A 72,089-nucleotide genomic window follows, 5' to 3' on the forward strand; every position below is an offset into this window, starting at 1 on the left:
TGAGTAGTAAGGGTATTGTTAAGAAAGAAAACATCTATTTATTACAAATAACTAATTAACTGATTCTTTTAATTTACTTAAATTAATCAATTATTTTTTATATTAAAAACATGAACTTTGTATCCCTGAGACATGTGAAAACAGATTCCCGCATGTTGACCTGCGCATCTGTTTTGAATCATTTGCCCGTTTATATTTTTAAAAAAATAGGAAAAGTTGGTCAAAAGTTCTTGGTTAAAAATTAATTCTATAGACATATTTAACAACTCATGTTTAATTTTTCCAAACTCTGTACAATTTACCATTTTTAATTATGTACAGATGCCTTCCATTTTACACATAGTGGAAGATTCAAGTATTCTATTCATGATTGAAGATAATACTCCTTCGGTCTTAAATATAAGATCTCTTTTGTAATGTAAATTATATTGCAAAAAGAGTCTTATATTTAGGACCAGAAGAATATAATTTATATATAAATTTTGCAATAAATATATACATAAACACATAAAATTAATAAAATTACGCTTTTTATAAATTATATTTTTATATAAAATCATATTATTTATAAAGCATGATATGTTTGACTCTCACAAATTGAATGAAAAAAGATGGGCCTCATCTTGTAGTTTGTACAAGTGAAATAGTGGTCAGGATTGTGGCGGTGGCCGGTGGGGCCTCTTTTATGGGAGCCATTATTCATCCAGCCGGCGGCGGGTAAGTTACGATGGCCTTGACCGGCGGGGCAAGTCATTTTCTGGGGCTTATGGCCGCCGATAAGTTACCCTTCAAAGTTTCTTTCTTAATGGTAGTATTTTGAAAAGTATGTTGTCATTTTCAACAATGCAGACTTCTGGGCATGAAAGTCGCTTTCTCAAGCAAAAGATCTGTCATAGATTCTTAAACCCTTTGAAGATGGGGAAGAATTGGGAAATTTTCTGTTATTAATCCCTTTACTTTTGTCGTTAGTCCTTTTATTTTTATTGTTAATACCTTTATGTTTCTTGGTAATTTTCTTTCTTGTGCTTTTAATTCTCTCATGGATTCTCGTTAGTCCCATTATGCTTCTTATTAATCTCTATTTTTTTTTTCTGGTTACTCTCCTTACGTTTCTTGTTAATCTCTTTATTTATTTTGTTAATCTTCTTATTTTTGTCGTTAATATGCTTATTTTTATTGTTAATTCACTTACTTTTTTGTTTTGTTAATTTACTTATATTTCTTGTTAAATCCCTTATTTTTGTTGTTAATATTTTTATTTGGGTCATTAACCCCCTTATTTTTGTCATTAATTTCCTTTTTTTTGGTAAAATTAATTTCCTCATTTTTGTTGTTAGCCCTCTTATTTTGGTTGTCTTTATTTCTCACAGGGCCATTTCTGTCTTTTTACCTGCAGAAATTAATTTCATTTCTTTTTGACCGAAAAGGTTAATTTCATTTCAATTCCTTTAGATTGCAGTGAAGTTTCAAAATGCTTTGAAGGCGAATGAAATTTTTTTAGCTAAACTAGTTCCTACACCTCTGGTCCTATTTATAAAACAAAAAGAGAAGATATTTTTTGGTCATATTTATAAGGTATTAAGAGAAATTTTTTTGTATATATGTATAATTTTATCCTTAACTTATTATTATGTTGACTTTGTTTACATGAGATATAATGTACTCCTCCGGTCCTAATTATAAGACCCAATTGACTTATTTGAGGAGATTAAGGAAGTATTAAGTGGTTATTTATAATAAATAAGTGTTGTTATTCCTAAAAATCTTTGCTAATTAAGTATATTGGCTAAAACTATCATTTTAGAAGGATTATCTTGGAAAAAAATACATAAATATAAGAGAGAAAATGATTGGGTCTTATAATTAGGACCAAATAAAAAGTCAAATTGGGTCTTATAATAAGGACAGGAGTATATTAAATTGATAAAGTTGAAAAGTTGTTAAATTTTAAATGAAAGTTAATAAAGTTTAAGATTTTTCTTAGTCTATGTAAAGCATGCTAAAAGTGATTTATAAATAGGATCAAGGGAGTATTTGACATTTTCCTAAAATTACTACATCAGATTTTTTATATAAGATCCATTTGAATCTACCTTTTTTCTTCAATTTCTTTTTTTTTTCTCAAACTAATTAATTAATTTAAGAAAATCATGGTGCAATTTTTATAATTAACTAATTTTGTTGACTTTTTTAATTTACTCAAATTAATTAATAGCTCTTATTTTACTAAATCAGATGAAGTACTATATATTTATAAATTGAAATTCAATCTACATTTTATTTATTCATTTATTTATGATTTAGAAACAAATACAAACACCCGTGCGCACTTATAGGCAAGGAAGAATTAGGTGCCATTACCTAAAACTAATACCAGCGGGTGGTGCATGACACTTTACACTAATTTTTATTTTTCATCGAAAAAACAATGGAAAGAACCCGTGGGGGTTCAAAAGATAATTGCGGAGACATTTTTCAGTGTTATGATTATTTATCCTTCTCAATAAACAGCCCTTCGATCTAGGAAAGTCTTTAGGACTCGGGAAAACCTATCTTGGGTTTACAATTTTTTGTGTGGAGAAAATTACAATCAAGTTTAAAAAAAAAATTAATTATTAAAAAGTTTTAATAATAAGTTAAACAATCTGTAATAATGAGTTTTAAAGTAATAAATAATAATTTTTATAACTTATTTTGTAATTATTTTTCTTTTTTAAAATCTTATTATATTCCTTTTTTTTTTTAATATGTTAGCACGGCTCATGTTCTTATTTTGTCTTTAAATATATCCGTTACAAATTTTGATGGCAAAAAAAAAATACAACTCTTTTTTGCCAACATAATACTTCTTTTAAATATAAGACTCATTTTATAATATAAATTATACTTATTTTATAATATAAATTATATTATAAAATAAATCTCATATTTAGAATCAAAAGAAATAATTACTCACTGTTACGCTGTATTTGACTAATCAAAATATCAATGTATGTATCTCATTCCTGAATGCTACTCGTACTTCTTTGGAAAACATTGTACTTTTAACTCTAAAACATAAACTACTAATTAATTTCATATAAATAGTTATAATGAATGTTTGACTGTTCTGTGCAAGTTGTTTCAGTTCAACCCATAAGCGATGACATTAAAATTGGCAGTATCATGAAGAGGGTCCAACTCCAACGCACCTCTATTAACGTGCCGTGGAAAAACCAGAATTAACGACGTTTCAGTTTCAGGTTGCCTAGCCCAGTCGCCTTCCTCTGCGTGGGACCCACCTAATTTAAAAGTCAATTTCGATTTTTTTTCCTTTTTAAAGGGAGAATAATAAATATATACCACAGAAATTATAAAATCCCAATCACTTTAATAAATTTTCACTACCATTGACTTGCAAATAATAGCACAATTTTGTGAAAATATCTGATTTAAGATTTTGTAATTTTCAAGATTTTTTTGTCATTTTTCCTTTCTTGTATGCTTTGAATTGTTTTATGTAAATCCCATGCTTTTTTTTTTTTGCCAATTTAAATCCCATGCTTATGAATCAATGCTCAGATTGTTTAGATATATCAAATGTTTTAATTATATTTGTTAATACATCATTTATGCTTAAGTTAAATAAATTTATATTTTAATGCAAGTATATTTTTATTAAATTTATTTTTGAATTTATTTTTATAGAGGGAATTTATTCACAAAATTGTTATTATGTTTGAGGTTTATTTTATAATTTTAATAAAATAAACCTAGTGATTTTATATCCTTACTGTTTTTTCTGTGCTAAACCTAGTGATTTACTTTTTTCAATTGACAAGTAAGTCTAACAATTTTAAAAATATAAAATTAAAAATATAATAAATACAAAAAAATTTTTGAGTCCCTAAATAGAATAAATAGAATTTCAATTTTGTTTATAGTGAATAACAATATGTACTTGGAAACTTGCCTTGCTGAAATTAGCTCCTCTCTTTTTCAACCTTGTAATTTAGTTTTTTCTCCTACATTGTTGTGCGAAAATTGCACTTTTTCTTTGGAGGCTTTTGACTTTTGGCTGTAATTGTTTTATAACTTTTTCTTGGTATGCATTCTCCAAAAAACAGACAGGACTAGAGTCTTAATTCCCAAATGAATGTTCAGGTCAAAAAAAATTCTCAAATGAATGAATGAAACACAAGGTCAGTATTAATTATCAGTATACTCTTGTTGATCATGTTTATAAATCATTCCCAACATATTTCATACAGACAAAAAAATTTTAAATTTTATTAACTCTCATTTAAAATTTAATAATTTTTTAATTTTATCCCTATTAAATCTATACTGTACTTTATAAAAATGAAGTAAATACAATAATAGATAAAGATTAAAATTATACATCTATATAAAAAAATTTTCTCAGTAAAAAAATATCTTCTCTATATTTTATAAATAGAACCAAAAGAATATGATGCATTAGATCATTAACACAATGCATGCACTGTGGGCAAAAAAAAAAAACAATGTATGTACTATTCGATGTGATATAATTTGTTGATATCACATTATTATATTAGATGTGATAGTAATTTTTAAAATGTTAAGATGTGATTATATATGTTATATATATATGAAATATAAAATATTTATCCACCTTATTTTTCTTATTTATTTTTTATAAACTTCTCATTTATAAACTGATATATAATATAGTATTATACATGAGTATTTTAGGATGTTAAAAAAAGTATTTCAGAAAAATTATGTTATGTTTTTTTTATAGTTAACTAATTCATTTGATTTATTTAATTTATTCAAATTAATTAAATAGTTTTATATTAAGAATAAAATGAAATAACATGCAATCTTTTTTTTTTTTACCGGAAATAACATGCAATCTTTGAAAACTATATATCGAATCATCTACGTAGTTTTATAACGTTATCTCTTATATATATATATATATATATATATATATATTATTACTTTTAAAACTCCTTTGAAGTAGATTTTTAAGATTATTATAAACATTTTTTATTTGATTGTTTTATAAATTTTAATAAGCATCATAAAATTTTATAAAAGTGATTTTTACATTAAGAAAACTTAAAAATAAGAGCCCTTTCAATTCTTCTATGGATTTCCTTGAGGGATCGAGTTTTTACCCTAATTCCAAAAGTGTGAAGAAAAAAAAAAGTGACAATTTAAATTTATTTTTAACTCATAACTAATTTATATGATTTTAAAATATTGATATGATATCTGTATATTTGGAAAAACTTAAAATTAAAAAAAATCATAAAATGATATGTTCGTCTGTTATGCGGGGGACCCATAAGAGGTGAATTATTTTGTTCTTTTTTCTTTTTTTTTGCCAAAACATAAGAGGTGAATTATTTTGAAGTAAACGTTGAAAGATGAGAATCGTCATTTTCAGTCTTAATTGTGAGGCCTTGCCCTTCTCTGTTCTCGCCAACACATTGCCTCTAGCCCTCTACTTGATAGATTATAACATAGACACCCATATATCTCATCATCTCATACGCTGGATTTTATATAAAAACTAGTTAATTAATCTAAATTAAAAATTAATTAAGTTAGTTATTTGTAATAAATATATATTATATTCTTTTAAAATATATTTATTAATCATCTATATTAGATAAAACTACTATTTAATGAAATATTTAATATATATAATTACTGTAAAGACTATTTTTAAAAAAATAAATATAAAAAATGGATGTAGACCGAAAAATAAACTTAACTTTTTTTCGTGAGATACAAAAGTCACTGTCATTGTCTCTCTATATCCAATTGATCTGAAGAGAAGACGAGCTCCGTCCACCTCTCATTCCTGAGACGCCAAAATTTATTTAAATTATATATTTTAAATACATATCATTCATAAACTGATTAAAAAAAATCAAAGCCAGCTAATATAAACACCCCAAACATCTTGTGATATCGTATGTGCTTTTAGTAAGAGTTCAGTTGACTAATTTAAGGAGATTAAGGAAGTAAGTTGAGTTAGTTATTTGTTCTAAATAGGTGTTGTCTTTCCTAAAATATCCTTACTAATCAAGTGTATTGACTAGAACTATCATTATTAGAAGGGCTATTTTGAAAAAAAAAAGTATAAATATGAGAGACAAAGTGGATTGAAATCTTATATTTAGGATCAAAATAAAAGTCAAATAGGGTCTTATATTAAGGAGGTAGTATATAAATTTTCCATTATTCACAATCAATTTACTGTCAACTGCCACTAATATTTTTCTATTATTATAATAATATTGAGCAAAAAATTGAAATTAAACCATCCAATTCCAAAATTTCACAAAAAGATAGGTGTATCTAAAATATATTATTATTTGTTAAATTTTGGATTTTATGATATGTTCATATATTTATAAAAATAAAAATAATTTATTATTTTAATTATTTTTAAATTGCATTGTATTTTGTGCTGTTGTGGATCTATCTGATTTTACAACGGCCTCTCTCATTTACTGCATCTTATTATTTTCAAAATTTATTTAAAATAAATTTTTAAGATAATCATAAGCATATTTTTTTTTAATTTTTCTTGTTTTAAGAAGTTTTAATAAACTTGTGAAACTTTACAAATGTAATTTTTTATTAAAAAAAAAGTAAAGAAAAGGGTAAGGGGTCCTTAAAATTCTTCGATTAATTTCTTTAAGTGAGAATTTTTGTAATAATTTCACTAAAATGCAAGGAAAAAATAGTAACAAGCCATTTATTTTATATCGTAAAAATATGAATTTTAATTTTTAATTAATAATTGGTTTTAAAATCATGATAATATTTTTAGTCAAATTAAAATATTTAATATTCTAACAAATTGACTATAATACTTATAAAAAATCAAATAATCCATTCAATTCAGCTTATAATATACTCATTTGATTCTTAATATAAGATATAATTAATTAATTTGAGTAAATTAAACATATTAGTTAAATTAGTTAATATGATATATTTTTTCTAAAACAGACTAAACATCTTTCTTAATTTTCTTCCTATCTGTTTTACATATAAGACTAATATTAATTTTTCTATTAGATCCTACACTAGGAACTGGGGGAGTAATATAATAGTAGTTTCAATATTTAGTTAAAAATACTGGTGGTTGGCAAAAAAATACTTAAGATATTGGTTATAAATATCTCACCCCACCTTTTTTTTTTTTAAAATTTCACTTCAATTTAATTATATAAATGAATAATTAATTTTTTTTAAATATGTTAAATTTTAATATCTAAAAATTGAATTTTACATATTTTAAAATATTGATATGACCCTATTAAAAAAAACTTAAAAATAAATGAAGAAGATAAAATTTATCCGAAAGATGACTGCCGGTACTCAGTCTCCATTGAGAGGCCCTGCGTCTCCTATATAAATAGACCCAACCTCGTGATGCATTTATCGTCCTCTCTGAATCTGAAGGGGACGACCTATTTTGCTTCTTTTTTTCTCATTGTGAGATCTCCGGCGAAGCAAGTTAGCGGGGATGGCGGCCGGAAAGGCGGCGATCAGCCTGGAAGAGATCAAGAATGAGGCTGTTGATCTGGTACGTCGCTCTAAATTCCTTCGTTTGACTTCATCTGAAATTCTCTCGCTGCTCTGTTTCTCTCCGTTTTATTCTCTCCATAAACCGAGATCTTCGATTAAGTTATCGCCAGTTTTTACATATTGTGTTTTGGATTCTTCTTTTCTCACGCTCTTTCACTTGCTTCGGTTTAAGCTTTCTTTTGTATATACTACCTTTCACCTAACTCCGATTCCGATTCAGTTTATTCTCACTCTGTTTTCATGTTTCCCAGTTTTTCTCTTTAATTATCTGAAGCTCGTCGGAGATATTTTTTCCCTCTAACAAATAAATCTCATTAAAGATATCTGAAAACTTTCCTTATGAGTGTGAATAGTCAAAGAGGAGAACGACGTCGATGAAATTTTCGAAATCGAAAACAAGACTGAATTTCGAACCCATTAATGGAAGTCGTTTATTTGAGTAGCGTAGGGTACTTTTCTTTCATTTTCTTGGCGACCAAACGGAATGATTCCAGCAAATTTTCCAAGCGGATCTGAGGCGCACCATGTGAGAGACAGATAAGAGACGGAGTGAAATACGCTTTCGTTTTTCGTTCATATTAAAAAAGAAAAGAAAAAGCATTTAATAAATCTAACTCATCTGTCTCTCTCTTTGTCTCTGCCTTGTTTGGCGGGAGGGAGTTTAGGGTACTTTCCGTGGTACTTTATCCTTTTCATATTCGCCAAAACTGTTTTTTTTCCTTTTTTTCTGTTCACGGAGTTCTGAAATATAATTAAAATAATAAAAGTGTATTTAATTTTCTTAAATACACTTTTAATATCTATTTAACTAATTTAATTAGATTAAAAAATTAGATAAATTAATTAATTATAAAAAATATTATACATTTTTTTAAAATACCATAATTATCTTTGTTAATATCTTCTCTGTATCATTTACTTGATTATTTGATTATGGTTAAAAGCGCATCCACAAGAATAATTTTTAAAAAATGATAAATATAATAAATATGTCTTATATTTAAAATTAAAATTAATTTAATAATTAGGTTATATATTAAAAATCAAAGAACTATATTAATTTTTGTATAAAATAGCTTGAATTGATGATTGATCAATAACTAATTTTTTAAATAAACCAAAAGCATAGTGGCTTTTGGGAAGGGGCGCTTATGGCGGTGTAGGGTTAGTTAAATGGAGAAGCCAATCACATGGAGGGTTTGGTTGGCAACTTGTGAGGTCGCAATCTGATGTAGACACACTGCCTCCTCTCACGATGCACCGGTCAACACGTTCGGCTTTCCTCATTGGTTGCCCTCCTTAGCGTGCTTATCCTTCTACCACGTGGCACCGTCTTTGGCTGCCTCTTCCAATCCTTCCTTCCCGCATGGATTAATTAAATTATTTAAATAAAAATAAAAATAAAAATAATCAAATTTATATTTTTGGGATATATCTGGTTCATTCCTATGACTTGATGATGATTTCATGGATGGCCTGTTAGTTAAATAAAAATAAAAATAATTCATATTCATATTTCTTAAGTGTCAAACATTTTTGTTTTAGGGAAAAATTGTGAGAATCTTAAAACAAAGTTGCCAGTTATGATTCCATTTTTAATAGGTTGGGGCGTTGAGCATCTAATGATATTTTGTTCAGATTTTATTTCCCATTTGACATTTAGAAAAATCATATTTTACCTATTTTATTTAAATTTATTACAATCCCGAACATCAAAGTCGGAACCGCTGCGGATTTTTATGCACAAGATGATTCAATATGATTACAGGGAAATAACTAATGTTTTGATCATTAAGTGTTTTGGGTAAAAAATTTATTATTATTTATTCTCATAAATAGATAGACATAACTTATTAAAAATTAAATAGAGGGTAGGTCTCGACTCTTTCCATGTTAATTGTTCTATTTTGAGTTAAATAATCCCATGTTAATTAAATTTTTTTGCCATCCCATGTTAATTAAAGTACAATCTACTACGTTGTTCACTTATTATTGCGCACTGTTTGTTCATTATGTCTGGCTTTGGTAAAAAAAAAAAAAAAGGAAACTAAATCATTCAATTGAGAAGCTGCAATATGCACAGGTCTTAATTAAAGGTGCACTCCCACCTTCAAAGCGTGGAAGTAACATGCCTTCCTTCACGATGTGCTTGCGACCGCATTCTTTGACTTTTTAGCCGAGTAGAAAGTCAAACATTCCTTTTTCAAAATTAAAACAAAATTATTTAATTATTGTTTTTTTAATAGTCATCAATGATTATATATAAAAAAAAAAATCACACCATACGCAAGTGATGGGTAGTATGAACAATTTTCTATAGTCTATGTAATGCATAGAACCTAACTGGTGACTCAGCTAGTGTAGTAAAAGGACAAGTTTGATATTTAACTCAACTCTATAGTATCTTCTAATACTCTTTGAATCTGAGAGGATGTCTAACGGAATCCACTCTTTTCTAATATTCCTTGTTTACAGGAACGCATTCCAATTGATGAAGTGTTTGAGCAATTGAAATGTACCAAGGAAGGATTGTCCTCCCAGGAAGGAGCCAATCGGCTTCAAATATTTGGACCAAACAAGCTAGAGGAGAAAAAGGTTCGTTCTTATTCTTGTTTCTTTTTTTCTTCTTTGCTAGATGCTATTTTCCAAAAGCACTTTGCTGATTTGTGTTTCTGGTAATTTTCTCAGGAAAGCAAACTACTCAAGTTTCTTGGGTTTATGTGGAACCCCCTCTCATGGGTCATGGAAGCTGCAGCTATTATGGCAATTGCCCTTGCAAATGGTGATGGGAGGCCTCCAGATTGGCAAGATTTCGTCGGTATTATTGCCTTGTTGGTGATCAACTCCACCATCAGTTTCATTGAAGAAAATAACGCTGGAAATGCTGCCGCGGCTCTCATGGCTGGCCTTGCTCCAAAAACAAAGGTAATAAGATGAAACTTGTGTTTAATTTCATGGAAATGTGTCATTGAATTGTTTGAATAATTGCCAAGATAGAGCCTATTTTGACCACTCTTAATATCTGTACACTTTCAGGTTCTTAGAGATGATAAGTGGAACGAGGAAGAGGCTGCAATTCTAGTGCCAGGGGATATCATAAGCGTCAAGCTGGGTGATATCATTCCTGCAGATGCTCGTCTTCTCGAGGGTGATCCTTTGAAGGTAGATCAATCTGCTCTTACTGGCGAATCCCTCCCTGTGACCAAGAATCCGGGGGATGAAGTTTTCTCAGGATCCACCTGTAAACAAGGTGAAATTGAGGCTGTTGTTATAGCAACTGGAGTCCACACATTCTTTGGGAAGGCAGCTCACCTTGTGGACAGCACCAATCAAGTTGGACACTTCCAGAAGGTTCTCACAGCAATTGGGAACTTTTGCATTTGTTCTATTGCAGTTGGTATGCTGGCTGAGATCATAGTGATGTACCCAATTCAACATCGCAAGTACAGGGATGGAATTGACAACCTTTTGGTCCTCTTGATTGGAGGAATCCCCATTGCTATGCCTACTGTGTTGTCTGTCACAATGGCCATTGGTTCTCACAAGCTCTCACAGCAAGGTGCTATCACTAAGCGTATGACTGCTATTGAAGAGATGGCTGGTATGGATGTTTTGTGCAGTGACAAGACAGGGACACTCACTCTTAACAAGCTTAGTGTTGACAAGAACTTGGTTGAGGTCTTTGCAAAGGGTGTTGAAAAGGACCATGTTCTCCTCCTTGCTGCAAGGGCTTCTAGAACTGAAAATCAAGATGCCATAGATGCAGCCATGGTTGGAATGCTTGCTGATCCGAAAGAGGTTTGATTTTTCCTCTAATTGTCCTTTCTGTTGTTAAGTTCACTATTTGAAGTCCTGTTTGATTGGAACTGTGTGTATCGAACGTGTCATTTTCTTGTGTAGGCACGAGCTGGAATTAGAGAAGTCCACTTCTTACCATTTAATCCTGTGGACAAGAGAACTGCTTTGACTTACATTGATTCTGATGGAAAGTGGCACAGGGCAAGCAAAGGTGCTCCTGAGCAGGTAATCTCATCGTTTAGATAGCTCATAATTTGAGAGGTTTTTAGCCTATCTTGTTGATATTAACATCTTTGTTTTGGTCTCTACAGATCATGGACTTGTGCAACCTCAGGGAAGATACAAAGAAGAGGGTCCACGCTATCATTGACAAGTTTGCAGAAAGAGGGCTTCGTTCACTTGCTGTTGCTAGACAGGTTTATACCATTCCTAATCTTCAACTTTTACTAAACCACTTGCTGGCCAGCGTTATATAGCCAATCCTCATCTCTTGCAGGAAGTTCCTGAGAGGACCAAAGAAAGTCCCGGTGGTCCATGGCAGTTTGTTGGCTTGCTGCCACTGTTTGATCCCCCCAGGCATGACAGTGCTGAGACCATCCGAAGAGCTCTTAACCTTGGTGTAAATGTCAAAATGATTACTGGTAATTAAGCATTTTGATTCTTTATAAAGAAAAAGTTTCCATTGTACAATAGCATTTGTTGTTGAACTTCAAGTTTAACAAATTGGCCTTTGCTCTCTCTAGGTGATCAGCTTGCCATAGCCAAGGAGACTGGTAGGAGGCTTGGGATGGGAACAAATATGTATCCATCTGCTTCCTTGCTTGGTCAAGACAAAGATACAAATATGGCTGCACTTCCTGTAGAAGAGCTGATTGAGAAGGCGGATGGATTTGCTGGAGTATTTCCTGGTGAGCAATCTCTAACATCTCATTACTACAAATAAAAAAATTTCCTTTTCTTTATTTTCTTTGACATTGTCAGCTCTCTATCACTCATAAATGTTTAAATGTACAATCCCACAGAGCATAAATATGAAATTGTGAAGAAGTTGCAAGAAAGGAAACACATTTGTGGAATGACTGGCGATGGTGTCAATGATGCACCTGCTTTGAAGAAGGCTGATATTGGAATTGCTGTTGCCGATGCTACTGATGCTGCAAGAGGTGCTTCTGACATTGTCTTAACAGAACCTGGTTTGAGCGTTATCATCAGTGCTGTCTTAACTAGTAGAGCTATTTTCCAAAGAATGAAAAACTACACAGTTAGTCACTCTCCACTCTCTTCATTAATTTGTTGTCTTCGTTTGAAATGGGCTCAAGTCACATTATGTTTTTTTTTTTTTTTCAATTGCAGATCTATGCGGTGTCAATCACTATCCGTATAGTGGTAAGTAGATGTATGGGGGTGTTTGGATAGAAACCAAACCATGGTTTCAGAAGTGTTTTTACAGTTTACGAAGCAAATATGTGGAGGAGTTTGTCTCGTTTTACGGAAAAGTGCTTCTGAAACCATGGTTTGGAGGTTGCCAAACACCCCCCTAATGTTTATGAAAATTCACGTCATTCATTAGGACAAGGAATTGGGAACGTCAACTAATTTGATTGCCTTCATTTCTAAATGCAGTTTGGCTTCATGTTTATTGCGCTGATTTGGAAATTCGACTTCTCTCCGTTCATGGTTTTGATTATTGCTATTCTTAATGATGGTAAGATTTCTAACAAATACGTTTCAAAACTCAGAAATTTTTATTCTCTTTATTGATTATATGACGGCGACTTGACACAATGATTCATACTATAAGGAACAATCATGACTATTTCAAAGGACAGAGTCAAACCATCTCCCATGCCCGATAGCTGGAAACTCAAAGAAATATTTGCTACTGGAGTTGCTCTTGGAGGCTACTTGGCATTGATGACTGTCATATTCTTCTGGGCAATGAAAGAAACTAGATTCTTCCCTGTAAGAACCCATTAAACTTCATCATTACCTGTCCAACTTCTTAGGCTGAAAGCTTTTGACACCGTTCGATTATTTTTCCAGGACAAATTCGGAGTCAGACCCATCCATGACAGTCCTCATGAAATGACATCTGCTTTGTATCTTCAAGTCAGTATAGTGAGCCAGGCTTTAATCTTTGTGACCCGTTCTCGCAGCTGGTCCTATGTTGAACGCCCTGGATACCTGTTAGTAACTGCATTCGTTATTGCTCAGCTGGTCGGTATAATGATTCTTTAGTCCATTTGACTTTCAGGTTTTTGACACGGTTTAATTTAACCTGTTTATTTCTGGCAAAAGTGAACTGATATTTTTTGAGCTTATGTCTTGCAGATCGCAACAATAATAGCAGTATATGCAAACTGGGGCTTTGCAAGGGTTAAAGGAATTGGTTGGGGTTGGGCTGGAGTCATCTGGCTCTACAGTGTTGTCTTCTATGTTCCACTTGACTTGATGAAGTTTGCTATCCGCTACATCTTAAGTGGCAAGGCTTGGGTAAATATGCTAGAAAACAAGGTATGTTTGAGCCTATTGGTATATTCATAAACAAATCTAAACTTGAACTGGTTTTGTCTTATGAGCAGCAGATTTTGTTTTTGTTCTCAAAAGATGTTTTTGAAAGAAATATGAAATCCAGAACAAAATCAAATGAGCATCAACTTGAACTGGTTTTGTTATATGAGCAGAAGATTTTGGTTTCTATTCTCAAAAAATGTTTTTGGATGAGATATAAAAACCAGAATACAGTCAAATGAGCATTCTAGAATGGCAAGTTGTTCAAGGTTGGAGATTTATTCATTGTTGAAATGTATTTACAGACTGCCTTCACTACCAAGAAAGACTATGGAAAAGAGGAGAGGGAAGCTCAATGGGCTCTTGCTCAGAGGACCCTCCATGGCCTTCAACCGCCAGAAGCTTCTAGCATTTTCAATGACAAGAGCAGCTACAGAGAACTGTCTGAGATTGCTGAGCAGGCCAAGAGACGAGCCGATGTTGCAAGGTAAGCAAGCCATACATGCTTTAAGTTCGTGAGACCCAAATAAGAACTCATAAGTCACAGCAAAAAGCACTCATTTATGACTATATAAATTCAAGACATACTTTCTGTTTGAAACTTATATCTGATACGCTTAAAAACAGGCCTCTTCAACTTTGATCTGGTCTTCCAATTATATTATTTCATGTTGATGAGATTTTAATGTTCTTCCACTTTCACTTGCAGGCTTCGTGAGCTACACACACTTAAGGGGCATGTTGAGTCAGTGGTGAAGCTGAAAGGTTTGGACATTGACACAATCCAGCAACACTACACAGTGTGAGAAGCAAGCAAATATCAATTTTAGTTTTAGCAGAAAGGCCATGAAACAATGTAATACCTTGAAACAAGGGACTTAGAGAAGGCCTAGCTAATTTATTGCCTTACCTATATAAGGGAGAGAAAATCTTGTGCTATAGCTCTCCCATTTTTCTTTTCCTTTTTTTTTCCCTCATGAATTTCTGAGTTCTGGCCAAAAACAATGCCTCTGCCTACTCTTTTTCTTTCCCCTCTATATTATGAAAAGGGAAAGTGGCATTAGTTTCCACGCTTGCTCTCTTCATCGTTTTAAATATAATTTTGCATGATGATTTCATGTAATTTCCATGTTTCTTTGCTTAGATGTTGAAATTTAGGGTTAATATAATTTTTGACCCATCAAATTTGTCTTTATTTTAGTTTTGATCCTTCAAGTTTCTTTTCATTTAAAACATTAGTCTCTATAATTCACAGGAGTTTTCTTAACATTATACAAACTTTGAAATCATTTTCACTTTTCTCCCACCTTCCTTAGAAAATATCAGATTCTGCAAAATACAACGGGGTCTGAACAAGTTCCGAATGCTGTTGGATATGTTTTTAACTGAAACAACATGTGAAGATTCTGATTTACCCCCTTGACAGAGATTATCAAATGCTTTAAGCTATTCACCAGAAAAATATGAGGGAACAAGTAGCAGATGGATATCTTTATAAATCGTTTAGTCTTATTGCACATAGTTCATCTAAAACAGTGATCTTGTTCTTGCCTATTTTTTTCCGAATGAAAAGAGATGTATTAATGGCAAAGTATTTACAGAGTCAAGACAGGATAAAACTAGTAAAAAGGAACAGTAAAACGTGAAAAATCAAAAGTCACTAGCTGTTGCTTCTGAAGTCTTGCTTATATGGTTTGCCAATACAATGACTTCATTTACAACGTGTTGAGTCTGGAGTTCTTCATGATTAAAGAGTTTCCAATTCCGAGTTGCCCAGAGTCTCCAGCAGAGCAGTCCAAAAAATCATGCACCATAGCGGGTTGTTCGTTCTCCTGCCAAGATTGTCTTGGAGCCAGGCTTCGATCGGTGTTGTCATGAACGTGTGGAGTTTATCAGATGAGACAATGAGACTCTAACTTGTTCTTGCCTATTTCAGTATAACCACCCATTAGTACCATCTTTAACCATTTGTTGTTAAGGCCTGCGCTCAATAGGACTATATGATCTGGTAATATTCTAATTTGTCCCCTCTTAATGGATAAAGAAAAAACCATTGTTGCTAACATGGCAAAATCAAAAGATTTAATAGGAAAAAGAAAGGCATGGATATCAAATTAAAAATTGAGAAAAAGTATAAGTACTTACAAAATGGTTTTCCGTATACAAGTTAACTAAAATCAAAATCAGAATGCCTGCAATGACTTCAAATAGAGGAAAATATTTGAAAAAGAAGAAAGACAGACAAAACAGAGAGCCTCATGATTGAATTGCAATGTTCACATATTGCAAACATGATTGAAGAATTATTTGCATAACTCAAAATCCTGGCAGTCAAGACTGACAATTGGTGATTTAAGAGGTAATAGCAAAACCTATTTGCTAATGGGGTCCCACCAAGAGCCATAGTTGTTGAACTGAATAGTACATGATACATCAAAGCGAATCATTAAAGAGAGGTTTCTACGTCAGGGTAGGATTTTTTTCCCTAGTAAGATCAGACTCTGCATGTGATATCATTGACGTTTAATTTGTCCTTTCATCTTTGTTTCTTATTATTTCAATTCCGTTGCCCATAACTCAAATCCTATATATAGGGCGTGCTTGACCTTAAAGTCTCATCAAATTGTGGGCCAATTTTTTTTTTTTTAAAAAGTCTTATGAAATTATTGCCGTAGAGATCTACATTTGCAAATTCAATCAAAGACAGCAAGGGAAGGAAAATGACTTGCTGATATAAAAAGTGATCATTAATCAATCGATAATATATAGAAAATTGTACTCTTTAAATATACTCCCATGATTCTTATTTTTAAGACCCTCTAGAAGTTGTCAAAATTTTAAAACATTTATTAATTTTAACAAATTGTCTAACTTAAGGTAATTGAGGAGTAGTCTTTATAACAAAAACTAGACAATAATAAATAAACTTGTAAAAATCACTTATGAAGTGACTTAAGCAAAAATGTGTTGGAACTACGTTTAGTGTAAGATTTGCTAATGCTCTTTTCTATGCTTTTTATGAGCATGTTAGCTATTTTCATATATATGATTAAAATTATGTGACTGTCAAAAATTGTTACAACTTTTTTCATAAATTTAGTTAACAGCTAAAAACGAAATAGTCACTATTAGAAGTTTAGAGCTCTGGTGACTGGTCAACGAAACTCTGATGACCAGCCACTAACAAGGTTACTAGACCTCCAAGAAGCCGGCTAAATGTGTTGAGGTAACACTATTAAAAATAAAAATAAAAAAGTAGTGAGGATGTTTATGTAATTTGACAAGAGTTGAAAAACTTATAAAGAGTCTAAATTAAAATTTTGAAATTTACTCCCATACTAATTTATCTTATAACAATTTTCAGGATGTTTTATTATTTTTTTCATTATTTTTGGGCCAACAAGATGGCACAATTATTGGGCACATTGGAAAATAGGGGCATGTGGGCTTTCGCTATCAAGTGGGAATCAAAGAAAGAGTTGTCACCGTCAGAGGGAAGGAGGGCCCCACTCCCTTAGGAACTGTCCGTACGGAGGCCTTTCTGATCCGAAATTGGAGGCCGTGCCCAAATGCTCCGACTCGCTTCCTGTGCTTTTCCTTCCTGTCCCTTCCCTCCACATTTTTGTTTCATTTAATTTTATTTGATTAATTTAAAATAAAATGCTTAATTCTGTCTCAATTGTATATTAAATCCCTAAATTGTCACTTACAATAGCTCAGTTCATATATTTTATTGTTTTGAAGAATTATAGAAATCAAATTGTGCTGAATAAAAAATAATAAAAATTGACTTGCTACAAGTTAGAAGGCTATAAAAATTGTGTTTAGAGTCAAAGTTTATGAAATCAATTGATGTTCAAAAAATAGTTTAGAGATTAAAATTTATATTTTTGTTGATATAAAATTAAATTAAAATCATAATAAACAAAAGATACAAAGTAAGAAATTAGATTTTTTTCAAATAAACAAACTTTATAACAGCATCTATGAATTTTATTGAACTTGACTGATGTAGATTTTTTATAGATAAATTTTACCCTATACAATTATATAATTAACAGGGAAGTAAAATTAATGGTTTTCTAAAAAAATTGTCATGATGTCAGTTAATATACACTCTTATTTCAAAGAAAATAAAAATGTCATCATACTAATATAGAAATGTAAATTTTTCAAATTCAAACATTGTTAGGCTTAATAAAAAGTAATTCTTTTAAGGACTTTTTTTTTTTGTAATCATGCAAACTCAAACTTAATATTTCATATTTAAGTGACCTGAATCCTTTCCATTAAGGTTATTTCCTATTGGTAAAAATGTAAAATTCTTAAATACCCTCCCCCAAAAAAAAACCTTTATTTTTGAATCATAATTCCAATAAGAATAAATAAAACTTTTGTCCATCCAAAATTGCATGTGACGCTGCCATTCAAATAATAAATACTTCCAAAATTTCAGGGGACACTACAAAATCACCAATGATCTCCCATGTGGTCTCCTTCCAAATCCAACTGCATCTTTCTTCTCTCTCTCTCTCTCTCTCTCTACAAGTGGGCACATGTATTTTACCCAAAATCTAAAATAAGTCATGCTACTAAAAAATAAAAAATCCATGAAATCAAATATGTCAAAATGGTAATTTTTGTCAATTTTTATTCGAAAAATACTAAAATTCAATTTTATTTTTAAATATGTTTCCCTGACCAAAACAGTCCTTCTATAATTCTATTATTAATAATCAGAGTTATATATCCATCCGAGGTATGTATTTTGGCAAATTGGTGTATAATTGGATCTATGTTAAACTCCGTATAACTGCTGTACATATTAGTGAATTCTATATTTTTATTTTAAATATATAAGCTAGTTAAATTATTTATTTTGATTTTAAATGTAAAATTAACTTCAATTCATTTTGTCTCCTAAATTAATTTTTTTAAAGTGATTCTATTAATTACATATACATTATAAATTAATTATCCAATTTTTATATTTAGAATCAGAAAAGTATAACTTATTTTGGATTCTATATAACTTTTTTTATTAGTAAAAATATTGACATGAAATTGATACATGAAGGGGTTCAGGAGATGAATAAAGAAGTTTTAAGGACAAACCGAACATTAATCAGGCATCTAATTTGTTACGGAGAGAGTAATTTATAATTAAATATTATAAGTATTTTTTCCTGAATTTTATGAGAATTATATAGAAAAGTATTGTCAAGGAGTAAATTTTTTTAATTTTATTTTTTAATTAGATAAAAAGGGTTTATATTTTTAACTGAGATTGAAATGTCTAGATAAGTGGTGTGACTTTAGATTATGAAATATATTAATGAGAAGGTTCTGACACTATTGCAGAGACATTGAATGAGGAAGAGTGTGTTGTCTACTCAAAATCACAAAACCCTATTTAATCATTTTGGTCACTGGTCAGTGTCCTTCCCAATCCTCTATTCAACAGTTCTCCTTACCTTCTTTGTTTCATCCAGTCACAGCATCCCATCAATCAGAAAATTTGAATTTTTTCCCACAACTTGACTATAGCTTGTACTACTATTATTTTTACTTTTTTTTTTAATTTCTTTTTAGACTTTTTTTTCCTTTATAATTGTTAGTTGAGTTGAGAAATAACTAAGATACTTTTCCAAATTCAGTACATATTTGTTTATTTTTGACTTTTTTAATTTAAATGTTTTTAAAATAATTTTTTAATTTATTATTTAAATAAGTTTATGTGAAACTAACATCTTTCATGAAAGTCCATCAGACATTAATTATATTACAAAAATTGATTTTTATTCTAATTTCAAATTGACTTTCACAAATTTAAGTTAGAATAAAAATCAATTGAGATAAAAATTCTTTGTACTGACATTAATCCAAACTAACCTAAATTAAAAAATTGCTTATCAGTAAAATTCTTATATTGATAATGAGATTTAAACTAATATCACTGAAAAATTTGGAATTCTTATGGATTGGACTAATTTTTATTATTACCACTATTAACTTTCACTAATCTCTTTCAAGAATCATAATTTATTACGTGTGAGATACACGCACATAATTTATCTGATATATAGCTTAGTATTGGGTTCTCTTGCATGGAAGTTGGAAAACAAAATATACATTTTTCATAGTTATTCACTCTCCTGCATCTGTTCAATTTAATTTTGAGATATGGACATAAACAAGAATGAATTAACCAACCGACCGAAAAAAAAAAAACCCTGGTACTCCTAAGAATGGATTCTGATGACTCTCTTCATCACCCTTCTCATCCTCTAGTTCTCACCATTCACATATATACAAATATTAAAACTAAAAATTAATTCGAACAGTTAACATTGAAGAGTGAAGAGGGACCCGATCGAGAAAACCAGTAGTAGTTTGAATAATGGTTCTGCCGCCATCAACGTCGTCTATGTGAAAGAAAAACCCCCTGATGACAATAATGTATGTATATATGCTTATGTAACTGTATCAGCAACCCTCTGACTCAGGTGGAATAATATATATATATATATATAACACTTGATATATTATTATTATTATTATTATTATTATTATTATTATTATTATTATTATTATTATTAAATATGAGAATGAGAAGTGTCCTTGATGCTAATAATATGAGCCTGAGTTTCTGAGATTGTTCAGTGCAAGCACATGCAGGCTTGTCCCACAGCTTCCTCAATCTGTGGTTGGCATTTACTTCTTAGACTCTTCTGTTCCATCCCTCTCAAACCCTATTCACTTTTTCATTTTGTCAATCAAATTTGGCCAACTTGACGACCAGATGAGTTTCATTTTTTTTTATCGGTTTAATGTAAATATAATTGGGGGAGAATTATTATAAGATTCCAGTGAATGAATGTGATAGCTGAAAAATTTCACAACATCAAGTGATTATAGGATGTCGTAACAAGTTTTACTGCAGAAAATGATAATATGTCCACATTGCTCACTTATTATTGAAATTTTTCAGTCGTTACTTTTCTTCCTTAAAAGCTCGAATATGTAATTTACATGCCCTCTTCAAATTTGATAGGTTTTTAAGATTTCGCTCACTTAAACACAGGTCCAATGTTTATGATCGTTATTATTGCTTCTAATGATTAATCTTCTCATGAAAGTGGGGCTAATTTCTGTTTTGTATTCTTCTGGATCTTTCAAAATCCATCTTAAGCACACTACCTTTCTTTATCAACTTGTTCCGATGCACAGAGATGGAAGGTGTAATAATTTAGTCCTAAAGTTCACTACATTAAATAATGAAGTATATGCATACGAAGCTTAGGACTAATTCATATGGAACACCAAAGAATTAGACAACGTAGTATATGTATGTATTCCTAACTAAATTTAAGGTTCGAATCCCGATCAAGAGAAATACTCATTTATTATTTGACAGTGTCTCGAATATGATTGTTTCTATTTTAATAGAAAGACACTTATGGGTAGTAGGAAAAAAAAATCTCTTTTAATATAGGATCTTACATGTCCTAGATTTTGATCTTTGTTTATTTTTATACTTCCCTGATCCTAAATATAAAACATGTTTTGTAGTGTAATTTATATATAAAATAAGTCTTATACTTATTATTGGAGGAGTATAATTAGCTCCCGTTTGGCAAAGAGGTGAAAATTTCCTATAAGCACATTTCACGTAAGTTGAGATAAAACTCTTCTCACATACTATGTCGTATTCTGTAAATTACTATTAAAAAACAGCTTATAAGTTACTTATAAACTATTCTAAACGGGTACTTAATCAATACAATTGAATTGTTATTAAAAGAAATTGGAAAGGAAGAGGGGGGGGGTTGTTAGTTGGAAGACGGTTGATGAATGGAAGGGAAGAGAGGGAGTGCACGTGGGTGCATTTAGAGAGCGAGCGAGTGTGGGCCTTCCTCTCTCTCTCTCTCTCTATCTCTTGTTTGTTTGTTGTGAGTGTGTGTGTGGTGCACATGGCATGTGAGGCATTTGCTTCCATGTGACCCCATGTGCCTCTCTTCTTTTCCCCTTGACTTTTCCTTCAAATCCCTCTCTCCCCCTTTCTACCTGATTTCATCTAAATTATTTTTCATTTTAAGTTAATAGAAACACTCAATGATTCATTTTTCTTTGCGAACAAGTTTAGGACGTGTTTGGATTAATTAACGATAAGCATTAATCCAAATGCAAACCAAAGTTTGAGGAGTGCGTTAAAAGCTTATTGAAATACTACTAGTTTTCTCAATGTTTGAATTACCTTTTCACCCAGTATTTGTCGGCAATGTTTGAAGACTTTCATAACATTTTAAAAAAAATATTTTTTATACAAGTTGAGATAAATTTTTTTTTTCACATATTTATTTTAGACTCCGTAAAATTATTTTGACGGCATTTAAGATCATAACTTAGATTGGATCACAAAGCAATTTAAATAAACTTTTATCCAATCTTTAGTTTGTGGAAATTTTAATTTCACAACAGCCAATTTAAACGTATAATTAGAGTTGAAATGCTGAAATTTTCAAAGACCATATATAAACCTCAAAATTTAAATAGTAGTATTTTGAAGAATTTATAGTTATCAATTATCTATTCAATAAGGCTCCCACGTTAATATTATTGAGATTTAAATTCAGGCTCTTGTGAGATATAGGCCACATTTTTACCTGTATTAGTATCAAGATACAAACTAATACTCCTCCGATCCTAAATATAAGACTCTTATACATACTAGTATAAGAGTTTTATATTTAGGACTGAAGGAGTAATTCATTTGTTCAGATTTAATTCTTTATATTTTACATTCTGTGTGCACGCGCCTCTTTTTATTAAATGACACACACGCTTACAAAATAGCTTATACATTCTTTAATTAACGAGGATATTTTATATGTTGACACTACTACAAAAAATAGTTTTCACGGCGCTAATTTACAGCGGTTATTAGAAAAAACATTATAAAAAATATGACGGTGGTATTTCTGTAATTATAGGCGGACTTTTAAAGGCGGTTATTTAAAAAACCGCCGTTAAAAGTACTTTTTACGGCCATTTTTATAAAACCGCCGTAAAAAAATACTTTTAATGGCAGTTTTTTAAATAACCGCCGTTAAAAATCTATCATAATTTTAAAATCCATCACGCGACAGTTTTCACTTTTCAGAATCAGAGCTCATAGTCCCCCATATCATCCTCACTCTATTTTCTCCCTTCTCCTACATTTGTCAGCGTTTATCCATTGCTTCTATCATTTTCGCCATGTTTTTCTATCACCGTCACTGTTGCTGTTGTCATTGCCGTTGTCTTATCCTCTTCATTCTTATTTGTGAGTTTTTCACCTCTATTCTTTCTTTGGATTTCATAGTTTTGTGGTTTGATATGATTATTTTCTTTGGTTAAAAATATGATGTTTAATCGAGTTTAAAGAGATCTGATTTTTAGCAGATCTGAGTCTTTGATTTTATCAGATCTGAGTCTTTGATTTTATCTCTATTAAAACTTAGTTGCTTCGATCTGGTGGCTGAAGGTGAAGCTAAGTGACGCTATTACTCCATCAGAATGCTTTTAACTAGTAAGAGACTTCCTTTGAGGCTTTGTTCTCCTGTTCCTTCTTGATTAGTAGGGTGAAACATAGTCTAAAAAAACAAAAAATTTTCACGGCGATTATTTATATAACCGCCGTGAAAAGTCACATATCACGGCGGTTCTTAAACTGCTGTGAAATCCTCTATATTTTACGTCGATGGCATAGACGTCGGTCTCAAAACCGCCATAAAAAGCTTATTTTAACCGCCGTTAAATGTATTTTTTATAGTAGTGTGACTCTTAAATTTAAGAATAAGAGACAGTATTGACAATTAGCTGATATGTTTTTTGAATCCACTTATTGTTTTTAACCTATATTTTTCTACTTAAAGTACCATAAAAATGTACAGAAATAATTTTTCAGTCATTGTAGTTTAAAATTAGAAAAATTTACATAATATTAAAAAAATTATAAGTTTTATATAATTATTTGAAATATCCATTACTACCATGTTAGACTGCAGCAAAAAAAAATAGTGAATTAAAAATGAAATTTGCAAGTTTCATGATGAGAAAGATCGTTGCTGATTAATTGATTAGTGATAAAATTCCTCGCTGCTAAATTTCATCACAAATCTGCTTTTTTTTTCTTTTAATTACCCGATCAATATGTTGGATAACTCTTTCAATGTGACTTTTTCTGTTAACAAGGCTTTAATTCTTGATCTTACATGAGATAAATTAAGCTTCTTTTTTTTTTCATTTGACCTAACTACTGTTGACATAATTCTGATTTTTTAAATTAAATATGAAATTAAAAAAAATAAGTAAAGCATGTAAGAATTTATTATTAAATTTACTACAAAAATAAATATCAGAATCATTATTCATTCATCAAAACCAACAAAGTTTTCAGCAGATATACAACAGTAATATCTAAAGTAAATATTACTCTTCTATTCCTAAATATAAGACCTTTTTTTATAGTGTAACTTTCGTTACAAAAAGGAGAGGAATAGTACTTACCCCCGGATGAATGATGAACAATTTATTTATTAAATTGTTTTCAGAATTAAGGCCAAACAGAGGTTAAGTAAAAAGTGACGGTGAATTTGAATTTTCTCGTCCCAGGCAATTATTTTGTAGGCTGTCCTCCATATATGTCAGAGATACTTTTGTTTGGCGACCTTCAATTCTTCATGTGCCTATAATATCTTCTTCTTCCCCCTTTTACCCAACTAATAATCTCTCACCACTTCTCTCTCTCTCTCTCTCATATTTCTCTCCTTCTTCTTCTTCTTCTTCTGGGTTAGATATGGAGGGGAAGCTTAGTACAAAGCGACGACGTATTTACTCTGTGGAACCCAGCAAAATAGCACAGGCTGAGTTTGCGAGAATCTACTTGAGCCATTTGGTTCCCGCTTTGGTGAAGCTAAAGCAGAACCAGACGCAGAAGAAGAAGAAGAAGATTACAGAAGAAGATGATGATGATCAGAAGAACAGTTGTGAGAATGTTGTGAAGCATGAAGTGGGTATGGCTATGGTGTGGTCAGCCCCACCAGGCTTCGCATGGACCAAAGCCCTAAAGGCCAAGTTTCAAACAGATCACACCAATGCAGCCATCATCAACGACCACCACCATCCATATTTCTCTGCTGCAAACTCTACAACTACTGTTTCTTCCAAATCATCCTGTGTTCATAAAGAAGAAGAAGAAGAAGGGTTTAAGAGACTGAGAAGGCTGATTCCAGGTGGAGAAGAAATGGGTGATGATGAAGAAGAAATGGCTCGAGAATTGGAGAGTTATATAAGGTGCTTGCAAATGCAGGTGAACATTCTTCAATGTTTGGCTCACACTACACATCTCGATTAATTTTTTCTTTCTTTCTTTTTTTTTTTTTGTTTGTTGTTTATTTCCAGATATAAGTGTTTATGTTAAATTATGATTATTCAAGCAATATATGTTGTCAAAAAACAACTAGCTAGCTGCTGGTTTATCGCATATATATATATATATATATATATATAAATAGGTTTTGTGTATATAGTCTTATAATTAACTTGTTCATCTTTGGAGAAGAAGCACAGGAAGAAAGATGATTTATGTGAGGACATGAATAATCAAGCAGCTTAAGTTCTGTCTTCAACAATAATTTACAGCGTGCAACTTTATTTCATCATTATGTTCAATTAATTTATATTGCGATGTGAGGATGAATATGATATATATTTCAAAGTAATTATTATATCGTTTTGATTTTTCTAATCAATTTAATTCTTATAAGCATAGTTCTGTTTCCATAATAATTTAAGAACTTCTAAATGAATTAAAGCGATACTATTTGGATTTTAGAATCAAGTATCTTAGTGAAATGCAACAACAATAAAGTTTTTAAGAACAAAATGAGAAAATTATGAATGAGTTCTAAATATGGAAACTAATCCATCATTTTTCTAATAAAATATCAAAAGATGACATGTAAATACTAAAGATTATATAATTAAATTTTCTATAGAGGTGATTGATGAGGACCAAAATAGAATTCAAATTCTCTAGCATCATGTTAAGCCAACTGCAGCTAATTAATCAGTTTAAAGTGTTCATATAAAAAAAATACATAATACTTATCAAGAAAAATCCAAAAAAAATCTCTTGAATTTGAAAATTTCAAATCAGTCTTACTTACTATATTTTAATAGTAATTGATTACATTTAAAAAGCAAATAATAACATATTTTTGTAGTAATTTTTGATTTGAGATTTTGAAATTCAAGAGTTTTTTTTTTTAGATTTTTCCTATTTATTATCCTTTTAATTAATATTAAATGACAAATTTTCAATTTTTATTTGGCCTTTTTTGAACTGCCAGTAATATGATGAACACATGCTTTAGGCCTCATTAAAGCAATCCACTACCTGAGTGACATGTTTGGGACCAGTAAAAGATAAGGAAGCCATGCTTCATTATTATGATTTATGAATCATCCCATCTTTAATTTGCCACTTTTATCATTTCTTCAAATTATGTATTTAATTTCAAGAAATAAACTGTCGAATTTATTGGTAAGTTTGGTCTTCATGATAAGTTTATATAATAACTTAAGAGCTTTCCAGTTCAAAAGATGAAAAAAGAAAATGTAAAGAATCCAATTTAATTAGTTGTGCAGGAAAAAATCCGGCCCCATATATTAGCCTTTATGAGAAAATAGACGCTTATACGTTTGATACCATCTTGTGGCTTAAAATCAACTTGATTGATACCTAGAATGATAAAATTAAAAAATAATTTTATGGACGAGAAATATCTCTTCTACTATTATCTTCGGTCCTAATTATAAGACCACATTTATATACTACAAATGAGATTTTATAATTAGGATAGAGGTAATATTAAATTTTCATAAAAAAACACTGTTGAATAACAATAAAAGAGGTATGAAAATATCGTAATCTATCTTTTTTTTTTTGTATAATTGAAATCAATGTCTTGACCAATTGGACCCTGCTGTTTGGCACAAAAATGTAATACTACATCCGCTCCTAAATATAAAAGATATTTGACTAATTTGAGTAGATTAAAAAAATAAATTAAGCTAGTTATTTGTAATAAATAAGTATTGTCTTTCTTGAAATATCCTTGCTAATTAAGTATATTGGCTAGAACTACTATTATTAGAATGATTACTTTAGAAAAAAAAAACGTAAATATAAGAGATAAAGTGCAATGAAATCTTATATTTATGACCAAAATAAAAATCAAATGAGGTCTTATATTAAGAATTATAGGTATTATTAATCTTTTTCCATGGCACGATAATATACTACCTACTGTTCTTATTATAAGAGTTTGTTTGGCTTTTATTTTGATCCTAAATATAAGAGCCCAATCCACCTTGTATGTCATATTAATCTATTTTTTTCAAGATAGTTTTTAGCTAATATACTTGATTAGTAAGGATATTTAAAAAAATAACATATATTTATTACAAATAACTAGATTAACTAATGGTCTTAATCAAGTTATGAAATTCAAAGGCAAATATTTTTTTTGGTTGCCCGGAGTATTCTTCTACCGAAAGGGTAAGAGACTAATATCTTGGGATACTGTTAATGTTTTTCTCCATACACACCTTCCTGAGAATTAAACCTGGAATATGATGTTCAAGATGCCTAAGTTCTTTTCACTTGGACCAACACTCTAATTGGAAAATATTTTCAAAGGCAAATATGTTATACCAACTTTCTATCTGAATTAATTACTAATTATGCTGGCCCATTGGTTTGGGCTACCGAGCCCGTTAAGAATTTGGTTCCATAAAATCGCTATTGTCACGTTGATGGAGTTTATTTGGTAATATGCATCTTTTTTTTTTTTTAATTTGTTTAAAATCATACATAAACACATAAATATTACATTAAACAACCTAACTATGTTTGAGGACGCAACTGGAAACAAATAGGATCAATATAAAAAATATAAATCGCACAGTAAGTTTCATGATATGTGAGTTATAAATAGTAGAACTTATTTCTTAAATTTTACTCCCTTCGTTTCTTATTATAAGAGACATTTGATGCTTATGGCATGTTTCTAAATATAAGAGACACTTAAAAGTTGTCTCTACTTTTTTGTGTTGATTTCCTATTTTACCCATATTTATTGTCTCCAACTCACACTCTCTCTCCCTCCCATTTCTCTTTCTTTCAATAATTTAATTGTTCTCTCTCATACTCTCTTTCCTTATTAATGAGGGCATTTTAAAAAAAAAATTATGTTTTTTATACATTGATGTTCTTAACTAATTTTAACTACTTTTTTTATTAACGTAATTCGTTTATTCGTCTCTTCTAATAAGAAATGGAGGGAGTATAAAATAATTGCACCAACCCTAATTAGGTTGCAAAATAAGGTTGAGGAATCAATAATTGTTCTAAATCTGATGTTTTTTTGGGTAAAAAACTCTTTTGATTTAAGGTCACCTGCTTATTTTTATAAAAGTCAACTTAAACATAAATCACATTATAATAAATGAGTCTTATCTTAACTTAAATTTGCAAAATTAAAATAAAATAAAAATTATTTTTATCATCTCTAATTCAAACATATCCTCAGAGGATGATCTAACTCAGCTCCAAGCACCCAAAAAAAAAACTTTTAAATTATAAAAATATTGCTATATTCAGCCCCGAAAAGCACTAATTATTTGTCTTCGAACTATTATCGCTAAAAATAATAATAAAGAGCATAATAAAAAATTATTTATGATGATATGATGACTGAAAGTTAATGTCAGCATTTCTCTGAGTGTGTGAGGAATTAATAAAGTGTAAAACATTTTCTATCAAAAGAAAAAAATAAAGAGTACAACATAACGGCAACATTTATAATAATTTTATGAGAAAAAATGAGCAAAAGTCCAAAATGATCCATCACGTCTGAGGGATTGAATTTCTGAGTAGTAATTATTGGTTTTAACACGCAGGATACAAATGCGGGCAATAAAAAGAATGCACATGGCAAATAAAAGAAAATATTGCACCTAAAAAATAAAAGAAATTAATCATATCATATCATATTATTTACAAATTATGAATAACAGTTCGTTTTCAAGTTTTGACGACCTATGCTTACTTCTTTCCCCCCCTACAGTTCATGCATCAGTAATACACTAATGCTCTCTATGACTCATGCTTATTTTACAACTATAAATAGCTTCATTTTTTTTTATCAATGGTATTATTAAATGGGACGATGGTATGACATCATTAATTTATATAACTGACTGCACTTAGTAGAATAGAGATTGAATGTTTTATTGCTGCAACCACAATAATATACTACATGGATTCATAAATTATATACTACCTCTAATAATTAATACAGAAGCTATTTAATTAATTTAGATAGATTAAAAAAGTCAAATAAACAAATTAATTATAATAAATGTAACATGATTTTCTTAAAATATTCCTCACCTGTATAACATTAAATTATACTATTTTCAATCTTAAATATAAAATCTAGTTTGTAAATTATACTACAATCTTATATTTAGGATTAAATCTAACATCTCGACTAATTCATATATTGACCAGTGGTAGCATATAATTTCCACTTATTGGGTGGCTTGACAAATGGTGTGAACGCGAGAAATGACCGGATTGATGTTCATATTGGCAACAAGTGCTTTTATGTGTGCTCATTTTTAACGCCAATTGGTCAATTTTAATTGGGCTAATTTTAATTATGTTTATTTTTTTTAAAAAAAGTACTCGTGATATTTATTTTATAGGATGCTTATTTGATTGTGAGGTAGTACCCACTGTTTTTGTTTGGTCCACTTAGGTTTGCCACAACAAGCCAGCCAACCAACCAACCAACCGGGTGAGTGAGTGAGTGACATGCAATAACTATATTGTTAACCTTATATTATTGTTGGTTATCTATCGCTTAACGATATCGTTCTTTTCCTTATGTTAATGAGAATGTTTGAATTTGACTATTATCTTTATTTTTTCCTGTGTTTTAATTTGTCTTTTTTTTCTTCCAAATTTAGGTGAATCTACCCTTCTCTTATGAGATATGAGTCATATATACTATTATCAACTGAACCAATCTTTGATAACAAATTTATCTTTACATTATCATATATTCTCATTACTATGTTGGGAATGTAGAAAGGGTGATAATGGAAGAATTGACACTGTATTTTACTCGAAACATGAAGATTTTCAAGTTTGAGTCTATTATTGACTATACATGCAAACAAGCTTCTCCATACTAAATATCCAACAAAACAGGGAAGAATGGAAACGGGCGATGGGAATTAATATCACATCTTAACTCGAAACCTTAAAGCTCATGTTTAAACCGAGTTAAGTGGTTTTATATATCCTAACACAATAATATAATAAAAATAATATTCAAAATAAAGACAATAAAGATAATTATTGAATAATAATATGAGACAATATATCTATTTATATGTGAATTTGTATACATGTGCAATTGTTGTTGTTGTTGTTGTGTGCAGATATGAAGTGGGACATAAAGGAAGCTTATCCTATCCGACCAAAAGAAAGTGGTGGAGAGTCTTGTCAACTAAACGAAACAACACAAACATTGCCTAAATTTCCTCGAGGTTTTTCTTTGTCATTTTATTTCATCATTGCTTCCTTTGAATTGAAAGGCTAAGTCACTACCACATCACACATCAATAATATTTCCAACTTTATTTCTCTCTTCTTTTTCTTTCTATAATTGTCTTTTCTCCCCCTTCTCTAAAATCGTCTCAACTTAAATTCCCATCAGTTAACCATAATTGACTCTTTTGCCCACTCAAATTATATTTTCCTCAAATAGATCTTACTTCCACACTCATTATTCATAAATAATAAAATCAAATAAATAGTACACAAAAAAGGAAAGCTTAGTAAAAAGGTCCTTATTTGAGAAATTTATTAGTCAAATCAAGGGACTTGACATGCAGTTATTTTTTAATTGCGTACAATATATATCTTCAACCATAGATAAAAGTTTTCTAAATACTTTTCTATTCCTTAATATAGAGCTTAATTAGGAAGTTCATATTGATTTCACATATTTACTAAATTTTTTTAAATTAATACTATTGATATTTTCTTAACAATAATCAAGTAGAAAAGAAATTGAGAAAATTAAAAAAAGATACTTAGGGTGCTTTAAAAAAACATATCATATCAACCAATTTATCTAACATACTTAATCTACTCAAATTAGTTAATTAAGTTTTATATTAAAAACTAAAAATGTATAAGTTATTTGCACATTGCAAAATATATGTTGCATATAATTGAAAGAAAAGTTACTCCTTTTGAATATAGCTGCATGCGCGTCGGTAATTTTGACCAGTAAATTTCTCAAAGAGGCATTTTGCACCGATTTCCTAAAAAATATTTATTTCAAATGAGTAATATTCATAATCAGACCTTTTTTTTCTTCCTGTGCAACAATATAAAGAATATATAATTCACTGATTTGCGATAAATTCAGTATAATTTGTGGTCAAATAGGCATAATTTGGACTAATGGTATGATATCGCACCGTTAGAACTATAATTAAGATATGTTCGCCAAACAAACATACAACCTCCGGTCCTAATTATAAGAACAAATTGACTAATCTGAGGAGATTAAAAAAAGAAGTTAAGTTAGTTATATGTTGTCTTTCCTAAAATATCCTTATTAATTAAGTGTATTAACGAGAACTATTATTTTTAAAAGGATTACTTTAGGGGAAAAAAGTATAAATATGAGAGACAGAATGGATTGGGGTTTTACATTTAGAACCAAAATAAAAATTAAACGAGGTCTTATATTAAGGACCAGAAGTAGTATTGTCTTAAGAAATTTAAATTTATAATATACTATATATTATATTCAAATTAATCATGCATCTAAACTGGATAGATTCTCTTAAGACCAATAAGACAATGCAATCAAACGATCAGATTCTTGTCTATGGTTTCCTGATTTGTAAATCGCAATAATTATTCTAACTAAATTAATAACCCCCCCCCCCATGTGATGGCTAAGGCATGTTATATACCAACTTTTGTGGATCTTTGCGAAAATAACACTTTTTAATAATTATTAAATTATCATAGTTTTAATAAGGGAAAATTTCTATTAAATTCAGCTGAAATATTAATTCTAATTAAGGTCTATACTTTTGACAAATTCTCAATCAGGCCAAAAGGCCTACGTAGAAATTTTTAAATATTGTTAAAAGACTAAGATACCCCTTAATTTATAATTAAAAATATTTTTTTAAAAAAGTAAACCATAAAAACTTGAAATTGTGTAAAATTTACTCATAAACAAATTTTACGTCAGAAAATTTAGAAATACCTTATATGACTTTACATCTATATTTAAGTGGTTGTTATACGTCTTTCTCTCATAATTTGAAATTTACTCAATGTACTCAATGCGTTTGAAAGTTTGCTTTCAATTTTTATATTAACTAAAACCTGAGGCATCCATGCATATTGAAAAAACATAAACAGACTTAACGACCCAAAAAAATTAACAAACTCACATCTCAATTATTCTCTTGTTTATAATTTTCTATCCTCCTATTTTAAGTTGATCAGAATAAATATGAATTTTCCTTTTAGTTCTTTTTTTTTTTCAATTTTGAGGATGCAATATGCATAATAAAATAAAGTTTGAAATCAACAACTGAAACATCATAGTTGAACCAATATCCATTTGGCTACATGAAAAGAACTCGAAGCTGAAATGAAAGCAATGTTGGAGAATATTTATTCGTGATTTGATTTTTTTTCAAAAAATATTGTTTTTTAATTATAAAGGGGCATTTTATTTTTTTAAACAATATTCATGAATTTCTAATTAGGCTTCTTGGCTTGATTAAGAATTTCTTAAAAATATAGGCCTTAATTTGAATTTTAATATTTTAACCAGATTTAATTAGGATTCTCCCTTTTAATGATCTTGTTTTAAATTATAAGTGATCTATCTATGATTTGAAAACAGAATTAAAAAAACAGGACAAAGAAAAAAGAATAAAATTTGTATATTTTTTTAAAGATTAAGGTTGATGTCAAGTGTGAATGATTTGTTTGTCAATTTTTTTTAAAAAAAATTTCTTCTAGCCGTGACTTAAAAAAAATTGCCTCCTATTTCTAATACAACCGACAGCTTCGTCGTGCCTGGTGTGATCTCATGGCATGGAGCCATGGACAATTGAACAAACTGGTATCGTCAAGAATCAAATTAATAATAATAATAATTAATTAGTTATTAATTAACAAAAGGATCCTACCTTAATTCAATTAAATTATGACGACAAGGTGGTGATAAAGATTCTTACACTTGATGACTAAATAATGTAATTAAAAATATTATTATTATTATTATAATTTTGGAAAATGCTGATGCCTGCAGACTGCCAGTCTGTGGAAGTTAAGGATTTGTCCAACACATGCAGCCACCTTGTACTTGATAGAATATTTAATGACCAAATCAAAAGACAGCGGGAAAATAATTAATGATTTTGACAACAATAATTGTAGAGGGATTTAAAAAAAAGGAGAAAAATTAATTTATTGGTTCTGAAGTTCACACTTAGTTTTAAGGTTATCTTAATCCTTCATATCAACATTTGTATGGTCATGCAGTGTGAGGGTCGCCTACTAATACCATAATGCCACCTCATAAACTGAAAAATTATATTATTACTAGATGCTCCTCTGGTCTTATTTAGAGGATAGAGAGAGAAAAGTTTTTTGATCTTATATTTATAGAGCAAAGAGGAAAAATTTTCATATAAATATTTTTAACTTTAATTTATTATTGTGTTGACTTTTGTTTTCATGAGATAAAATATATATTAAATAGAGATAAAATTAAAAAGTTGTTAAATTTTAAATGAAAGTTAATGAAGTTTAAGGTTTTTTTGGTCTATGTGAAACATGTTGAAAGTGACTTATAAATAAGACTAGGAAAGTATAAATTTTAAATATTAAGATTATTTTGGTTGCATGCATGATGAGATAATGTAAAATTTTATATATTATAAAAGCTATTTTGACGCACATCATGTGGCTATTTTAGCTTAATTTAACCGCCGCATAGTATAAAAAGTATTTTTATAATTTTAAAAACGTAAATAAATATTTGAAAATTAATTTAATTATAAGGGCGAATAAGTAATTTTACGTGGACAAAGTAAACAATATAATAAACATTGATTAATATTAATGGCCACTAGAATAACGTGGGAATCAGGATATTGTTTAATAAATGGGGGGGGGTGATAATGGATCCAGAGAAGATAAGCTTTCGTCCCCAAAAAGAGAGATTCCATTTGTATTTTTAAATATTCAAGATTTAATAATCTTTCTATTTTTTATGGTTTTGTTTTTGTTTTACTATTTGGAAAGTCATGTTCGAATGATCGAATCTGATGCATTGAATGTGAGAGGTCAAATCCATTTTATTTATTATTTTCTATAAATAAAATAACACTCTCTACTTCTTTTAATCCAATACTGATCCTTTTCTTTTCATAATTTGGAAAAAAAAATTCTCCTTTTTTCAGTGGCGAGGTATTGTCATGACTCGTGAACTGCATGCCACAGAATCCACAATGTTTTTGATAATTGAAAATTTTTAGGTTTTATTTTCAGTGATTCTAAATTTGCTTTTAAACTGCACAAATTACAATTGAATAATTAAATATATGAAGGCTAAAGTTTGATAGACTCTCTTGTGAGTCCCACATCGGGTGTGTTTTTCTTGGAAGAGGAGTTATACAAGGTGTTGGGTTTTTAAGTCGGATGTCTAACTTTTGGGGCATGACTCTATTAAAGATCTGTACTTATCGTAGGATTTAATTTATATTTTGTATTAACAATAGTGATTTTAAATCTAATTTTCATGGTACAGAATTATAGATCAATTATGAATTATATTTTTAAACTTTTCAAATGAAATTTTAGTTGTATAGACCAACTTATATTTTTAAAGGGTGATTATTAATATTTTTTGATTTAGTTGAAACTTATTAATCTTTAAATTTTAACTCAATGCAACTCAATTTTTATAGTTTTAATTTAGTTATAACTCACTTATTATGTTTTGACAGTAGGCACTAAAGTTTTAAATGGCTACAATTATAGGGTTCATTTGTAGTGAGTCAAAATTCAGAAAATGATTTAGACTGAATCAAAATTATAAGGATTGAGTTGCAGCGAGATAAAGTTTAGGAACCAAATGACAATTGAATTAAAATCGCAGGGAGCAAAAAATTAATTTTTTTCTTCTATTTTTTTAAAACTATCAAAATCTAATTTATATAAAATTCAATCCAACATCCATAATTACAGTGCGATGACAATTTCATTAAACGAGAAGTTATTTTCATAACTGTTCATGCATGTATGTGTGGTGTACCTTAAATTCTATTTAAATATGTGGGGCCTACTTAGTTTGAATTTTGAAAAAGAAAAAACAAAAGGCTTTCCAAATGCATGGAATAGTGAGATGAAGGAAAGGATATAAAGTAAATGTAGGCGTGGTGCTCACAAATGCTTTTATGACCTACTTTGGCCTTAACCAAAACAAAAGAAAAAGTAGGCTTTACCTAAGCATGCTTAACAAGATAAACACAATAAAATACTAAAAAGGCTCAATCTATAAGTCAAATTGATTGGCCAATTATACACCCAACTAGCTTGAACAGGCCTATAAGAAAAGTGGGCATTAATTATCGGAACTAATTAATCAAATAAAATAATCCACACACAAACACACACATATATGAATAGATACGTTAAACCAATCGAGAACATCATCCCAGAACAAACAGGTCAAATCACCAAGTGACCATTAGATCTTATGCACTTGGTTGAAGACAACATTAAAAATTGGGGGGAAGAGAGAGAGAGTACTATGAACTATGAAGCATTTGCATGCGGTTGGGTGAGTGACACGTGTCTCACCACAATTATGTGGGCCCCACATCATATCTTCGTTTTCTGAGTCATGCCTTATCACCACCTACATGTGATGTGAATGATGGGAGTGTGATCATCTTCTGAATCTGTGGATCAGGACAGCACTTATTGTGGCCCTGGCATCCATTTTGCTTCAAATTAAATTTACTTTTTTTATTTTATTGTTATGTTATGTTTTAAGGAGAAATAAACTTATTTATGACATTTTGTTAATTATTTGAAAATATTTCACTGTACAGATATTTGAGTTTCTAATTAAAAACATATAACTAAATTTTTTTTAAAAAAAGTGTCCATGTATTTGAAAAACACAGCAAATAAATAACGATAAATGATATATAAATGATTCAGTGTTATGTAAGAATTAGTTTATAATATGATTTGTACTATAAACTAGTTTTTGTACTTAAAATTGGAGGTAGTACTAAATTTTGAAATGAGTTAGTCATCCTGTGGCAAAGAGAGAGAGAGAGAGAGGGAGAATTAGTTAATACTCTCTTTGAATAAATATAAGATTCAATTAATTTATTTAGGAGAACTAAAAAATTAGTGATTTGTTATTATTGTGTAAAAATGTTTCATTTCTCTAAACATGCTCCTCAAATATCGAAACTAGGAAGCGTAGAGAGAAATTATTAGTAAAATTAATGAGCAAAGTGAGAAAAATATTAAATGAGAAAGATAAAGAAGATTAACACTAACTAAATCTCTGGACTGGTTTTTATATTTAGGATGAAGCGAGAGTAAATAGCCGGGTTTGTTACAAATTATATATATGATAAATAATGTAACAGAAATAAATGACAAATAAATAATGATATCTAATCTACATTTTTCATAATGTATGAATTCCTCATTAATATTATCAATACAATCAGGATGTTTATTTGCAATAACCCTGATGGAAGATGATAACTTTGGAGCTGTCCTTATGCTTTGGCTACTATCTCAAATGATGAGACTCATTTGATGATGACAAACAGTTGGTCCCAAAAATTATCCCTCCGGTTCTACCTATAAGACAGAGAGAGAAGATATTTTTTGATCTTATTTATAAGACAATGAGAGAAATTTTTTGTATGGATGTACAATTTTGTCCTTCATTTATTAATATGTTGACTTTGTTTACATGAGTATAATGTTTATTAAATAAGGATAAAGTTGAAAAGTTTTTAAATTTTAAATAAGAGTTAATGAAGTTTAAGATTTTTCTTAGTTTATGTAAAAACACGTTAGAAATGACTTATAAATAAGACCAGATGAGTAAATTTTTTCAATAAAAACAATTATTGCTGTTATTAAAGGTCATTATAATTATTGTAGTTACAGATAAATGTCAGGGATAAACTTTTTTAATTGGTGATATTTATTGCTTTTATCAGCAAGTTTTAGGAGGACAGGCTTTGATGATAAGGAAGTTATGTCCCCATTAGCCATTATGTCGCCCAAACAAAAAAAAATACCATTAATAGCATCATTTATAGATAACTAATTAACCACTTGATTTGGTTCTAGTAGGGGGAAAACAATATTACAAGAAACAATCCTAAATATAAGAAACAAATCCTTTTTGTTTGAAATTTTAAACTATTCTTTTTATTTTTACATCATTAAATATTTGCTACTTAATGTGTCTATGCAATAAATTTTTATTCATTACTCATGTCTCTCATGTACCCTCTTTACAAACAAAGATATAATTAAAAAAATATGTATATGTCTTACACATTTATTACTTTTAACTAAATTTAATTAATATTTTGCACTATATAATTTTGATAGTTGTTTTTTAATGGAGGGAATAATTAGTAATAATGTTTTTTAATGAAGGGAATAATTAGTAATAATATTATTATTATTTGTGTTTGGCCAAAAAAAATTTATTATTCGTAACACCCCCCTCCTAATATGTCCTTTCAAAATTTTGACGAAGACCACGTCTTTTGATCTTACTTTTAACATATTTTACTAAAATAAAAAAGCTTAAATCTCGTAGTTAATTAATGACTTGTAATTTTATTCTTATTTAATATATATATTTTTCAATAAAATAACATATTACAAGGATAGAATTATATATTCATATAATAAATTTAATGAGATAACTTGTATTAAGGGAAAAAAAAATACTCTGTCCTATGTATATATATGGATCATAGGAGTTTAGTATTCATCTTTAGATATCCATGAAAACTAAGAGACACAAATTTCTCAATCCATTTCATAAAATATGGCAAAGATGATATGGTACGAGTGAATTTATAGTACCAAAACCTTAGATCCACAATGATCAGAAAACGATGAACCAATATATATATATATTCAGATAGAAATCAAAACAAAAGACAGAAATAAGTAAACAGGACGAAGAATATCATCATCATCATCATCATTATATATACTCCGGTCATTATTATGCAGTTCCTTGGATTTATCCTAAAAAGAGAATCTGTTTACAGAGAGTTGGACCATCGGACAATATTGATTGATCAACACAAGTTGATAGATTTTAAATGATACAAGTGTCGGTTGTACATAGAGTAAAGACTTAACAAGAATATATATATATATATATATATACACTTCTTCTCTAACTAATTTCCAAATATTAAAAAAATTAGTTGAGTTAGTTATTTATAACAAATATTTTAATTTTTCTAAACTAAGTTAGTTATTTATAACAAATATATTTTAATTTTTCTAAACTATCATATTGAATCATGTGCATTGAAATTATCTTGTGAGTGACAATCCTAAAACATGTGCAATTAATTTGCATACTTCAAGAAAAAAATTATAAGTTTAGAAGGCAAAGTGAATTGATGAGATCTTATATTTATTATGATCAGAGTAAATCACTTATCTCCTATATTTAAAATCGAACATAATATGTATGAATATATATATGTATGTGCACCATTTTAAGGAAAAGAGCACAAGTTCGAATATCAGAAAGCGCAGTTATTTGGAGGGCTTTAACTTTAACACTGCTGATCTACCATAGATTAATCTCTAGTCCAAAGTGGTTTGAGCACATTCTGAGTTATATAAAAAAGAAACATGTATGTGCACCCGCATGGGTTTTATTTGAATGTGTGATATGTGTTTTTCTCATTACAATGATCAATTTAAGCACACGCGCATAAACATATTAACTAGGGTTTGAATTCGGGACATTGTGTGAGTATGATGATAGGTTGCGCTGCTGTTGAGGCAACTAGCCGTTCACATGAATGATATGGGTTGAATAATGATACATAAGTTGCTGTTGTTAATTTGTTTTGTAGCGGTGATGGGTTGTAGCTGATAAGATTGGAAATAAAAAGGAAAAATGATGATAAGAAGCAAAGTGGGGCGAGTGGGTCAACTTCCTTACTGCTTGTGCCTTGCTTAGCCTACAACGCATGCCATTCCCAACCCAATTTGCAGAAAAAAATGTTCAGCATCCTTTTTTTTCATATCATTATTAAGAAGAATGGTCTAAATTAATTTTTATTTGTTCCCTGGCTCAGTGGATAAGAGCTCATCTTCGAAAAATAACATGGGTTGGATTTTCTTGTTATTATAAAAAAAAATGAATCTTGATTACTGTTATTTACACTTTCCTTTTTTTCAATTTTAATGTAAATAAAAATGAGAAAAAAATCACGGAAAAGAAAAAAAATAGATATTTTTAGACGATGGAAAAAATATATCTTGAATTAGAGTTAGAGACTCGAAATAAAAGAAAAACAGAATATGCAGGTCGACTAAATCTTGAAGCATCCCCTTCAAAGAAAGAAAAAGATGTTAAAGAAGATTATGCCAGATCCGACATAAAAAAAGGTGTAAAAAAAAAAAAATAGACGAACAACATTGAAACAGAACTTAATTGCTTTCTAAGAAGGTATTTGTTTTTTCAATTGAACTGGCGTGATTGCTTAAATAAAAGAATAATAAATAATATCCAAGTATATTGTCTCCTGCTTAGACTGAAAAATATAATTCTGACTATGGTTTGAATTATAAGTGAATGATTTAATTGTAGTTTTTAAAAATGAGAATAAAACTAATGGTAATTAGTTTTGATATGCAAACAAGATATATTGATAGGAACGTTTATCTACATTCCAATCCCACCTTGTTAAATAAAAAAAAAAAACTCCTAAAAAATGTTGATAGTTTCAAAGTCTCGATTCGGATTAGTCACTTATTTAAACACTTAATCATAGGATTAAAAAAAAAGTACCTAGAGGGTTATTTTTTTTTTTAAAAAAAACCTAGAAAGGTTATCTTGCACATATACACAAACACATAGATTAATTTTAGACATCGTTATGCACATAATAAAAATATTATACAATTACATCATAGATATTTTGTCACAGCCAATCATTCATGGATTAATAATACTTGATGCCTTGATGGGTAGGTCACAAAGCAGTGTTTGTGAAATGAAAGCAAAAAGAATTATCGGTTGGTGTTAGAAACACACATGGGAGGATCTGATTCACCCAAAATGAAACCTCTATATATGTGTGTGTACGTATGTATGTATAAATTAATAGTTTGGATCTATTTGCTGATCTAAGACAGCGAAGGAACACACTGAAGTTTAATTAGGTGAAGATGCATAGATGAACTTTGATTGTGTCTACCTTTTTATGCTTGCCAATTATTTTATAGGTCGGTCGAATGGAAAGAATTGGACAAAAGAAAGGGAAGATTGCAATTAAAAAAATCACAGTTCATATAATTTTTTATAAATGTTTTTAAATTAAATTAATTTTAATAATTGCAATTAAAAAATCACAATATTTGTTCAATTTCTTTCTTTATTTTTTTTTTAAAAGAAGGTGATGATGCATGATGCACCCCTTTTGTCTGTGGGATTTTTTTCTTTTATTAAAAAAATTAGCTGTTGGTTGATAGGCTAATTTGGCATGTGGAGGGAACACATGGCCAACCTAATCACATCAAGTTCTTAATTAAATACTTTATAATCTGATTACAGGTTTCAGATTCTAATCTCTTACACCATAATCATGATTCCCTAGAAAAATTGGTGGGTGGAAGTATCACATAAGTTATAATATGAACCAAATCACTATCGATCCTTAAAAAAATACTTTCTCCATTCTTTTTTATAAAAATAAATATATACTTTCTTAATAAAAATATAGATTAATTCAGATAAAAGCTTTAAATACGTAGGGAAACAATTTTTTCTCAATAATATCCTTAAGAAAGTTGCATGAAAATTATGAGAAAATATTCCTATCCTCTTTAATAAGGGTATAAATAGAAAAAAAAATGCTATACACAAGAGCAAATTTTTTTTGTAATAAATTAAAGGACAAAATTAAACTCATATTTATTCTTTTTAAAATAAACAGAGGGAATAATATAGTTTTATGTTTTTTAAAATAATCATTTCTTCCCTTTCTACAATTATTATAGTTATTTTTATCCTCATAGATATTAATAAAGCTGAAGGAAAATTTCTTAAGCACCGTCACATATTAATTTTTTATTTATCATATTTAATATTGATTAGACAATGCACGCTTATGTTATATGGGGTTTAAATTATATAAACAATACAACTTGTTATAAAGATTAATATTTATTGATACTGATTGTTTTTTTTTTGACTTAATGATACTGATTGTTTTTTTTTTTTGACTTAATGATACTGATTGTTTTTTTTTTTTGACTTAATGATATTGATTGTTTTGAAAAATATTAAAAACATACGTTTTTTTATAATTATTTTTTACATATTTAATATTAAAATTTAAAATAGCCTTAATATATAGGGAGGATCTCAAAAAAATACTTTTGAATTTCAAAATTCTAAATTAGTCTTGTTTACTACATTTTAATGATAATTGATCATATTTAAAAAGCAAATAACAACACATTTTTGTAATTATTCTTGATTTGGAATTTTAAAATTTTAAAAGTATTTTTTTCGGATTTTTCCTAATATATAGAATTGAAGGGGATTTTAGGTAGGACCATGGAAAGGACAAGTCAGGCCAAAGCCACATGTAGGATTGAAGAAAATGTTAAAATAGCAATATCTATGCACTGCTTGATAATCACAAGTACACTTGCATCTTTGTGGTTCTGATTTATTTGGAATCTTAACTTCACAAATATTGAAGCCTTTTTGTTTTCCTGCTTCTTGTTTTTTCTTCGGCCATGGAAATAATATCATGCTTTTGATAGAAAGTGATGGGTTTGGTTTGGCAAGTTTCTCATGGAAATAACGTCCACTACACTAGGTGGTGATTTAAAATAGATGTTCCCAGATATTTCTGACACAATTAAATTGAAAATCTACACAGACCCTATTGAATCTTAAATCAAAGAAGAAAAAGAAGAAGAATAACGAAATCCCAATACAAAACTTAGGATTCTTAATGATGAAACACATAAAAAGAAGGAACAGATTAAAAAAAAAATGAGTTCCATGAGAAGGAGATGGAGATGGAGAAGGAGAAGGAGATAAGATATATTATATTTCTGCTCTCTTTTCATTGCATCTGATTTAGATTGATTGAATATTAATAAAACCTGGAAGTGGTGGATCCGATAAAATCTCAAACACTTCAAATTATTAAAAAAGGGGAAAAAAAGAAGAAGAAAGAGATGAAGTCTTGAAACACAAAGGAGGATTGGATATGGATGTGAACGTACGGAAAAGGAATAATCACAATCCCAATCGTTGAATTCCCAAAAACAAGAAACTGGAAAGAGAGAGAAAGAGAAGATGGTGATAGTAGACCTATAGGAAAGAGGCACTTCAATGGAAGATGATGATGATGATGCATGTGTGTATCTACGCACTCACATATATATATTTTATATGTGATGAATTAAGTCACTGAATAACTTTGTCTGGAATATCTTGTTCCCTGACCTACCTGGGCCTCATGTATTCTACTCTCTCTTGTTTTTATTTGTTCTCCTTTGTGGTCCCTTCTCTCTCTCTCTCTTCCCTATTTTTTCTTACAATACAGTCCAACACAATTATACAAAATGCAGCCACCTTCAATGGCAAAATGTTCAAACTACAATATAATTTACATGCCTTACAAGATAATTTAATTTAAGAGATATATATAGATATGTAAAGTTAAAACATATAGAAAGGTTTAAATCTTAAACGTCTGTCCCTACTTCACCCCATTTTTATTACTTAAACTAATTCATATTTATGTTATCTAAAGTTGATTACAAAATGAAAATCTAATGATAATTTAATAAAATAAGTTATGTCATAATGGGAACAACCATCCCTCTCTCTAAATATGAGAGAGGCACTCACACATGGAGAGACACACAGCTAATCCAGCTTTTTCATTTCTTGCCTTCTTCCCTCACAGCCTGGCAAGCCTGAGTCATTATTGCTCCATCATTCCGCAGTTTTTTTAATTTGTGTTTGAGCTTTCTGGTTATTGCCTTGTTTATTGTTCTCTAATCCAGAAGGGGCTGAGGGAGAAGTTGAATGTTCTTGAGCTGCCAAGGGAGATTAGTTTTCTACTGCATATGATCTTTCTCCGAACTCATCAGCTAGAGAGAACTTCTTGGAATTTTCCATCCTTTGTGTCAGAAAACCATGAAAGAGTTGGTTTCTACTCTTAACAGTCCTACTCAATTGTGGCTAAAAATGCTGGAATGAGGAAGGAAAATGTTCGATGAGCTTCTTCACAGAAAGCTGCACCTCTATTGCTTCGTTTTTCAGGTATTACAGCTTCAGATTCCCTCCTTCTCATCGCCTAAATACAACAAAACATATAATTCTGAAAGTGTTGCGGTTCTGGGAAACCAAAGGCATTTCTGTTAGTTTTTCTTTCTTGGTATACACCCTCAGGTTTGGTACATTTAGAATTTTATTCTCAGATCGATGTCTAGAAATATCTTGAACCCAAATTGATATTGAGTCAAACTTAGGTAGTTTAGGTTGCTGGAAATATGATTCCCTGATGATTTCCTTTCAGGGAATTATATCAGAAGATTCGAGAAAATTTCGTGAGTACTGCCTCTACCCTTGACATTCAAACTCTTCAATACAGTGAGATTTTTTTTTTCTGTCAGTTAGTTCTGCTTGGGTTCTTCTGGGTCGGTCTGTTTAAGCTTCATCAGATATAAAGTTCAGGTCTTTTTTTTAAGATTTCCTAAAGGTCTTAGCTTTAAAAGGAACAAGGAGAAGTGGGAACTTTTCTGAGACGCAAATTTAAAGGTGTAGCAGATGAAGACTACTAACTAACAGTTAGTGTTACTTTCATCACACAGACCCACACATATCTGTTTGGTGTCACTAGTGCCAACATCTATTGTTCATATTTCATGCTTCTTTAATATGCCTCTGGCAATATTTGATTACACTCTTGAACATCTCAATCCAAATCCTCTGATCCTCATCACCTCTACTTTTTGGTCGGTATAGTGACAGACCCTGTTTTGACGTATTCCCAAAACAAACTAGTGTCATGCCTATATATAGCCTCTAAAAATTAGGCAAAAGGTCAATAACTAAGTCTTGTGGAGATTCGCTAAAAGGATTAGCTCAGTTGGAAAAGAAAAGGGATAGCATCTTTCCTCATCAACCAAAGTTCAATTCCTCTGAGAAGCACACTAATTTAAAAAATTTTGTAGGATGCTATAAAGCTTACATGATTGTAACTGAGGGATTAGGTTCTTGCCATGGAATTGAATCCGGTATGTTTGCCTAGAAGTCTTTCAAATCATCAGTTTTACATGATCAGGGAAGGAAAAGATAGTTCCATTCATTTTTCTTCTTTCTGTCAGGCATTTGTACAATGAAACTCATCACACCATTTTAAAACCTTGTGAGTCATAATTTTTCTCTTTTCAGGCATGGGGACCAAGATTGAGCATTCCATAAATCCTCTAGCAGTAGCTGTAGAGAGCAACAACTTTAGCATCAGTGGTGTGGATGTCTGGGAGTACTATCAGAAGAAAAGGCTGACAGGAATCAACAATAAGTCGAAAGATCCCATTTCCATGGATAGGATACTTGACAGAAACAGCATGGAATCCATCAAAAAGACAATGCAGATGCAAGAGGATATCTTCAAACACCAGGTATCATGAGGATTTGATACTGTTTTAAGATCCTGTCTAAAAAAATCTCAAGAGTCAGGCTGATCTGCTGGATTTGTTTTGGTATCTTTTACTCAGTTAGAACCACAAGTTATGGAAATCGCCAGTAATATGTGTGAAATCACAAAGCATGTGACACTAAGCATAATGATGTCAGTAACAGTACATGAAGAATTCTTTTATGTGTCATTTGACTATAATTTCAAAAAAGCCACTTGTATGCGAGCAGATTTCTGTACACCTTGTAGGAACCCCTTTTACACAAAAACCATATTTCAGTCTCAGAAGATGGCATTTTTATTGGTGAATATGTTTTGTTTCATTTTCACCCTTCCGTAAGATAGCTACACGATCTTTCTAAAATCTGTAGAGTCACAACAAAGTCATTCTCTTAGTCACAAAGTGACACAACAAACATCCCTGTGGTATCAAATTAAAGCTGGCAACATATTTCAAGGACCAAAACAAGGATTTCTTTTAAAACCACTTTCAACAATCCAATGAATGGGAGCTATATTTGATTCTCTGTGAAAGGATGCTATGATACGTTAAGATTAAACTTTAGCCACAAACTAGTTAGTTACGAGAATTTGGGAATTTGCAGGTAAGAGAACTGCACAGAGTATATAGTGTTCAAAAGATGTTGATGGAAGAACTGAAAAAGGAAAGCAGACAAAAGAATATCTGGACTGCTATGAGTGGCTTAGAAATTAGCCTTCCTTCTAATCGTCTCAGTGATCAGCAGCAACACCAGAGAAGAACACAAAATTCATATGGACCAGATTTCCAGGTTCAGAGTTTGAGAGAAGATTATTATTCAAGAGAAAGGAGTGGGAGCTGCTCTGGTGGGGACAAAATGCCTCAAAGGGGATTTGATCTTGCAAGGCCTGCTGAAGAAAATGAGGGAGAGGCAGGGCCTAGTTCATATACTGCATTTCAGAGCTGTAAAATTAGGAATGATGGTGATGACGACGACATGGAAGTTGATTTGACATTAAGTATAGGAGGTAGTGGTTGCAGCCAGGGCAAGAAGAAGAAGGAAAAAAACCATCTGCTTTATTCATCTGCATCTTTCAAATCAGAAAGAGGAGAAGAATGCAGTGACCCTAACACCCCAATGAGCAGCTCAAGTGTGACATTTGATCAAGAAAGAAGAGGGGGAATACATTGGTTTTCTCAAGATTTAAGGTTTAAATAGGAGTTTAATTCAACTAGCTTGTTTAAAAAAACCATTTCAACTCTTCTTCATGGGCCAATGAATTTATACGGTTCATACATTCAGATATTCCTCTATATTAGTTTCTTTTTCCTTTTTCCAATAAATGAATTGGATGATTTACAAACCCACATTTTAAGTGTGCTTTTTGTAAATAGGTTACCTGCACTTCGCACAATTTCTTAGTTTACATGCATGTCCAACATGTTCTTTCCCAGTTTAATGTTATTGGAAACTTTGAAGCTAGCACTATTAAAGTAGAAGTAAAGTATGAATTATACAAGTTCATGAGCTAATACGTTAATATGTCTCTGACCTCATTCTTCAAGAACTAAAATGAACTTGATGTAGAATTCGATTCTCTGGTCCGCTTCGCCTTCCCAAGCCTGGGATTACGAAGGGGGGATCATGATTATCTTCCCTGAAGAACTGCTTACTTTGAAGCTTGCGTTGGATTGATTAACAACACCAACAGAGCAGCCCAAAAGTGTCAAGACATGGCAGGATGTCAGAAATGGCTATGATTACTCTTCGTAAATTGTAAAGCTGTGTCGCTTGCACAATGGATAATCATAGATATTTGCAGCTGGATTCACTATTCTCTGTGCTTCTTGCTTCTGATTCATTTCGATACTTTCAATGCAAGTTGTTCGAGCTGAAGGGTAAATTTCTTTCTTCATAGAATATGTCATACTAACATAACAATAATAGGATTTCAGCTCAAAAAAAAAAAAACAACTATAGGATCATGTTATGTTATTGTTAGCCCAAGGAAAAAAATTTAGAACAAATATCGATGTGTAATGATAACAAGAATATATAATACATATTTTTCATTTTGTTCTTGTATGTAAGATACAAATAATCCAATTAGTTAGTTAAAATTGATTAAAAGTGACAAATGTGTAAAAATGTAAAAATGTAAATTTTTTTTCTAAATATAATCTTATTTATGGAGAGGGCAACTGAGAGAGAATGAGTGAAGAAAATGACAAAAAATGTGTGGAAAAGATAGATGAGAGAATCTACCAAAGAAAAATAATAAAATTTTAAGAGTTGATAGCATTTTTAGTTCTTGAAATTTGATTTGATTTTGGTTTTGATTCTTAAAATTTAAAATTATTGGTTTTGGTCCCTAAATAGACTAAAATGAGGTTAAATTTTAGAAACCAAAATTATTGATTTCAAATTTTAAAAAATAAAACTAAAATGAGTTGAAATTTCAAAAATTAAAGATTGTATTAACCCAACATATATTTACAGGTAAATGTGTGATAATTAATGAAATAAAAAAATGAATTAAATTTTTAGACATATACAAAATGTAACTTCTAAAAAGAACTAAAAATATCCCAAAAATTATAGCTTATAGAGAAAGAGAGTATCGAAGTAGTACGTAGAGTTATTCATAATACTAATATTATAAAATCACTTTTAAAATTATAATTTAGTTTGTACTTAGATATCCCTATGCCATATGAAATCTTAGGCCTTTTATTGATTTTTTATATATACAACCATATGATATCTGATATAAAAGAGTCAAATATAAGAAATCAGACTAATCGAGACTAACTCTATCATTATTTGGGAAAATTATAAATAAAGACCCCCTAATTTGAAATTGTGATTTAGGACCCTTAATTTGAAAAATAGCAAATAAAGACCTGATCTCACTTTTGTAAATATGAAATCGTGATGAAATGTCTGAAATACCTCTTAGTCAAATGACAAGTTACCTATGAGAAATGACAAGTTTACTTTAATGAATGACAACTTTAATAGACCAAATCACAACTTGGTTAAAGGTATGCCAAATGACAAGTTGAATATAAGAAATGACAAGTTTACTTTAGCGAATGACAACTTTAATAGATCAAATCACAATTTGGCTGAGGGGTATTTCAGATATTTTACCCATATTTCATATTTGCAAAAGTAAGACCTGATCTTTATTTGCTATTTTCTAAATTTAAAGTTCCAAATCACAATTTGACATATTGAGAGGTCTTTATTTGTAATTTTTTCTTATTTTTTCTCTCCACAATATTCAAACCTCAATCTTAATTGGGGAAAGTTGTATGCTTTTCAGCCAACTCAATCACCATTCTATTAGACTCTTACGTCTAGGTTTAGGATAGGAAGGAGTATTTTATTTAAAAAGATATAAATTTAATAAATACTCCTCTGGTCCTTATTATAAGACCCAATTTGACTTTTTATTTGGTCCTAATTATAAGACCCAATCCATTTTGTCTCTTATATTTATACATTTTTTTTCTAAGATAATCCTTCTAATAATGATAGTTTTAGCCAATATACTTAATTAGCAAGGATATTTAGGAATGACAACACTTATTTATTATAAATAACCAACTTAACTCACTTCCTTAATCTCCTCAAATAAGTCAATTGGGTCTTATAATTAGGACCGGAGGAGTATTTTTTTGCAGTAATATGAAAATTAATAGTTATTTGATGAATTTTTTTTCCTTTATTAACACACATTACAAGATATACCTGAGTCCCCATTTGAAAATATTATTTTTCTTATTTTTATAAGAAATATTATTAAAATAAAAATATTTTTTAAATCATGAATTTAAAAAATTGATAATAAATTAATTGTTACAAAAATTAGAAAAATAATAAATTTGAGCCCCTCACGCTCTCTCCATTTTCCCAACATTTCGCAAAATTTTCACCCAAAATCACCCACAAACGCTAAGATGAGATTCTTTTCCCCATAGCCATGGTTGAAGCTTGAAGATGAAGTTTTCTTCTTCGAACTACAGAAGGTATCTTAAGCATGTTTTATTGTGAAAAGATTGAAACTAAACTTTTATTTCTTTTGATTTCTTCAATAACATCGCATAACCCCTCAATAAAGCTAATGTTAATAACTGTTGTGGAAAAAGAAATAGGAGAAAGATGACAAGTTGACTGGGTTTTACAAAGCTGTACACACACACACACTTCATCCTCAATTATCATTACACCTATAAGTAGACTGCATTTGCAGGTTCAGTTACTTTGCCAAACAAATTTGAATCAAAGAATGAAGATTGACATGAAAATCCCAATAAAAGGGGCATGTCAAAATACAACCTGTGCTCTACAAAACACATATTTCCAGGCAACTAGATCCAGAAAGAATGAATGCTAAAAATCTCTAATTTTCATTCTTCATGAAAAGGCTTGTTGGGAGCAGAAGCAGCTACCCTTAAAAAAAAAATACACTGATGCTGTCCCTTTGCTCTTCCATATGACCAGTTTCTTCTCACTGGAAAATAAAGATCACACTCGGATCAGAAGCTCCCTGTGCAGTAACAATTAGCAAGGATGAAAATGTTGAAGTTTCATATATTAGTATTTAAGGTAATGCGTGCTGCTTTAGCTACAAGAATCTCATAGAATGACACAATTTAAGTATTATGTCAGACATTTGAAAAAATCATAGGCATTCTGAATCACACCCCTTTCTTGAGTTTTGTAAACTTGTTAATGTCACTTAGATTATTTCTATGACAACTTCTAACCGTCATAACAATCACCAGCATTGTAAATGCTATTGTATTTTACTATTTTATACCTTGTTATCTTATATGATGGTATCCAAGAAAGTAACAATGTCACAAAAAGCTTGGTTTTATACTCTGATCAATCATGAAGGAAAAATAAAAATAATGCATGAAGTTTTGCGAGAAAGTTTCCTTGTACCTGCAACCTAAACCACAGGGATCTGATAGAATGAAAGGTATGCTGCGACTCAAAATAACTGAATGGCCATCTTGAGTTTGTTCTGTTTCCATTTGGGCACCTTGTAGAAATCCTTTTTTGTCATCCCCAACTTCTCTTTGAACTCCTCAGCTGACATATAAGCCTGCATGCATTAAGCTCAAAACAAGTTAAAACTAAAATCAAAGAATGCCTAACTATAAGACCCAACAGATTCAAAATTTCATTGTACCTCTCGCCTGGTCACATCAATGTCTGGTACGGGATCTTCAGATCCTATTTTGAGACGTTCATATGGGTAAACGGGGAGACCTTCATCATCTTCAGCTTCACCCTCTTTCATATCTTCTTCTATACTGCCCATAGAATCTCTCCCATTGCTCGTCTCTGGCTTTGAGGACTCTCGGTTCACTTCACATTATAACAATGCATAGAACAATAGAAAAGGCCTTTTTATATCAGCAAATGCCAATATAGCAATTGTGAAAAGGAGCAACTTGAACAAACTCATCTCTATAGGATACCTTTGAATGATCGAGGGATAAAATTTTCTTTTGATGGACGGAATGCTTCAAAACTGGAACTTAGTGCAGCTATAACTGCAGATTTGGGTGCCAATTTTGCTGACTCTGGCGTCAGAGACTTCGCATACAGCTTTCTAACAATAGGAGGTGGGGTTGAAAGGTTTCTGTCCTTGGGACCTTCAAATGCAGCTGCCAACGCATTAAAGGCTGGAGACCTGCCCCTCACACGAACACGATCAGGAGTAGCGCACACACTGCGAGAACGCTGGGCTTTTTCTGGTGCACCACCCGACCGTCCTCCATAAGACACCGATGTTCTCCGTTTTGGTCTCTGATCATGTGCAACAAATTCAACAATAAAAGAGAATAAATCAGAACAACACAAAAGCTGAGTCAAGTTAAGGGGAAGAAAATTAATAGTTCATCAAACTGTTAAGAATTTGGATAATTCTCCATATTATGTAGAACCTACAAAGATCCATATTTACCCCTTATGAAGAAATCTGCAGCAAGTTCATTATTTATCATAAGACACAATAAATACCAGTATATCCATTTTGAGTCATCAAAATATAATACAAAAGGGGAGAAGTCTTTCAAGCATTTCATTCCTAGAACTGTTAGAAAGAAATACCGACAGAATAAGAATGTGAGAAGAACAAAAGGCAAGTACAAAAGTATAGGGAATTAATCAGGAGGAGCCTTTTTGTACTATAAAACGATCACATACTCCTACGAAAAATTGAGGGCGGAAAATGTGAGGGCATACGAATGATTAAATGAGTGTCCCGTGGTCATTTGTATCTATCCTTATAAGCAGTTGTCCAGGATGATAAAGGAAGCAAGATGAAACAAGAAGTCTTACATCCAAAGGTGGAGTGCCCCCATTTTTCATTATTGTAAGCCTCCTTTGAAATGAGTTTCCCAGCATCTGACGATAAAATATAAAAAAATTGTCATATTTTTAGGAAGGATCTCAAGTAGAATCATTACACCATTACATTGAGGAACTCACCGCAGATTTTGCAGACTCCCATTTGAAGAAGCGAGTGAAGAAAGGTGGTTCACTCCCTTCCATCACAACATATATTAGAGCTTCACGAGATAAATTTTCCATACAAAAATCATGCTCAAGAAATTTCTGTTTAATTGAAGTAAATAAGTTAAATATTTCACACCTGACTTTTTACTGAGAGAAGTTTATGCATTGAAATTGCTCCAGTCTAAAACTCATGGGGGAGTGATGATGAAAGGAATACCATAGTCATCAGAAAAAAGTGTAAAGGGAGATACCATAGGTGATTCAATATTAGAGATATAATAGATAAAACACTTAAACTGGTGGTAAAGACTTCAATGCTAGCCGCTAAGTAAATATGGCTATGGCTTCTAGCCAAAATAAAACCAGTTATACCTCTCCAATTGTTAGAGCTTTCGTTCTACTCTTGAGGTCAATCTGCTGGCCAACCCAGACAAAGATTTCTGAGTGACAATTCAAGACCATAATATCTTCAGTCATTAAATCATCCTGGGAAAAGTTGTATACTTCTGTCACCTGCAAATACAGTTTCTCATCAAATGATATAAATTCTCCTTTGCAACTCCACCTTCGCACAAAGAAGTAAATTGACCCTTAGTCGTATGTACTTCATAAATATGCTTGACAAATTAAAGTCTTAAACAAAATGATGCATAGCACGTCAAAGACTTCCTATCAGAATTCTTCATCCAGAGAAATTTGGAGGAAGCTGAGATGTCCATAACCAACTCAACCAGCAGAGATCATCTTGTCCTAATATATTTGCTTGCTTTATTTGACTCTTCGATCCGCAGGTAAGCTACGTGTGCGCACATGTGCGTGCATATGTGTTTTTAACAGATTTCTTATTCATACGCTGACTAGTTATTTAAGCTCGAGTCACACAGCTTAATGATTTTCATCCTCGTTTTTCAGCTGCTTCTCTCCTGTCTTAGACTGGAACTTTATGTACTTTGTGAATTTTCAGATTGATCGAACCAGCTCATATTTCCATAGCTATTGAATCAATTATAACTTGTTATTATCATCACTTGCTCCGTTTTTTTTTTTTTTTAATAGCCAAACATCACTTGCTTAAGTACTCATTATTTCAGAAGATAAGCGCCCTAACAGGGCTAATAATGAACAAAATATTGGTGATGTCAAGGACTTTGTTAACAATCCCCCTCTTACCACAGGATCTCCATAACTCAGAACTATTCCAAATTAACAGCCACATGAGGGAAATAAGGGAAAAAAATCAATATGAAATTAAACTCACCTTCAAATTTTCTGCGCATTTGTTTGATCAGGAAGCCAGAAAAAAACATCATCGTAAGACGTCAGCCATTTTCCTCCAAAAAGGGGTGATTGAGACAAAATAAAACCTTCATAAAAAATAATCCTCACCTTTTGATAAGTTGCAAGAAAATAGGCGAGGATCACTTTCGGCATCCCTTACAATCTTTTGACTGGGATATTCTGATTTTCCTCCTAACAAATCCCAAAACTGTTCCGACTCTGAACCTTCCTTTTGTGGTTTGGTTTGTAATTCCGGCTGCAAACAATTGCCAAGCATATAAGAACCAGATAAACATGGAAACCTGACCATACAAAAGTAACAAAAATTTAATGACAATGTCCTGAAAATTCAAAATGTTCAGAAACTCAAAGTTGAGATCTGAAACATTAGAAGTACGAGTTGTGTGGGGATATATGATCAAAAACCTGGGATATATTTAACTATTCTCAGCTCGTAATCATATAAGAAATCAACCAATATCAGCTGCTAATATGTCAACAAAAAAAAAAGGTGTTTGTTTGGATTCCTCAAAATTCTCTCTCTTTAAAGTATGTCATTGAACAAATCATACCTTTATCAAATCCAGCATCCTCTCAACTAGTTCATGATCATCTGAGTTCGTAAGGCTCCCAAGCCAAGTGAAGACTGTGGGCCCATCATGAAGTATGTAGCAATATGAGGAATTCAAGGAGGAAGCGACCTAGTAGTGGGGGGAAAAAAAAGAGAAAACTTTATTACATAAATAAAATCTGTTCATTTAAAATAGGTCTGTTGCCCATGCAAAAAATGGTTGGACAGAAAAGAGCCAGCATAAAGAAAGAGGACAACGTACTTGATCGACTTGTATAGCTTGCATGCTTTCAGGTCCTGAGCCCTGGATGCGGAACAGTGCTACACCATCTTCCTTGTAAGTGTCATCCGGAATTTCCTTCTCCGTAATGTAATTTTTATATCCATTACTAAGACCACCCTAACAGAAAATTAAGTGAATGCAGTTAAGAATATGTGTATATGAAGTCACCCAGAAGAAATTAAAAAAAGAATATGTTTATGAAGATGGATTTGTCTTAGATCAGAACCCCACAAACCTTAAAAACAATAAAGCTTTGGAGGATGGAGTAAAACTGAATTGGCTCATTCCCTTCATAGATTCGAGCCTAGGAATCAATAACACATGGATAACATCAGCAAGGACAAAATAATAATGACAATTGATGCATCAACAAAGTGAAAAATATCATATTTAAACGAAAATCACCTGGGTAGGGATAAACTTCATTGATTCAACAATTTTGCTTGCCAATGAAATAGCTGAAGTTCTTTCTTCCTGTTTTCGACGAAAAAAAAGAAAAGAAAAAAGATCATAAGCAATGCAGGAAATAGATTCACAGTACTGCAACGCAGATATATAGCAAGAAAGTAATTAGCTCCATAAAAACATTATGCTGCCAGACTAGTTAATCATTTAGTTATAAAGGAGAAATTCATAACACATGCATAGACGCATGTAGAAGTAGAATTAAATGCATTTGATTTTCACCTCAACACTGTTCTTTCCAATCCATGTCATTACAAGATGTTCTTCTCGATCTTCTCCTGGATATGAGTAGAGAAAGACATAGCAATCACCACTATAAAGTTTTGATTGATCAGAATCTTGAAGTAGAATCTTTTCCTGGCCATTCACCCGCCAAACCTATATGGTAATCAAGGTGAAGTTAACAACAGAAGCAAAAGGCAGTATGAAAATGAAAATACCGAAGACATAATACAAATCTGTGGCCATATATCAATGTAACAATTCATGAAGCTCAACAACTGGAAGCCTTGTCCAAATCCTGACATAATGGATCGAGCAAAGGACTACTCACACGTTTTTGCCAAGACTCATCATTTATTTAGGGCAGCAACTATGAGAAGATCTGAGGGACATGGGGAATCCTCCATTAAAAGTGAACTATCAAGAGAATGAATCATAACACCGGCTCTAAGAACCAACACCTTGATGGTTACATTCTACTGCACTACCCTTACGGTTTTCACCTTTTGCCAGTCAAAACCGTCCATAGAATGACAGGACTCAAGGAGAAGTAGGGAACTCACTCTTAAAAGCGCATGGTCAAGAGGGAAAAACTACTCTCCTTAAGTACCACTACAGACATCCCATACTACTCTATGAGACTCAGGCATTTGTATGAATGACTCAAACCCTAAAACTGGAAGAAGGGGGGAAAACTGGGATGAAATCCGTCTCCTAATACATAAGAATACACTATTATTGCAAATGACCAACTCTTAATAGACTCATTAAGAAAATAAATAGGAATTGGTTAAGGCTCACCAATTATCTCATTATGATAAAACCCTCCTAATGTAATAATAAAAGAAAAAGTAAACAAAGATTTGTAGGTTCAGGAAATGGCAGGTAACCCACACTACGTAAGTCGCCTCCTGAATTCTTGACTCACTCTTTTTTAAAAGAAGATAGTGAGTATGTGCTCTGTTTGCTCTGCATGAGTCAAAAGTAGCCAAATTTCACATATCCCAAGATTTGATAGAGTACATCTCCGTGAACCACAAGCTTAAGTATTCTGCTACGGTTTTAATAATATGGTGATTGTGATTCTAAAAAATTTTCTCTTCTCAACATAGCACTTGAAAAGGAAATCTAAATCATAAGTGAAAAAAAAAGAAACATTGTGTATTACCTGCAAACGTCCTGTGCAATCAATGTGGGGTTCAGGTTCTTCTTTTACTGGATCAACTTTCAACAGACCCTTGACGTCCACTCCTTGACGCTTTAGAAGCGCTGCAACATCATCAATAAATAATAATCAATAAGTATTAAAAAAATAAATTTAAGAGTAGAGTAATCCATTCAGGCCAAAAAGAACCACAAGTTCAATTGCACTTACCTGCCACCCTGCCACGACCATCTTCTGACACAGTTACGTTAGGTGCTTGAGGCCAAGAATCAAACTTGGACCTGAACATCACAGTTTCAAATCCTTCAATCACACGAACTATGTGAGATTTTAGTCGATCAGGGCAACTGATTAATTCCTGTTAGTTGATCAAGAGACATCATGAGTTTTTTACGAATAAGACATTAAATATTCCAAGAAATAAATTACAGGCATTACTTCTGCAGCTGCACTTGCACTTTTTCTTTCATCAAGAGAGGTATTTCTTCCCATCCAAATAAAGACTTCCAAACCACAATCAAGAATATAACATTTATTTGTGTCTAGTAGCTCTCTTGTCAAAGAATCACTCTCAGTAGGTTCTGCCTGCCCCTTCACAATACTGGAAAAATTAGAGCCCTTCCATTAGAACAACAGCATTGTAGATTCCAATGTTTCAATATAAACAGTGTACTTCCACCATGTTCAAAACTAATTTCAAATATAACATATAATCAACTTATACAGCTTCAGGACAAAAGAACAATAAATTTGTAAGAATCCTGCCCTGATACACATGGTATATTTGTCAAGGGAGAGAAAACAAAAAAGCAATCAGTAAAAGAGGAATAACACAAATGCATGCGAACACAGACCCTCTTCCATCAATTAAGTTTTACTGATGAATGAAATACATTGGCAGAATACAAATGAGAATACCATAGATAAAACATAGAATATATTACCATAGCAGCTTAGGAGGCTGAGAATTAACAGTATTATCATCATCACTGGCTGTTTTCCGTGGAAGAGGAGCAAAGCCCCCAAAGAAGGCCCAAAATTCTCCAGCATCAGCATCAGCCATCAACCTTCCATCCTCTACATTTTGTACAGGTGTATGTATTCAATTAGTGATATTTAGCAATAGCCTTTGAGCTTTAAAAATATAGCTGTCCACTTACCAACAGTGGCAACATCACATTTTCCATCATGGTAGTTATCCTTTATATACTGTAGTACTTCCAATGCTTTAGCCCTTTCTTGAATAGATGAATTAGAACCATTAAATTGAAAGATTTTAGACTTGGTATCCAGAATAAAAACATCATCATGGGTGAGTGTTGAGCGTGTAAAAGGAACCTAAAACCAAGATAAATAACTGTTCAGCAAGTTAAAAATGATGTTTCAATTCATTTGCACTGTCTTTATCAAGAGGGCATGCTATTGCTACACTACAATGTCAATAGCCAAGGAATAATGTCAGACTTGCCTCTTTGACACGTACAACATGTCTCCCTTGGCATACATACAAACGTGTTGTATGTTCCTCAGCCTCAGCATGTTTGAAACCAGAGGCAACTCCACCTTCTTGAGGAATTATACATGGTTTGAAATAAGACAAGAATTTTTCAGTTTCATGACCCTGTGATTCCCGATACTGTACAGCACGTCCTCCAAGAGCTGCATCCAGCTCAATCGTTTTGATGGCTGCAACGCCAGCTTCATCCTGGTTCAATTTACCTTATTTAGGAAGCATGTTGCAAGATATTACTGTAATTTTTACCCAAAAAAAAAAAAAACAGCAGTATGTTAGCAACTAAACCTACAACCTACCTGACTGCTGTCTTTACCCAGCCAGTAATGGATATCATGACGCAGTGCACCACCTTTTGAAGCTGTTGTCTACACAGAGACGACAAGAAATTTAAAAGCAGAATAATAGCAATATTTTATAATAATAAAAAGAATCTTGATGTTTAACGAACTTGATAAAAAGTAAACTAACAGATTAGCAATTATTCCCAACACTTGGAATCATCAGAAAACAAAACGATAGAAGTCCATAAAGTGCTGGAGAGGAGGATACTGAAACTTGAGTTAGAGACTTTAGTAACAATTTATATTCTAACCAAGTGGGAAACAAAGCTTTCAGGAAAGAAACGAAAAATTTATAATGAACTCAACTGATATTCATGCATGAAGAGAAAAGTATTTCTCACGTATAAAGACATTATTTTTCAAGCTATGGACAAACTCTGCACCAAACGCCTTTGGGAACAAGAGTTCCCATTAATGGCAGAACAGACATGAATTACCTTATTAATGGACCTAGTTATCCTTTTCTCGTACATGATAACAATCAAAAGGCTTGATGGGCTAAGTCTCTTAGCTTAAAGATCCGCTGTGAATCACTAGTGGAACAATTCTTGTGATCTTAAGATGAAGAAAAGATTCTATTCAAAAAAGGAAAAAAAGATGAAGACACTGATGACATTGACAACTATAAACATGGTCATGGTCATGGTCACCTATTAGTTGAGCAAATTGTCATTGCATCCTTATATGAGATGATATTAATGTCTTCATGTTCATAATCAAGTTACAGGACGAAATTCAATAACAAAGGTTTACGCCTGATATGATTTATCATATAGAATGAGATGCGCTGGGATATTTCAAATCTGCGGGTCTTAAAATATGCGTGTTCCTCCAAATGTTTAGAAAAGAATGAAAGCTGAAATTAATTTCACGTGCCATGACATATTAATGTTGTTTTATATGTCATACTGGCAATAGGTTAGTGCGCATTACGTGTCCAGTAATACAGAAATAAAAGCTTCTAGCAACTGCAGAAGCCAACATGAAAATAATGCTATCATGGAGAGGAAAAAAAGGGGTAAAACTAATGGCTTACCTTCAAGATAACGTAGGAATCCCCTGTGAAAAACGTCCCATAGGAGGAAGTCGGAACAGCAACTGGTTTTAAATTCTCAATGCGCCATATTTCAAGTCCACTATATATAGTTAAGAAGAACTAGGAAGAGATTAAAGCATGAAATCAAATTAACATAGAACAGAAGCAAAATAAATTCTCAAAGAAATCTTGTCAGGACTCTGTTTCTAGTATCAATCAATTTCAGAGGAAACTTAAACTGATAGAAAATGAGTGACTTTCTAGATGAGAATCTGATGAGTTGCAAACAGCACGATATGCTTATTTATTTAGGATACGCCTTTTGTCCAGCTCCCTGGAAAGCTGGATCCAAATCTCTCATGGAAACAGACATAATATTCTACTTTTCGGTCTCGTATAACCAAACTGGAATATAACAAAGAATAGCCTGAAATGGAATCATAAAACAAAGATCAAGCTTAGAAAGGTCAGTTGAACGGGTGAAGCTGATGAAGTGGATTGTCAATTGGAAAAGGAAACATAAATGTTTTTACTAATCGTTCTGGAGAGGAATTTCTGTTTCAGAAATTTTTTATCAGTGACATTAATCGGGAATTAGACAAATTAATCAAGAATTGAGCTAGATAATCCAAAATTAAGAGGATAACACAATAAAATGGTCTTTGGGTTAATGAAAAATAGCAAAACCTTGGCTAAATTATGATGTTTTATTTATTATATTGTTCATGCTACGCACAAGGTAACTAATGTCTAATGACCCAAATGCTTCCCCATTTTCCACCCAATAAAATGGCTCATGCGAGGCCGCACAGATGCATGCAGAAGAGGAACAATTGCAAATAGTTTCACTGATGCAACGAAAGGTGCAGTTAAGCGTTCCACAGCATTAAATTACACAAGGTGACTCTCTCAAAAGCTGTTTCTGTGCAACTAACTGCCCGCTTTCTACACGCGAAGTATATTAAGTGTTAGCAAGAAGAAAAGACCAGAAATGCCAGAAATTTCCAGAGATGACATTCAAATGCTCACAGTTAACAACGGCGCAAGAACAGTCGCACATAAATACGCGGGTGACATGCACGCACATATGCATGCAACAGTGCAGTTGATCTTGGTCGTTTACATTTTCGGATTTTTCGATAACTTCGATATCCTCCGGTTTCAATTGCGTCAAATTTCACAGTATTTCACATCAAACAAAGAAACCTTTACTAGATTAAGTCGTCAAAAATAGCCTTTCTTGCACAGCCTTTGCAGTGAAACAAACTGTGTGACTTGGTTCAAACTCAAGCTAAACGCAGAAGAGCGTAGTTCGTTCATTTTTTTTTTATAAATATTTTCTTGTGTAACTGAAGCATTCAATGAAGCACGTTTCGTGTTCTAACATACCTGAAGATAGAAGCAGAGCAGCTAAAGAACGTGTCTTATTGAAGTCAACAAAAATTCAGAGGAATTCCATAAAGACGAAACCGAAATTGGAGGATCAAACTCAACGGTTGGTGAATCCAAATGATTAGCAGCACATGCATTCTAAGGAACAAAATCGCTGAAAATCATATGAATTTCGGGGAAGCTGAAGACGGGAAAAACTTGAGTGAGCAAAAATGAAGAAAGAAGAGTGCGCTAGTGGAAGAAGAAGGTAGAAAGACGAAGGAGTTTTGGAGGGAACGATGACGGATAATGCCAAACGTGCTTATCTCTAACGGCCACAAAAAGCCACACCACCCTACAGAGCTACGTGAACTGTAATGTAAAATCTACAATGAAAGACTCAGAGAAACAAACAAATTTTTTGTCTCTATATGGGGAAAGCAACATTGTTTAATTTGGAGGGAAACTACTGAAGAATCATGACGCTTGAGAAAATTACAGCCTGAGCGTAAATGGGGAGAAAAGGGGATTTCAACAAGAAAATCTCTTTCAGGTGACAAATGGGATGAATTGAAAGGCAAATCCAAGAACAACAAAAGCATTTCAAAAGCGTAACAAGCAAGTAAGTACCTTCTCACCAAATTCACCTACAGGAGAAAATCCATTGTTCTTGGTTGATCTGAATAAACATATAATTATTATTATTTTTTTTAAATTCCACTGTAATAATTTTTATTTTCTGTTGGTGAAATGCAATTTCTTTGTTTAGTCTTCTTGTTGTAGAGGGATGTAGGAAGAAAGACTTGATGGATGGCAATGGAGGGAGCTGACTTCCGCTTTGCGAGGAGTGGATGCGATAAAAGAGAGACAAACGGTGAGGCTAATGCTATTAATATTATCATTCAGTTCAAATCGCCATGAAAGCTTAAGGTGGTCCTACTTGCTAGGAACTTCAAAGAGAGAAAGCAAAGATTTTTTGAATTCCTGTTTGTATACAACAAGTCCTAAATATTAGGTAATGATGATGCCAAAATTATCCAATTAGGCTCCTCACAAGTTTAAGAACTTTCAAGTCGTTCCCTGTTATTTTCCGTACACGCTCTTCAAATTGACCCCAACAATATTTGGTACTTTTTTAATAAAGTGTTCATTATTATAAAAGTAAATATTTGGAGGTTTTAAATAAGAAAAATAATTATTAAAAAGTCTCAACAACAACTTAAATAACTATAATAACAGGTATCAAAATAGGAAACGAAAAAACTTATTTTGTAATTGTTTTTTTTTTAAAACTTCATTGAAATTCTTCCTAAAAAGATAGTGTTGCATAGGGGAGAGCTTATATTAGTAAATAAGTGAATCCAAATATATGCAATGTTGACAATAAAAATGAAAATAACTTTTTAAAAAAATTAGGCAGGTTGGCTTAATGGGTTCGGGTTGGTATTTGTCAATTTGCACTACTTGGTTCCTTGGCTATTACATACTAAGCTGCAATTCATAGGTCAACCCACATTCTCGGCTTTTTAACCACTAATATTTATACATTCAATTTAAACAAAAAAAAAAACAGAAAAACAACAAGAAGAATTTAATGGTGAGACCTTGTCTTACTTTTCATCCACTCCTCTCTAGTCATTAATGTAATACCTAATTAACTGATTTAGATATATTAAAGATGTTAGTTAAATACTTAGATTAGTTAATATAATACTACTTTCGGTACTTAATATAAAAACTAGTTGACTAATTTGAGTAAATTAAGAAAATTAGTTAAGTTAGTTATTTGTAATAAATAGATGTTGCATTAATCAAATGTATTAACTAGAACTATCACTGTTACAATAATTATCTTAAAAAAATACTCCTCCGGTCCTAATTATAAGACCCAATTGACTTATTTGAGGAAATTAAGGAAGTAAGTTAAGTTGGTTATTTATAATAAATAAGTGTTGTCATTCCTAAAATATCCTTGCTAATTAAGTATATTGGCTAAAACTATCATTATTAGAAGGATTATCTTGGAAAAAATGCATAAATATAAGAGACAAAATGGATTGGGTCTTATAATTAGGACCAAATAAAAAGTCAAATTGGGTCTTATAATAAGGACCGGAGGAGTAAATAAATATGAGAGACAAAGTGGATTAGGGTCTTTAGGACCAAAATAAAAGTTAAATGAGCTCTTATATGAAAGATTGGAGGTAGTATATTTTTTTTCCTAAAATGCCCAAATTATTTTCCTTAATTATCTCCTTTTCTCTCCTACTTAATTATTATTAAAAAAAATGTCATTAGAATTAATTTTAAAAAAACTAATAAATATGTGAAATAGATCTTATATATAAAATCAATATTAACTCTCGGATTAGGGCCTATGTTGATAACCGAAGTATTATATAACTCGTTCCATCTTAAATGCTTCATGTAAAAAGCAAGATTGTGCATATGTGCATGTATAAATGTTCCGTCCATTGAAAGATTGTTATAAGATAAAATTCTAGATTTCTAGTACCTCCGGTATCTTATCTAATTATTAAGATGAAAGGTTACAAAATCTCATTCATTTAAGTACATTTATGTCAAATCAAGAGTCATCATTAAAACTATTTAAATCATATGCAAATCAAATCAAACGCCATAAATATATAGACGACATCCGCCAGTATATAAATCAAGGCGTGGCATCATTCACATCACAGCCCACCTTTCTAACTTTTTTTCCGGCCAAAAGCCCACCTTTCTAACTTAGAATTGTCAGATTGTAGGTGAACGACTGAACATGGCCAAGCTCTCCTTCGTATCCTGCGTTCTCTTTCTCTTATTTGTTGCCTTCGCAGGTATTGGTAAATATTTTTCGGCATATTTTTACATTCTATTTTTATTATAATCTAATGTGAAGTTAATGACTTTAGACAAATTTAACTATTAAGATAATATTTTATTATTAAGATGATGTTAGAGAAACAACAAATATAAGTTATAGTTTTTGGGATGTATAAGGTGGATCATTTCTATAAGTTACATTTTGTAGTCGTCTGAAAATCTAATTCACTTTGTTCATTTTTACCCCTAAATATTACATGCTTCTCTTATTTATTTTTCCCCTTATTATTTCTCTTCTTTTTTCCGGCTCTTTCTGCCTCTCACCCACACTCGCCATAAATAAGAATATATTTGAGAAAAATATATTTATTATTCATTTATTGTCTTTAACTAATTTTTTTATCTACATAATTCATTTATTTATAACTTAGGTCCAATTTTTCAGTCAGATAATAAAAATTTACATCGATAAAATTTCAACATTGACCTAGTAGACCATTGTCAATAATAAAAAAGAAATCACACATAGCAATATTTGATTGGAAAATTGAACCTAATATAAGTTTTATCCATAATTGACAAAACATTCTCAGACACATGCATATCGAATTTAATTTTAAAAAAATAACAATGATTGTTAAAAAAATTCATCCTTGAAAATTGCAGCACGGCAAAGCAGATTCAATTCATATTACTAATTATTTAATTCTAATTTTAATTTTATTAAACAGGAAATTTAATGGTTAAGGTGAGTGGGGAAGATTGCCATGAGGATTTGGGAGTATGTGATGCAGATTGTTTTGAGAGGTGCAAAGCGGCTCACCCAAAGGGACAAGGCTCATGTGTGGGCCCTCAGATCTGCAGGTGTCTGTTTAATGAGTGTAAGACTTGCAGTGAGCAATTGGGACTGGCTGGGAGTTGCGATCTGGATCGGTGCAAAGCTCAGTGTGCAGCCAAACACCCTAATCGCAAAGCTGTTGGTTCTTGCTATTCCGCTGGTGCTCCTTTTAGTAACTGCATGTGTGATTATGACTGCTGGTAATTAATTATTTCATTAATTAAGCTCTTAATCATCAAACAAAAGGCGATGAGTGGCTTCGGCTTATTGTAGGGCGTGTTAATTGTAATAAAAAATGGCAATTTATTATATGATGAGAAACGCATGTCTCTTACTTATTTGGATTATAAACATATATTATTATTTATCACTCTATTTGTTATATAATTATAGGGTATTTTTAACTAATTCACGCATGTAAGGAATGTTGGCAGCATCACCTGCAAAATAAATAGTTAATCCGAGTCACATTCTAAGAATGCTGTCCTTAAGAGCTATTCCGTAACCACCAGTAGATAAGAATGCGGTACTCCCCAAGATTAAATAGATCCTTCGTGTAAAACAGGGTGAGCAGAACAGCAGAAGATAGTAGTAAATTTAGCAGGTAAGAGAGCACACAAGAGGGAGAAGAGAGGAGCTCGAAAACTCTATAACTGTGTGTCCTTACACCTCTAGCCAATGCCCCTTATATAGGCTCCAAGATATGAACGTTTGGCACCCATAATGGCATAGAGCATTCAATGGTCGGTTTTTTCAACGAATGCAAATCAAATATTTGAATTGATGATTATATTATCCAAACGGTGGTAGTAAAACGGGTTTCATAATGCATTGAAATCCTTTGTGATTTGACCATTTGGTATTTTGGAGGCTTAGAGATATTAAGAATATAAAACCGTCCACTATTTCAAAATCATTTAATATTTAATCAGTCAATGCATTAAGGATACCTGAACAGACCTCACAGGATTTCAAAATGCTTCAACACATGGCTTGAAATCCAATTGGCACTTTAAGAGTTTTTATTGCATAATATAAATCCACTGTTTTTCTTTTTTGTTTAAAACTTCAACGTATTAAACTAATAGATACCCATCAAGAATTTTCGAACATTCCATCTTCAAGGCATTAAAACTATTGATGATTATTCAATATTCAGTTTTTCTTCATTAAAACTGATAATAAATATTATTTTGATATGCTCTTTCATTTTAAAATAATATTTGAATTTTCACAAAATCCTCATTAAGAATGTGCTCATTCTAACTCCCACATTAATAATTAATGTGATGCCTTTTCTTTGACACACATACACAAATATCACAACAAGGAATACCAATTAACTACTCATTAAATTTGTCATAATTTAGTAAAATAGAAAGGAGGTACCCAAAGGATATTTAAACCATGGGGGCGTCAGGACTTTAAGCGACGTGGGACTTATCATTAAGCCCTTGGATCCAAGCTAAAAGCTAGCTCATGAGTAGGAGGTACCTAAAGGATATTTAAACCATAAGGGCATCAGGATTTCAGGCGATGTGAGACTTATCATCTCACTGCTCTTCATCCTCCCTTGCAACCATGGCTCTGATACCACACTGGGCCCCTGAAGTCCTGACCCCCATGGTTACGGGGGAGGATGAAAAGTGGTGGGATGACTTATCATTAAGACTTAAGCGTGTTGCTTTATATTTTTTGATACCACACTGAGGCCTTGAAGTCTTAACCACCTCGTGGTTGGGGGAGAGGGTGAAAAGCGGTGGGATGATAAGTCCTATATTGTTTGAAGTTCTAACACCCCCATGGTTTAAATATCCTTTAGGTATCTCCTACTCATGAGCTAGCTTTTGGGTTGGACCCAATGACCTAGTGTGGTATCAAAAAATACAAAATGACACTTAAGTCTTAATGATAAGGACAAAATTAATAAATTTGTATTAATGACTCTTTAAATCATTTATATTAAGGAAATTTTTTTGTGTGTAGTAGATGCCTTAAAATAGCAAGAAGAGGAAACACTCATTCATGCTTAAATATGAGTAATTTAATCATTAAAAAAAAATCCACGACAAATAGCATCAAAAGATGAGATTTGTTGTGATGTATAAAATGATAACAAGTCACGTCACATTAACAACTCAATGGACTTTTTATTTATTTATTTTTTGGCTTGACAATGTACTTTTTAATAACTAAATTGCTTATATAAAATTGCACAGTAATTTTCTAGAAGTATAGGTCTTAAGATTAAAAAACACATAAATTAAGGGATGCTAAAAGCTATTTATTACGTAAAAACTAGATTGTTTTTCGTTTTTCGGCATTATTTAGTGTGGTAATATTTTAAATTTCAGCTGCCTAGAATACAGGTTATATCAATCATATTTAGAAAGGGTATTTTTGAAAATAAGTATTAATAATATCTAACAATTATATTTAGCATAAAGAAAAGGTTAGAATTATGACTTACATTCAGGGATGGAAGTGTTGGCCAAAAAAAAAAAAAGTTTATGGATGGAAGAAGTATTTTCCTTTGCCTTTTCCCAGATGTGTTTTATATCTACTGCTATTCCCTTTTTTAAGTCCTCACGAGCATATAGGGTTTGTTATTTTTTTTTCTGTTGTAATATTCTTCAATGGTTATATTTTTTTTATTTCTAATTCTTTCTAACAAGATCCTCGTAAATTGAGCTATTAATATGAGCAAAAATACACATATGATTCAATTAAAAAGAAGGGAACAAACAGAGAAACAATTTGAAGCCCAACTCATTAATGGAAAACGATAAAAATGTTAACATGACGGTAAAAATTATCTTAATCAAATAACTTAAATAGTTATCTTTAATCAAATTGGTATAATTTTGTTACGGCCAACAGAACTCCAAACACTCTAAGGATCCATTTGATATGAGAGAAAATAACAGAAGAGGAGAGGAGGAAAAATTTTAATAAGTTTGATTTAAAAAAATTGAACAAGTGGGGTTAAAAACTTTTAATTAATTTTTATCACTCTTTTACATTACTTTTTCTCTTTATTAAAATTTCAAAACCCTACTTCTTTAATTTTTTAAATAGAGCTTATTAAAATTTTCTCTCTCCTCCTGTTCCTTCCGTTTCCCTCATACTAAACAGTAGGATACCTAAAGACTGGGTCCAAATATATTTATGTTGGCCTATAATATTTGAAATACTTTTAGTATAAATAATTTTAATACAATGAGTCAAAATATATTAATATGAGTAAATCTAAATGAATCATCTCACCCTTGTACATAAATTTCGTTGACGGCCCTTATAATGAACTCTGGGAATGCCAAAAAATAATTAAAAATGCAACGAAAATATGTGCATAAATAACACAAAAATTATTAAACATAATCTTGATTACCCTGATGACATAGATTTAATTGATTACTTATTTGCAGACTTGTCACTTGTAAGAAGGTTTGTCATTGCAACCTTTACTATTTCTATATTTAAATTAAACCTCAACACAACCTACCAAAAAAGTTAAATTAACATGATAAAGTAAAATAAACACATGCGCGATCGATACATTAAACTTTCAAAAATAAAGATATATTTAGTATCTTGATTTTATTTATAATATGCATCTAGCACCCTCAATCTAGATGCATGCACCTAAAGAAAAACTAAGATGTGTATTTTTATCCACTTTTTTAAAATGGATATTAAGTTAACATCTGACCTGTACCAATGTAGATTTGGACATAACCACCCTTACCCAACTTCGTTTTACCGGGAAAGAAAAAAAGAATTTTTTTCCCGGCAATTCTGAGTGGAAAAAAAAAACCCATAAACTTGAAAGTAAATTACTACCTCTAGTTTTAATTATAAAACTATAAATAAGATCTTATAATTAGAACCAGAGATAGTGTTAGAGAGCGAGAAACTATCTTATTATTAGATGATAATCTACATTAATTTTGATGCTATACAATATTAATGAGGACAGTATCTCTAACTAATAAGTAATGAAACCTCCTAACTATTTAAGAGATCTCTAATGTAAAGTTATCATTAATTTCTTATTGGAAAAAAAAAAGGAGTTCTTCTCAAAAACCACATGAAAAGAGGTTATGGTAAGAAATTTTGGGGATATGCATGCAATAACAGGAGAATTATACATGCATGTCAATAATTTTGACATGACGCCAACAGTTTTCTATAGTAACGATTTTAACTATAGATGCTGAAAAACTACACTCATGCCAATATTTTGCTGCATTTTTTTCCACAACAGTTTCTGTCGACAAATCATGATTTACTGTATATTCATTATTTTGTATTGAATTTAATAATTATAATTTTCTATTGAAATATTGTTATATATAGGAAGGGTTTAGTACCTCCTTATTGACCTTATTTAATTATTAGAAAAGGTTATAAAATCCCATTCATTTAAGTACATTTAAATCAAATCAAAAGGAATCATTAAAACTACTTAAATTATACCTAAATCAAATCAAACGCCATAAAAGCACAAACAACTTGTGCTAGTATAAATTAAGAGGTGGCAGCATTCATATCACAACCCACCTTTGCTAACAAGTGTTGGATTGTTGGTAAACATGGCCAAGCTCTCCTTTGCATCCTTCATTCTCTTTCTCTCATTTATTGCGCTTACAGGTAAATACCTTTTTTGAACATATTTTTACATTCTATTTCTCTTATATATAATCTATTATAGATGAAGTTAATGATTTTAAACAAATTTTAACAATTAAGATAATCTAAAAAACCAAATAAACTACATGCAAGAAAACATTTCTTTTCTCGAGCGATGCGCATTATTAGAATTTGCTCAAATTAAATTATTTATTTAGTGTCACCCATGTTAATTGTTCAGATAATTTATTCACTGTTTATATATATATATATTTTTATCCAAAGACTCTAAATTTCATCGAAATGGTCACTGAATATATATATATATATATATATATATATGCATGAACGGTTCAGATAAAAAATGAACGAGTCTGATCTATTATTTTGCTTTTTATAAACTAGCGAAGAAAAAAGGGACGTGACAAAGGCTGCTACTCCCAAATTTTTTATTTTTATCCTTTGCATTACATAAGTATACATAGATTATGCATTTGTTATCCTCAACATTTATGTTAACTTTATATAATATATACTTTTTTCAACCTTGATTCACTTTTAAGTATATAAAATCCTCGCTTCATTCTTATTTATATACATATACACACATATTAATCGAAATTAACATCTTTTATATGTTGACAATTGTAAGTTTGACATGATGAAAAATTATCAAAATATGAATTATCCAAACCATGAAATGCACATGCTCTCTCCAGTTCTTATACAAAGCACACACAACCGCCTTATCAAAATCAATGAGAGGTGGATAAATCATTAATTTCATCCAAAAATGAAAAAAAAATCAAATATATCCGTACTTAATACAATGAGTTGCACCTCTGTTCCTATATAACTTGCTGAAAACAAGGGTATATTTGAACAAAAATACACTTTTGACACCAGTTTTTTATTTAGATATTTTGATTATTTATAACTTATATTTATAACATCTTTCTTAATTCTTTTTTTTTCTGTCTCCTATTTGATTATTGTTGAAAAAATATCAATAGGATTAATTTAAGAAAAAATTAATAAACATGTGAATTAGGTCTTATATATAGGATTAACATTAACTATCCAATTAAGTTTTATATTAAGTACCGAATGAGTATATTGTAATTAATTAATCTTCAATTAATTGTGATGTATATACAGGAAACGTGAAGGTTAGTATGGTGAGTGGGGAAGAATGCCATGAGGATTTGGGAGCATGCGATGCGGATTGCTTTGCGAGGTGCAAAGCGGCTCACCCAAATGGACAGGGATCGTGCGTGGGCCCACAGATCTGTAGGTGTTTGTTTGATGGATGCAGGACTTGCCATGAGAGCCTGGGACTCGGTTCTTGCGACGTGAATCAGTGCAAATCTGATTGTGCCGCCAAACACCCTAACCGCAAAGCCGTTGGTTATTGTTTTTCCGTTGGCGCTCCCGGTGACAATAGCTGTTTGTGTGACTATGATTGCTGGTAATTAATTAATATTATATTAATTGATTAAATTAATTAATTAGAATTTAGCCTGCTAATTGGCTTCTGGGTTGTAATTAATTGTAATAAAGAACTGCGGTTAACATGAAATGCGTGCCTCTCAGTTACTACGTTTGCATTAACACTTCCTCCCTTCTCAAATACTACCTCCGTTCCTTAATATAAGACCTTGTTTGACTTTTATTTTGGTCCTAAATATAAAACCCCAATCTATTTAATTTATCTCTCATATATATATATTTTTCAACATAGTTCTTCTAACAATAATAGTTCTAGCTAATACACTTGATTAGTGAGGATATTTTATAAAAGATAATACATATTTGTTACAAATAACTAATTTAACTTCTTTCCTTAATCTTCTCAAATTAGTCAACTAGTTATTATAAATAGGATCAGAGGTAGTACTACAAGTCTATTAATATTTAGGATGTTTAGTTGATGAAGAAAAATCTTAAAATTCATTAACTTTTTCTAAAAATTTAGTAACTTATAATATATATAATAAAGAAATTACTTCATCCAATTCTATGTATAAGTAGCTGAATTATATAGATCAAAAAATTGGTTTACGATAATAAATGTATTTTTTTTCCAAATACTGTACGCCTTTGTTTATGTAGAGAGCGAGAGAATATACGAGAGAAACATGTAATTAATACGGGTGTTATTTTAATTAAGAATCAGAAATTTTTATAGTTTTAACAAAATTAAATGTCTCCCTCGTATATTGTAGGAAGAACCAATGCATATGTGACGCTCATAAATAATATTGTCGATCCCTTCTAAAAAATTATATATATAATTGATTCATACTGTGTGAAGTTAGGCATTCACAGAAAATAAGATTAGATTATATAATTATTTAATTTTACTTAACATACCAAATTCTTATTTAATATACTAATTGATAATCCTCATCGGCTTGGGAAAATGATTTGTGTCCCATTGCTCATCAGATCCCAATACTGTGAAATGTACATAGAATATTAATTGATTTACATAACCAAGCCTTGTATACATGGTGTATTTGAGCTGTGAATAAGTAATTTTATGTTATAAGAGATAAATATATGAAAAGAATAGAGTATTTTATTTCATACTTACTTGGAATTACTCAAATAAGCATTTATAAACATGTTTTACGTAAAATAATATGAAATTTTTCTCATATACTTATCTTATATTCTATAAATTTAAAGAGCTGCTTATTAGAACTAAATACGAAGATCATATATAAAGCACGTTCATAAACTTATTTAGTCTTGTTCAAAATCATATTCTGAGATATCAACAAGAACGTGATGAGAATATACCTGATGTGAAGATGTGAGAAGCCAGAAGCAGCAAGCAGGAAGAGGAAAGAAATATACGAGGCCATCATTGCTCTGTGCTGATTGTTTTTCTGGGGACACGTGGGACGAGTAGTGACTAATATAGAAGAAATGCCATTCATAGTTTGAATCCTGTCATAAATGCTATAAATAAGGTTTTACCTTTGTTGGCTTTAATGAATCTAAGAGGCAATTAATGCATCTGGAATTTTTTTTTAAGAGACCAGTCCTTTATACTACTCTTGGTCCTTTTTATGAGATTCAATTAATTAATCAAATTATGTGATTTAAAAAATTTATTAATATTAATTAAAATAATAAATATGTAAGAAATATACTTTTTTTAAAAAATATACTCTTATTTATGTTGAGAAAAAATAAATATATCCATATCTATAATAAGGTAGGTGAAGGAGAGAAATAGGGAAAAAATGAAAGAGAATTATAAATGACAAAAAGATAATGCAATTAGATGGGCAAAACTCCAAATTTTCTTAACAACCCCAAATTGAGTCTTATAGGAAAAACTAAACTAATTCAAAAATTTGAATTTTATGAAGAGAACATGAAGGAGTACCATTATTCTGGTTCCTATTACAAATTATTTTTTGAGAAGAAATTTTTATTCTTAAATACAAGTTACTTAAAAGGTTATTAACGATTTTTTTAATTTTATCTCTGTTGAATATAATAAATGTAGATAAAAAAAGAAAAGATGACAGTGAAAACATATCGCATATTTTTTCAATAGGGCAAACTTAGAAAAAATTATCAATTTAAGCTTTATTTAATGTCCTAACTATCATTCTTTCTTCTGTGAGAATTAGTCTAAAGGGACTTGTAATAACTGCAGGACAAGTAGAAGAAATCTTTTAAAAATAAAAAGTGGTCGAAATTATAATATGTAAAGTCAAAAGAAACCCGAAGGGTTTTCTATTTTTACTCTCCCAATTACGAGGTTGCCCAAATTACAAAGGTGAAGGGTTCTCATATCCTCCAGTCAACAAAGGTATGATCGGATATTTGGAGTATTTTTTAACAAATAAAGCAATTTTACAAATTGGGAGTGTATACTTGGGAAAATGACATAAAAAAATAGTTAAAAATTGTAATATTCCTATTCAGGCTTCTAAAACTTCAAAATTCA

At 31.0% G+C, this 72,089-nt stretch overlaps 4 protein-coding genes across 5 annotated transcripts; 3 read left to right on the forward strand and 1 right to left on the reverse strand.

Moving 5' to 3' along the window:
• Window positions 1–7,440: 7,440 nt before the first annotated feature.
• Window positions 7,441–15,070, forward strand: LOC114730762 (plasma membrane ATPase 4). The gene is made up of 16 exons (XM_028917867.1): window positions 7,441–7,579; window positions 10,057–10,176; window positions 10,270–10,506; window positions 10,618–11,379; window positions 11,482–11,604; window positions 11,691–11,795; window positions 11,876–12,020; window positions 12,123–12,287; window positions 12,402–12,640; window positions 12,733–12,765; window positions 13,003–13,084; window positions 13,181–13,341; window positions 13,423–13,596; window positions 13,711–13,893; window positions 14,196–14,377; window positions 14,600–15,070. The coding sequence occupies exons 1-16, from the start codon at window positions 7,520–7,522 to the stop codon at window positions 14,694–14,696; spliced, it is 2,868 nt and encodes a 955-aa protein (XP_028773700.1). The 5' UTR covers window positions 7,441–7,519; the 3' UTR covers window positions 14,697–15,070.
• A 9,619-nt stretch (window positions 15,071–24,689) lies between these two features.
• LOC114730719 (transcription factor bHLH146-like) lies at window positions 24,690–25,541 on the forward strand. Its single transcript, XM_028917827.1, has 2 exons — window positions 24,690–25,243; window positions 25,504–25,541. Exons 1-2 carry the CDS (start codon window positions 24,731–24,733, stop codon window positions 25,513–25,515), a joined length of 525 nt encoding a protein of 174 aa, XP_028773660.1. The 5' UTR covers window positions 24,690–24,730; the 3' UTR covers window positions 25,516–25,541.
• Window positions 25,542–43,160: 17,619 nt separating this feature from the next.
• LOC114730718 (uncharacterized) lies at window positions 43,161–46,494 on the forward strand. Of its 2 annotated transcripts, XM_028917825.1 has the most exons (4): window positions 43,161–43,673; window positions 43,930–43,960; window positions 44,808–45,037; window positions 45,660–46,494. In XM_028917825.1, the coding sequence occupies exons 1-4, from the start codon at window positions 43,620–43,622 to the stop codon at window positions 46,251–46,253; spliced, it is 909 nt and encodes a 302-aa protein (XP_028773658.1). In that variant the 5' UTR covers window positions 43,161–43,619; the 3' UTR covers window positions 46,254–46,494. The 2 variants fall into 2 exon arrangements, with proteins under 2 accessions (XP_028773658.1, XP_028773659.1); XM_028917826.1 differs by lacking the exon at window positions 43,930–43,960 and having other exon boundaries at window positions 43,164–43,673.
• Window positions 46,495–49,220: 2,726 nt separating this feature from the next.
• LOC114730797 (villin-4) lies at window positions 49,221–58,827 on the reverse strand. Its single transcript, XM_028917912.1, has 23 exons — window positions 58,770–58,827; window positions 58,453–58,552; window positions 57,372–57,440; window positions 57,028–57,264; window positions 56,720–56,897; window positions 56,504–56,636; window positions 55,998–56,160; window positions 55,770–55,917; window positions 55,563–55,663; window positions 54,395–54,550; window positions 54,113–54,181; window positions 53,943–54,011; window positions 53,687–53,824; window positions 53,426–53,554; window positions 52,962–53,109; window positions 52,834–52,844; window positions 51,948–52,088; window positions 51,549–51,674; window positions 51,399–51,464; window positions 50,534–50,864; window positions 50,242–50,420; window positions 49,992–50,154; window positions 49,221–49,590 (listed from the first exon to the last, which is right to left on the reverse strand). Exons 1-22 carry the CDS (start codon window positions 58,823–58,825, stop codon window positions 50,041–50,043), a joined length of 2,862 nt encoding a protein of 953 aa, XP_028773745.1. The 5' UTR covers window positions 58,826–58,827; the 3' UTR covers window positions 49,221–49,590; window positions 49,992–50,040.
• Between the last annotated feature and the right edge of the window lie 13,262 nt (window positions 58,828–72,089).

Source organism: Neltuma alba, unplaced genomic scaffold, assembly GCF_004799145.2.
Source record: "Neltuma alba isolate B1F8T4 unplaced genomic scaffold, ASM479914v2 tig00012763_pilon, whole genome shotgun sequence".
Taxonomy (NCBI): Eukaryota; Viridiplantae; Streptophyta; class Magnoliopsida; order Fabales; family Fabaceae; genus Neltuma; species Neltuma alba.

Coding starts and splice junctions, on each gene's coding strand:
- LOC114730762 (XM_028917867.1), top strand. CDS start 7,520: ATGGCGGCCGGAAAGGCGGCGATCAGCCTGGAAGAGATCAAGAATGAG. Junction 7,580..10,056: donor AGAATGAGGCTGTTGATCTG/GTACGTCGCTCT, acceptor CCTTGTTTACAG/GAACGCATTCCAATTGATGA. Junction 12,766..13,002: donor CAATCACTATCCGTATAGTG/GTAAGTAGATGT, acceptor TTCTAAATGCAG/TTTGGCTTCATGTTTATTGC.
- LOC114730719 (XM_028917827.1), top strand. CDS start 24,731: ATGGAGGGGAAGCTTAGTACAAAGCGACGACGTATTTACTCTGTGGAA.
- LOC114730718 (XM_028917825.1), top strand. CDS start 43,620: ATGTTCGATGAGCTTCTTCACAGAAAGCTGCACCTCTATTGCTTCGTT. Junction 43,674..43,929: donor TCTATTGCTTCGTTTTTCAG/GTATTACAGCTT, acceptor ATTTCCTTTCAG/GGAATTATATCAGAAGATTC. Junction 43,961..44,807: donor AGAAGATTCGAGAAAATTTC/GTGAGTACTGCC, acceptor TTCTCTTTTCAG/GCATGGGGACCAAGATTGAG.
- LOC114730797 (XM_028917912.1), bottom strand. CDS start 58,825: ATGTCTGTTTCCATGAGAGATTTGGATCCAGCTTTCCAGGGAGCTGGA. Junction 54,551..55,562: donor ATTGCACAGGACGTTTGCAG/GTAATACACAAT, acceptor ATTACCATATAG/GTTTGGCGGGTGAATGGCCA. Junction 54,012..54,112: donor TGAAGTTTATCCCTACCCAG/GTGATTTTCGTT, acceptor ATTGATTCCTAG/GCTCGAATCTATGAAGGGAA.